General features: G+C 36.7%; 4 protein-coding genes and 1 long non-coding RNA gene across 6 annotated transcripts; 1 reads left to right on the forward strand and 4 right to left on the reverse strand.

Annotated features, from left to right (window-relative positions):
- The first annotated feature begins 6,157 nt into the window (after positions 1 to 6,157).
- On the forward strand, positions 6,158 to 10,548 carry LOC131014436 (hypersensitive-induced response protein 4). The gene is made up of 5 exons (XM_057942416.1): positions 6,158 to 6,613; positions 8,148 to 8,268; positions 8,365 to 8,456; positions 8,988 to 9,084; positions 9,980 to 10,548. Exons 1-5 carry the CDS (start codon positions 6,419 to 6,421, stop codon positions 10,354 to 10,356), a joined length of 882 nt encoding a protein of 293 aa, XP_057798399.1. The 5' UTR covers positions 6,158 to 6,418; the 3' UTR covers positions 10,357 to 10,548.
- A 3,274-nt stretch (positions 10,549 to 13,822) lies between these two features.
- Positions 13,823 to 15,227, reverse strand: LOC131019001 (uncharacterized). Its single transcript, XM_057947687.1, has 2 exons — positions 14,761 to 15,227; positions 13,823 to 13,997 (listed from the first exon to the last, which is right to left on the reverse strand). The coding sequence occupies exons 1-2, from the start codon at positions 15,225 to 15,227 to the stop codon at positions 13,823 to 13,825; spliced, it is 642 nt and encodes a 213-aa protein (XP_057803670.1).
- Positions 15,228 to 27,496: 12,269 nt separating this feature from the next.
- Positions 27,497 to 31,562, reverse strand: LOC131014437 (uncharacterized). 2 transcript variants are annotated; one of them, XR_009098208.1, is made up of 3 exons: positions 29,034 to 31,562; positions 27,842 to 28,352; positions 27,497 to 27,769 (listed from the first exon to the last, which is right to left on the reverse strand). XR_009098208.1 is itself a non-coding variant. In XM_057942417.1 (1 exon), exon 1 carries the CDS (start codon positions 31,225 to 31,227, stop codon positions 28,984 to 28,986), a length of 2,244 nt encoding a protein of 747 aa, XP_057798400.1. In that variant the 5' UTR covers positions 31,228 to 31,556; the 3' UTR covers positions 28,701 to 28,983. The 2 variants fall into 2 exon arrangements, 1 of the variants encoding a protein (XP_057798400.1); XM_057942417.1 differs by lacking the exons at positions 27,497 to 27,769; positions 27,842 to 28,352 and having other exon boundaries at positions 28,701 to 31,556.
- A 6,542-nt stretch (positions 31,563 to 38,104) lies between these two features.
- On the reverse strand, positions 38,105 to 40,864 carry LOC131019002 (protein FAR1-RELATED SEQUENCE 5-like). Its single transcript, XM_057947688.1, has 4 exons — positions 40,712 to 40,864; positions 40,430 to 40,632; positions 39,160 to 39,885; positions 38,105 to 39,065 (listed from the first exon to the last, which is right to left on the reverse strand). The coding sequence occupies exons 1-4, from the start codon at positions 40,862 to 40,864 to the stop codon at positions 38,105 to 38,107; spliced, it is 2,043 nt and encodes a 680-aa protein (XP_057803671.1).
- Positions 40,865 to 48,640: 7,776 nt separating this feature from the next.
- Positions 48,641 to 49,787, reverse strand: LOC131014438 (uncharacterized). Its single transcript, XR_009098210.1, has 2 exons — positions 49,522 to 49,787; positions 48,641 to 48,924 (listed from the first exon to the last, which is right to left on the reverse strand). It is a non-coding gene; the product is annotated as an uncharacterized LOC131014438 (long non-coding RNA).
- Positions 49,788 to 56,149: the final 6,362 nt, after the last annotated feature.

Here is a 56,149-nt window from a genome sequence, read left to right on the forward strand (position 1 = left end):
AAAAATCTATGGAGTCGCCTTATAGAATCCTCTGCTGTAGAGAGGGTGGCTCTATACAGAGATAGCTCTCCAAAGAGCCCTAAAAGCATCCACACTGCGGCTCGCGGAGCGGGTGAGCACCCGGCTCACGCGAGCCGCGTACCGATGCTAGGGGTGGGGTTGGGTGGGATGGGAGGGAGACGCGACACGAAGCTGCACGCTCGATGAGGGAGAAGAGAGGGTGTGGTGCTTTGCCTACACGCAACAATTCAAATTAAAAAATAAATAAAAATCTAAATTGAAATGCACATGACAGACTCTTTTGAGCAATTTTCCAAAAAAAAAATTGTTAAAATTGAAAGAGCTATTTGGCTCCAACGACATTTTATTATTATTATTATTATTAGGGTTAATTGCATCAAAATACCTGACCTTTTCCCAAAATTTGGTTTTTTGACAAACTTTTTAATTGTAGCAAAAAATTTAGCTACGTTTCAATTTATTGCAATGTCCGTCCCGCGTATATTTCCGGCCAAATTCATGCTGAGGTGGACCTCCGTAAAGCTTAGGTGGCATGTCGTGTCGGGTAATGAAACATTGTCGTCTCAAATCCATTGCAATAAATTGAAACGTAACTAAAATAAAATGGCCGGAAATGAATGGATTTGGCCGGAAATATATGCGGGACGGACATTGCAATAAATTGAAACGTAGCTAAAATTTTTGCTACAATTAAAAAGTTTGTCAAAAAATCAAATTTTGGGAAAAGGTCAGGTATTTTGATGCAATTAACCCTTATTATTATTATTATTATTTTTATTATTATTATTATTATTATTATTATTATTATTATTATTATAAATATTGATTCTTCCTTTCACACTTTACATCACATTTTATTAATGTAATGTTGAATTTAAATTTTAATGAAATTTTTTGTTGTTGAATTCAATGTTTAACTTAATTCAGAAATGTATTTGTAATAAAGATAAAATAAAAAATAAAATTAATGAGGCACAAAATATAAAGCCCCAATGTGGGGAAGTGACACTTATGAGCCCCTTTAAAAGGCTCTTTTGGTGTGAATGCTCTTTGGGGGGGGGGGGGCATTTAAGGCTCACATTTTGGTTGAGGTACACTAGTTAATCATTATATAATACGGTTTGGGATTCTTGGCTTCTCCTTAATTCTAGGTCCTACGTGGCACTATGAAAGAGTTTTATTTCAAATCTCTACAATTCTAGAGCCTTTAACATAAATTTAAACATGGAAATCTCTTTAATATGGAAATCTCAAACTAAACATAGAAATTTCTTTATTTCTTTTTACTTTTTTTATTATCATTTTTATCTTGCTTTTTTCCTACAAAAATATTTTTTAGTTAATAGAAAAATATTCAATATACATATCAAATTAAATATCGTGGCAAGAACTTTAATTTGACATATAATACGTAAATAATAGATTTAAACTAAGAAATTTATACAAGCTAGAAGTGTTAAAATAATACACTTTTCTTTCATCTCACTCATTTTTTACACAATATAATTTTTATTTTATTTGAAAATATTATATATACATGAAATATTTGCTTCATGGAATTATAAGACTTGGTGAAATAAAATCAATATAACTATTCAAAAAGTATATAGTTTTTAATATTATAATTTTCTTTAAACATATGTTACAATTTTTATGTTTCAATAATATTCACAATCTTAACTTTAAATCTAAATTAGAAAAGCATTATTATACGAGTTCAGGACAAGAACGAGTTGTAAAATCTTTTTTTTTATAATTATATTTGAGATTGTTACGAGTTTATAAATTGTAAATTACTTCAAACATTAATCAATATGACTACATGTATTTTTTTGTGCCTTTTTAATCTTAATTTTTTATTTAGTTTATTTATATTAATATTTACTTTGTAATGTCATTTGTTACTGTGACAGATAATCAATTAGTGTAACAATATATTTTTATAAACTCAAATAGACTCAAGTAAATAGTGAGTATAATACACATGTTTGAGATTAGAGTTAATAGTAAAATCACTTTTAAGTGATTTATGACGGGTACATGTATTTATATATATAATCTAGATGGGTTTTGAGTAGTTGAACTCTAGCCTTTTTATTCTAATCGTAAATCATAAATAATTTAGAATATCACATGTATTTTGATTTATACTATTTATTAAGTTTGACAAATAAATAAGGTTTTCAAAATAAATAATTTTTGGTGGTACCTCTTTTTGATTTTGGTGATAGTAAATGTTTAGAATTATTAAAATATTACTTAATATAAACATCAAATTACATAAACTACTTCGTAATAATATAACATTGTAATACCTTTTTGATTTTGGTGGTAGTAAATGTTTAGATTATTAAGATATTACTTAAATACCAGATATTACTGTTGAGAGTGAACATGGATATAAAAATATTTTAGATAATTGCATGTTATTAATACATATTATATGCGATGTATTAATTATATATAATAATATTGTTTAGTCGATATTGTTTTGTATAATATTGTAGTACAATTTCAATAGTCGTAATAAATGTTGAGGTTATTAATACTCCATTTGTCCCCCCAAATAACTTCCTAAGAGGGAGAAACACGGATTTTAAGACAAAATTGTTGAGTGTATTAGAAGTGGTGAAAAATTGTTAAACTACAATTATTCACAATCGGTTGTCAAAAGTTGTAACTAAAAGACAAAAAAATTGTAAAAATAAAAAGACAGAAAAAAATAAAATGAATAACCTGTCATGTGCATAGTGCACAGACCAACCTTAAACAATCAATTCTCTCGCTTATTATCATGACATGTTAATTATAAAATATATATAACAATAAATAATAGTATAATAAAATATATTTTAGGTTGAAGTAGATTATTGATAAAACATAATATAAAATAATTTTTTATTAAGAGGTTAGGTTAAGATGAGTTGTTGATAAAGATAGTCTTATAATTAGTATTAAAATTGGTGAAAAGATGAAAAATAAGAATAATTAAGGTATTATTAGTGTTGGAGTAATGTCCCAAAATGGATATGAAGTTATTTGGGGGACGATCCAAAGAAGAAAGACAGAAAATTATTTGGGGGACGAAGGAGTATATAATTTAAGTGGTGGATATTACTATAAGAGATTGAGACATGAATGAGTACAAAAATATATTTTAATTGAACTTAAGATTAATATGAGTATATAAATTATAAACGGGAATAAATATATAAATTTGTAACAACTTATATTTATAAAATTAAATGAGTTTGTGTAAGTAATCAAAATTGGGACGAGTATGAGTATATACATTTTAGACGGGTAAGAACATTTATCAACATGCCTTCGTGGAATTTTTTTTCATACTTTAATTGTTTTGTTATTCAAATTATTTGGGTATGAGTAACATACATTTTTGACGGGTACAAACATTTTATTAACATGTTTAATTACATGATTTTTTTATATACATAATTATCTCTGAATTTTGTATATGGATATTTATTCTTTAATATTCGAGTCTCTGATGAGACGGATAATCAATTATTGTCATAAGTTATATTTGTAAATATAAATATATATGTGTGCATATTTAACATAAGTTACTATACATTTTTGTGATGAGAACAAATAATAAAATCATTATTTACATAACAAATTCATTACTTTAATATAAATATTATTTTATTTATTATAATTATAAATATAATTAAAGTAAGTACCCGTCGAATTTCGACGTGTTAGACACTAGTTATAATTAATACTTTCTCCTTCTTGCAAATTGGAATAGTATGCACATCCTTGTGCGGTATGACTTATGAGTTTATAAATTAGTTTCGTTCCTATTATATCGGTGGATTGAATTTTGTATATGAATTAATAAAATCATTGGAAATAAAATAATATAACTTCCTAATGTGTTATATTTATTCTTTAAACATCGTCTTTTATGGAAATCAACCTATATGTATGAGGTATTTGAAAAAGAAAAATAAGCTTATATAATTGAGATAAAAAGAGTAAATATTAGATGAGCGTGATATGAGTAAGGAAAAAAAAACACTTTTTAATGAATAATATTGCTCAAAGTTGAGATATTAGAAATGAGCTTACAATTTGATGTATTACTAGTGTGATAATTTTGTGAATAAGTTGAGATAATGGAAAGAAAAAAAATAAAAAGTTTATGGTGGTGTAGTGCCCAAAAGTGAAATACTAATGCACAATTTTATGAGACACACAAATGAGTGTAATATTTATACTTATTAGATGACGTTATAATTAAATTTATATACACGCAATATATTAACTTCTAAACATATCAAATAGTCCCACCGTCTCACTTTAATAGGCTCATTTCTTTGAAACACGGAGATTCAAAAAATTATTTTTTAGGAGGAAAGTAGTGTGGTCCATACCAATTTTTTATTCAAATTGAAAAACGACCATATTCTAATGGGACTGAGGGAGTAAATTAAACAGCCCGGGATTTTTTTTTATATTTTTTTTTGATAAATTGCATAATTTAATAAAGAAATTTAATTTAAAGACTGCGCGACGAAGGACTCGAACTCAGGATCTCAGATTTTGAGGAGCTTTAATCTCCTACCGTTAGACTAACACACGCATACGCACATAGGGACTTTTATTTTCACATGCATGCATTTGCAAACAAATCTTTATTTATCTATACATTAAGTTATTTTAAACAGAAAAAACAAGGGAATGATGATGATCAGTTGAGTCTCTGAGGGAGCGAACACTACAGTCTACAGACAAGATATGTCAGCCACTGCCATCCTCATCAACCATCAGCTTTGCTCAAAGAAGCATCAAAGTGGCTCAAAAGTTGAGACTTGAGAGATATTCAATGTATCCCCTATTAATTTCTAATTTTAATTTTTTGTATTTAATGTTTTCATAGATTCATTGTATATATGTATGATAGAATGATACACTAAAGTTAGTTATTGTCTCTGGAGAAGTGGTAGCTAGCAGATTATCTATACACACAAAGACTGAATCAATTAAAATGCAATAATTAATAAAACATAGACACTTACTTAACCGCAATCAAATGATATAATTATTTTAATTATATTTTGATACGGAGGGAGGGAGTATTTTCTCATATAAAAACTACCCGCATGCAGGTGGGATTGAATCAAGACCTCTTATGAAAAAGAGTCTTTGGGTACCTTAGCTTTGCTACTTGAATTAAGCCTCATTAGCTCAAATGATATAATTATAACTACATAGCTACGTGAATTCACGATAACAACTTGAACTTAAATCTTCAATCTAAGCTCTAAAAACTAAAAAGCAATGAAAATTAAAACCTAAAATATAAGTTGTAAGCGGTAAAAGGGATACAAGAGGCACTATATGTAGTCTCATGGGAAAATTTCAGTACAAAAAATGGATAAAACACTAAGAATATCGTATTGTACTACAATACTGAACATCAGTTGAGCTTGGCGACTATGTGTGTGCTATTCGCTAAAATTGTTCTTCACTCTTTCATAAATTCGTCTTCGATTCGTTATTGACTCGTTCTCTCAATTCTTCGGTCCCGTTTCTCTCTATCCTCGACCCTTGGGCATGTACTTGCACTATAACTACTCTAAAACACTTAAATCTGCATTAATTACTCAAAATTATACTCAAACATGATATTTACGAATCATAAAGAAATCAAATTCAACAATGTCACATAAGTACACAATTTCAACACCACATGCACAATATAACTGTGAAAAACAATAAAATGAGTGTTTATCAAGAACTCCATGATATGATTTTAGTGAATTTGAATAATTTATGTATTAAAATTGAATTCCCAAAGTAGTTTTTTATTTGACCTTTTCCATTTCATTAAATTTTGCTTTGTCTATTGATGAATTTTATTTTGATTTAAATTACATATCTGATTTATAATACAAAAAATCGACATTATTTTATTTCAAACTAACATTGATGTTATTTTTCTGATCAATTTTTAGTTCACATGTCACCTTTTGATCACCAAAAAATTGGAAAAGCCCGCAAAAATTTAAAGAAAGACATTTACGAAATCTTGAAAGTGAAATTGCTATTTCTCCTTATGGATTCTTCAAAACCTAGATCGAATATTCTAAATTTTGTAAATCGGGATTGAAATTGTGAGCGCCTTCAATAAAGTAAGATGTCGGTATTTGGTAAATGAAAATACATTTGAAGAAAACAAAAGCAAACCCAAAACAGAAAAATCTTTGAGTTATACCCAAAAATAAATCTTGGCGGTTGCCTAGTTAGAAGTCGGTAGATTGCATGACCTAAAGACTCACTGACTTGGCCTTCACAATCCCTATTGAATCGAGATTTTCTCTCCAGCTGAAAATTTCTGCTGACCACTGAAAACCGCGTGCTTCCGATCATGGGGAACGCCTACTGTGTGTTGTGCGCGTGCGTGGACCAAGCTAGCGTAGGAGTCGTCGAGAGGTGGGGGCGCTTCGACCGCCTCGCGCAGCCTGGCCTCCACTGCTTCAACTTCCCCGGCGGCGAATACCTCGCCGGAGTTCTCTCCACCAGGATCCAATCTCTCGACGTCAAAATTGAGACTAAAACTAAGGTCCTCTCCTCTTTATGATCTTCCTTCTCTGTGCTTACTGAATTGCGTGTTCTTCTGCGGATTGAATTCTGGTTGATTTCCTATAACGACAAGTAATTTCTGTTATAACATATTCTGTTATTCGAAGAACTTGTTTGGGTCGATTGATTAGAAAAGCAGGATGAGTTTTGGTATTTAGAGTTTCTAGATTGGTCGCGGCCTTGTTATGGATTGTTAGGAAGTATTTGCCTTTGATTTATACTCCTGTGTCGAGTTGTAATTGCTTTATTAAGAATGATTTTTGATTGGTTAATCTGAGAGGAACTGGACCAGTTTGCTGCCCGCGTTGCTCCCCGTGAATACTGAATTACTTTTAACCGCTACTTACACTTTTATTTAGACACTCTTGGAAATGCTAGTATATATTTAGTGCTCGTTTGGTTCAAGTAGAGGAATGAAAAAAGAATGAAATCAAATAAAGGAGAGGAATGGTAACAATAACCATTACTTTTATTGAGTGTTTGGTTTAACAATGGAAAGGAAACATTAGTAAGGGATTCCCTTCCTTTTGTTTCCCCTCTATTTTGAGGGGTAACAAATTGGGTGATTGGGTTACCCTCAAGTAAGGGTAATGATTATCTCATTACCCAAACCAAACAACAAGTAATGGATTCAATTACTTGATTCCCTTTCCAACCTCTAAAAACATCCAACCAAACGTGGGCTTACAGTGGTATATTAATGTCTCCTGTTTCTTCTCATAATCGGTTATGTTAATGTCCCATTATTTCTCAACTCCGTCATGTTAGAAACTTATGCACTTGCTCAAGGTTTGTGGATCCAGATGTGATGATTGAATTGAGTGAATTGAAAATCTTGATGTTATAAGGAGAGTAAATTCTCTTGTTCCTTAGCAAAAGTATCATCAAATATTTAGTTCTGTTTTTCAGTTTATTTGCTAGAATGCTGAAATCAAAGTGTTTGTGGTTCTCTTTTATAAACGTTGTAGAATGTAATCAACTTTTATGTCTTTGAACAGTTATGTAATACCACTGAAATCAGGCCTTTATTGTTTACAATTTGCGCCTTAAGTTTTGTTTATGTGATGTCAATATAAATTCTTTACTAAGATGTCAAGGTTTGATATTGTTTACAATTTTCTTGGAGAAGTATTATTTCAAAATTGACAGTGTGCCTCCTTTTCCTAGCGGATAAGAAAATCGAAATCGTTCTTCAGAACCCTTTAGGTGTTATAAATGTAAAATTACCCCAAGAATCAAGTTTTTTCTTCATAAAATAGAATGACATGCTCCGATGTTCATTAAGTAAAGAATGAATTCTCAAACCATATGACAAATTCATGAATGAAATAGTCCACTGTGAAACAAATTATAGCAAGAGAGGTGCTTTAGGACAAATAAGCATACTAACTCAGATATCCTTTATGCAACAATTGGACAGTAAAAATGCATGGTTGGATAGCCATGTAGTTGCAGTGTATAATTTCATTTGCTTAATTTATATGAAGAAAATACTGACACATCCAATGCAACAGGACAATGTCTTTGTTCAACTGCACTGTTCAATTCAATACAGGGTGATCAAGGAAAATGCAGATGATGCTTTTTATGAATTGCAAAATCCTGAAGAGCAGATTCAAGCTTATGTATTTGATGGTAAACAACTCATGTTTCTATCACATGTCCTTCACTATCTTTCTTATACTTGTCCAAACCAGCTTTGTCTTATGCTGTGTACACTTGTCTGAATAGTGGTCCGAGCTCATGTTCCAAGAATGACTCTGGATGAGGTGTTTGAACAAAAGAGTGATGTAGCTCAAGCAGTTTCAGAGGAACTTGAAAAGGTGCTAATTTACTCTATGTGTTGATAGAGGTACCAGACTTATCTGCATCAACTAAACTTTTATCGGGTTATGCATGAACTTTTCCTACTATATGCACTGCAAGTGTATTCCAAAATATGGTAAATAAGATTGATGGGGACATACTTCGATCTGTAGCAATATCTAGTATATAATATAGATCTAAGACCTCATTGAGGTTCATGTACATAAGTATGAGAAAGTTGGTGAGTGTGCCTTCTTGGTTACTAATAGGCTAATAGCAGGCTATCTGATACTAGTTAAGCTTCTGAACTTAATATTTTTGAGGTGTGCAATGTCATCCTATGTCTCTGGAAATACAATTTCCTGAGTTAATTAAATGAAAACAACAATGCTATTGCGATCATTGTGTTTCTTCCAAAATCTACAATATGTTGGCCTTTTTGCATGTTCCATTTTAGCTTATATAATGATGGTTGATTGAAAATGTCCTATGAGAAGCATATGTTATCATTTATTAAAGCATACATCTTGAGTTAATCCATGTGGCAGGTCATGGGAGCATATGGGTATAACATAGAGCACATATTGATGGTTGACATTATTCCTGACCCCTCTGTGCGGAAAGCAATGAACGAGATTAATGCAGGTTCGCATCCTTGTAAATTTTGTTCTCGCTATGGTTCTGAGTTTCAGGGAAGATTAAAATTATGCCTAGTGTTGCTTGATGTGTTGAGTGTACTAATTGATACTGTCACTGTGTTAGAGTCTTTGAACATGTTTCTACGTTTATGAACATGAGTATTGCATAAGGGCAACAAACTTTTAACTTTTGCTACCTAAATATTACTTGCCACACACGTAAAAGTATGAAATTAAATAATATCAAAATTATATAATTTATCACAATTTTAAAAAATTTAGATACAAAATTATTCTTATCATATTAACATAAATATAACATCTCTCTCTCTATATAGGGTTAATATAAAAACTCCTCTTAAGATGAAAACTAGAAACCAATTTAAAGCCATTGATTTAAATAAAATAGAGGGTTGAGATTAAACTACAGATGCATAATTTCGATTGCATAGATGCACGGTTTCAATTGCATAGATGCACAATTTCGATTTGCTTGAGTATTTTGCATTGTTGGTTTCAATTGCATAAATTGCATATTTTTTAAGTGCACAGTAAAATATAATAGATGCACAGTTTCTTTTGTTGACTAAATCCTAACCATTAGATCTAATATTTAAAAGGTCAAGATTAGGTTCCTAGTTCTCATTTTAACAGAGGTTTTTATTAGAACCTCTTCCTGTATATGTATATATATATTAAATTACTAAACTATCCTTGTAAGTTAAAATAAATGTGTACATTATAGGTATACCAAAATTTATAAGAATACACACGTTTTTATTCAAGGATATAATAGTGTAAATTATTGTAACACTGGGTAGCTACCACAATTTATTCCCGTTTTGGATGAGAAGTATTCATATATGATACGATGATATTTGACAAGTAATTTGTTATGACAGCTCAAAGGATGCAACTTGCTAGTGTATACAAGGGAGAGGCAGAGAAGATTCTCCAGGTGAAGAAAGCAGAAGCAGAAGCTGAAGCCAAGTATCTTGGTGGAGTCGGGGTTGCGAGACAGAGACAGGCAATTACCGATGGGCTTAGGGAGAACATCTTGAACTTCTCGGACAAGATTGAGGGTACTTCAGCAAAGGAGGTTATGGATCTTATCATGATCACCCAGTACTTTGACACGATCAAGGACCTCGGGAATAGCTCAAAGAACACTACAGTTTTCATACCCCATGGTCCTGGTCATGTGCGGGATATCGGTGAACAGATACGTAACGGCATGATGCAGGGAGCAAGTGCACAACTTATTGATATTGATCAGTAATCCACCTGTTCTCTTATTATCCTCAATAAAAAGTTTCATGAGATATGGTGACCAAATATATGTACATGGTTTTATGAAATGTTATGTCGTGTTAGCTGCCGGGGAACGATACTGGAGAAATAGTCGGACAAAAGTTACTCATGATTTTACCATTCATATATTTACGTGCAAAGCTGTTATTTGATACTATTACTTTACCATTCATATATTTACGTGCAAAGCTGGTATTTGATACTATTACTTGATTGAGTTTCAATGGGAGAGTTTACTTTCTTGAACTGGAATACCTTATAATTCCAAAATATATTACTTTTCTTGAATGTTATTATATGTTTTGAGTGTCATCAATTGTTATTCAATTACTTTTTTCAATTGTTTTTCCTTTCCGTAGACGGTTTCATTTTTAGCTTCAAAGTTCTTACAATTACAGCATTTTGTGAAACTAGTAGTTTTGAATAAGCACTAGTATTACTCCCGTGCGATGCACGGTGATACCTACTTAATTAAAATAGTAAAAAAAATATATGTTTTAAAATATTATGTTTAGATTATAAAATTCTATAGTATTATTTTATAAAATAGCTCTAATAACAATAATAACATTAAATGAAGATGAAACCATCTTATAGTTGGAGGCTAATCAAATGAATGATGAGGATTTTGACAAAAACTTTTTATCTAATGATTATTATTATTTATTTAAAATTTTCATCAAAATATCTAGATATTTTTCTTTCAAATTTTCTGTTAGTCTTGAAAGAGTTTTTGGAACTTTTAATTACTTTTTACTAATTTGCATTTAACAACATATTTTTTTTGAGGCATTAATTGACTGTAAATCCACAATGTATTAGTGAATTTTGGTATTTTTTCAACTATATACAGTTGTAATATAAATACATAAACTTTAGCCCATTTCAAAATTTGCCCTGAATTTTAATTTCGTTCAAATTTAAAAAGATATGACAAAATTAAAGATGATATAATATATACACATCGTATTTAAATAACTTACACAAAATCTCATGTACACCCGGGTGTACGGTACACCCAGAGTATTAGTATCATTTCGATAATATGATAGTGTCATTTCAATATAGTGTTAGAGTCATTTCGAGATAATGTTATTTATATAACATGATAGTGTCATTTGTAAAACAAATAATGTTAGTGTTAGTGTCATTTACATCCGGGTGTACATACCACCCGGGTGTACAAGTGACCATCTCAATAACTTATACAAAATTTCTACTGAAATATATACAGTACTAAAATATATACATATGTAGTTTGGCTCCCGTGCGAGAAATATTATTTTTTGATAATAAAATATTATTTTAAAGTATTATGTAGATTTAAAATTTTAATTTTTTATTAATGTTAAAAATTTTATGTTGTACAATATATGAGTAGGAAAATTTATTGCTCGTTCTTTCAAATAAAAATTATATATTGTTGATGTTGTTAGAGTAGGACGAGTAAGTGTTTAAAATGATGTCTTGTATTGGAACATCAAATGCTTTAAGTAATATATCCTCAAGGAGATGGGTAGATGCATAATCATCATTATCACCACCACTTGTTACATCTCTAATACCTAAATTTACTAAATATTTTATTTACATTTACTGAACATGCGTGACCATTTTATACAAAAATATGTACTATATATTCCATTTTTTAAAAATTATATATAATATAACTATTACCTATATCATATTTAAGAGATTAAAAATAACTAATCCAATAAATTATAGAGCTATGATTATGTTATAATTAATTTTTTGAAATTATAATTGATACACAATCATAATGTTTGATTAATCTTAAATTTTAAATGTTTTACATATGTTGATTAAATATTCAAGAAATAATAAATAAATATATTAAAGTACAGTTTTAATCATAAATCTTATCAATATAAATATTTTAATAATATTATAATTATTTATTGAACAGTTTGTTTACATTTTATTCGTAAATATAAAATATTTAAAAGATAAAAAAATGAACTAATACTTTAATTGGGGCAATATGAAAAATTACAATAAAAAATATTCATATAATCTGAAGTAGACGAAATTAAAATTAAATAAAAAAAAGTTTATTTCTAAAAATAGTATAGTGATTTTGGCGGGAAAACATAACTTACTATTTATATAAGTGGTTGAGCTTTTATATATATATAGATTGAAAATGAATAGTTATTAGTCATATGGTTCATTTACTCTTTGTTATGATTTGTAATTCGTTCCTCGTCAATATTTTGTACTAAAGATATATAATAATCAAACTTAATAATTATAAGAAACAATATTTGGCCACGAATTGAAAAAACACAAAATCTGGCTATTTTTTATGTTTTAGCACTGTTTTGCCCTTAATTAGGGCGGATCAGATTCGGGTCGGATTCGAATTTGCTCACGGGTTAGGCACACATGGCACTATTAGTGTCATATACTCAGTGTTGCACGAATGGTAATTATGGCCATATTAATGTCATATACTCTCTTATGTAGTATTGCACAAATGGTACTTATAACAATATTAGTGTTATTAGTGTCATATACTTAGATTTTTTTTTTTGGTTGGGATATAATTAGTGTCATATGTGCCTAACCCGCGGGCAAACTCGAATCCGGTCCGTCGTAATTAAGGGAAAAACAATCTTAATACGTAATAAATAGCCAAATTTTATGTTTTTTCAATTAGTGACCAAATATTGTATTTTGTTCTTCAAAATGACTATTTTAAAAGCGCTCTCTAATTATAATTTCCAGCTTGCTAATATATTATTAGTATACTTGTTTACTTTTCTTTGTATGGTCCTTTTTCTACAACCATAGACTATTTTACGGCTTCATCATTCAAATGTGTAAAATAACAATTCTTTATTTCACAAAGATGAAAAAAAAAGGGCAAATAGCGTCAAAATCCCCATACTTTCCCCGTTTTCGCATATTTCCCCTGACTTTTAAATTTCGCGATAGAATCCTTAACCTTTGATCCGATGCGCAATTTTCCCTTAATGAAGTTTCCGGCGACTAACTACAATGACGTGTCACCTATGTGGCATTATTTTGCTGAGTCATTTAAGTAAGATTGCTGAGTCACTTAAATGAAACGAAAACGTCGTCGTTTTCCTCTCCAATTAATTAACTTGTCGAACACCCTCTCCACGCCCAACCACCTCCCTCCTCCTCTGGCAGCCTACTGCCTCCGTCTCCCTCCGCCGCCGAAGACCGCCAACCGCCAACCGCCAGCAAAGCTCCCATCCATCTAGCTCTCTCACTCACATACAAACCACCCTCTTCTCTTTTCTCTCCTCCATCTGGCGCTGTCTCTCTCCCTCTAGCGCTGCACTACCGTCGCCGTCGGACTGCACCACCGGTTGCCGCCTTCTCTCCGTGCACCCCGGTCAGCCGAGTCACCGTCAACCGCTGCCGACGCCGCACAAGCTCGCGCCCTAGCTGCTGCCCTCAGCCTGCCCGACGCGCAGCCGGGCTCCAGCCGCTCGCAGCTCCCTCTCGTTCCTCATTCGAAGCTTCAAGGTATTGAAGCTTGGAGTCCATGGCTGCACATAACTCGGCCCTCGTGGCTGAAATTCCGCCGGGATGATGACGAGAAAGACATGGATTTGGCTGAAGAAGAAGAACCCAATAAGAATAACCCTAATTAGAGTAACAAATCAATTTTCCCCTAATTTTCTATGTTGGATTACATTTAAATCCCTAAAAAAGGCAAAACGACGACGTTTTACATTATTAAGTAAAACTACGTCGCTTAATACGCTAGAATTTAATCCTACGTGGATTTCCGGACTCCATGTCATCATATCTATATATCGCCGGTCATTTTTTAGGGAGAAACGCGAACGGGATTAAAAGTCAAGGATTCTATTGCGAATTTTTAAAGTCAGGGGAAATATGCGAAAACGGGGAAAGTATACGGATTTTGACGCTATTTGCCCAAAAAAAAATGAGAGAAGCCATTCCTAGATAAGAACATTTAAGAGAAAGTGGGTGTGGATTGTGGATATTTTTAAGAGAATAACATTTAAGAAAAAGTGGGTGTAATATTTATAAGGGTTAATGACCTCTAAATCCTATAACTATTTTGATTTTCGCGTTTTGCATCGTTTTCAGAAAATCTGCCTCAATATATCACAACTAATCCTCCAGTCGCGATTTGCATTCGGAGAAATTTTCCGACAACATAACTTAATCTATGTGGCATTTTATTTGCTTTTTTTTTTATCAGAAAAATGATTAAATTAGAGAAAGTTCAAGGTACCAGAAGTACCAAACCGATTACAACAGATAGGGGGAAATAGCATTGGAGAACCAACATCTAAAATTGATCTCCACATCTAACAGATTAAAAACCTTATTCCAACTCCACAACCTCGCTTTGATTTTGCCCAGCATTTTCTGGACTTCCCAGTTCTTGTTCTGGAATCTACTCTCATTACGACCTTTCCAAATAAGCCAAGTGGTGCAAGTCCAAAGAGCTTCAAGGAATTTCTTGATGTTCTTACCTCTGCCCTTGTGAATAAAGGAGTGAAAGTGCGCCTCATTGCAGTCCGACCGTGCGGTGTAGAGCCTGGTCCATTTCTGTACCTCGTTCCAAATCATTTCTGTCTTCGGACAGGAGCGAAACAGGTGGTCCGCCGACTCTTTTTCCTGGCAGCAAGCATTGCACATGATTTCCACATCATCTAGCGAAATGTTTCTCTTGCTCAAATTGTCACAGGTAGGCAGCCTATTCCGAAAAATTCTCCATGCCGTAACCTTAACTTTTTGAGGGGCGCAGATCTGCCAAACTTTCGCTGCTCTTTTATTGAACAAGCTGCTCTGCCAAACATGTGGCATTTTATTTGCTGACAAGGTTGATTATCATCTACATGGCAACTACCTGTTATTATTATTTTTTTAATGACGTGTAGTGAAACGACGTCGTTTTGCATTGCATAAAACGACGTCGTTTCACAGGCGCGGTAAAATTTCAGAAGCTCCGCCACCTCCCTTCAAATTCTGGCAGCGGCGGCGCCGCTGTTGAGGGTCGGCGAGGCTGTACTGCCACCCATCAATCTCTCTTCTCAATTCCGAATCCCCTGTTGAGTCTCAACTCACATTATATATTAAATAGTTTTTGCCTTTGAATTTTACATGTGCATATGTAGTGTACTTTGATATTAAAAAGATAGTCATATATTTTTACCATTTTTTTTATTATTTTCATATATTTATTATGATAGAATATTTTCCGAATAATTCATTTTCACTTTTTTTTTACAATAGTATCTTTTGATAATCATGTGAAAATATTTTTCGATATTTTAATTTTTCATTTTTTCCCTAAAAATATTTGGAGATAACACGTTAATTCATACTAACTTGTATGATGAGGACAATATGGTAAAATTAATAATTATATATCCACCCATTTCCTACAAAATAAACAAGTGAAGTGTATAAGATAAATGTAGTAATATATGATAAGTTTTTTTTCTTTAATAAACATTTGATAAAAAGAGAAAAGACGATAATACTTTTCTATTTTTTCTTATTTATCATTTTTAATAAAAAAATTATAATCAAAATAAACGCACCACTATAGAGTCAATACTTCACAAAATTGTCTTGGTCGTACGTAGGAGTCAATATCAATATCGAGAATCAAAGAGACGGAATAAACTTACTTTTACTACATTTTCAACGAAATCATATTTTGTGCAAATTGTTTGTTCAACTTTCAAGATATGGATTGCTGAATAATGAAATCATCATATTTTCTGACGATCAGTACACCAAAAGTCTAAAGAAGAATCATGAGTCTTGATCAATCTCAAGTAAGATTGTATCATAAGGGTCTTCTCGAATGCATTACATAATAGCTAGAAGTAGAGGCCTCTAATGAGGATTTTGCAGAAGATTGCTGGTGTCGGCAGGGAAGTAACGGCAAAAATGAGGATAAATTTTAAAATAATAAAAAATGTAAAAAAAAAACTAAACATTATTGTTAAAAAAATTAAAAATATTTTTTTTAAATAACAAAAAACCATATTAACGATTGAATTTTAAACAAGGAAAAAAATTAATATTAACGATTGGTTTTAAAAGAATAAAAAAAAAACATTATTAACAACCGAAAATAATAAAAAAAAAAAACAAAAAAAAACATTAATAATAATATTAGCAACCGAATTTTCGATCGTTGAAAAATAAAAAAATAAAAACAATAATACTATCAACAATTGAAAATTCGATCATTCGAAAAAAAAATTCGATTGTTAACTACATTAATCAACGACCTATAATTTCGGCCTTTAAAGCCGTTTTTTTCTCGTATTGAGGAGGCCTAAGCATCGGTCGATTTGATTGACCGACCAATCAAAAAAGGAAACTGAATAAATTGACGGTTAAAAAAAAGTCGAGCCAACTGATTTTACCATATAATCGATCGAAAATCGAACAGATGATAATTCAATTTTCAGCTGACCGAATCGAACCGATCAAGTTACCAAACAATTATATCTCAACAAATCAACAATGAGTCTGCACCACTAGTCTGCACTACAAACTTTTCTCTAAAAAAAATATCTACACTACAAACTACATCCGAATGAATGAGAATAAGCAAGCCTAACTATTTTCTTCTTCAATTCAAGGGTGGAGGGACAGTCGGACAGGAAAGGCCGGATGCATGAGTGACAAACATGGATTTCGTAAATCAATATTGCATTAATTGTTGTCTTTTTTTCCCCATTAATTGAATGTTAATATGTGTTTGTACCTCAATTTAGAGTTTTGTTGAGATTTGATGCTTGGTGTAGCTTTTGGAGTGATTTCAGAGAAAATCGAAGATTAATTGGAGGATTGTGAAAACATAAGAGTGAAGTACGTCTCGAGAGGAATCCGTGAGCGCGAACGGCACCGGAATCAGAATCTGTGGCTGAGAAGCACAGAACCGCGGTCCCACCCACGACCGCGGGGGTTACCGCGGCTTCTTGAGTTTCCAGTCCAGAACATGTTTGACAATCAACCGCGGTCTGAGCCGCGATCGCGAGCTTTCCTCCTTCCGGCCGCGGTGGTCACCACGACCACGGGGAAAAGGCGGGGTTTCGCCCTTTGTGGGCCCAGACGTGAATTTTAGCCCCAAAACCCCATTTTCCCCCTCTTTTCTCATATCATTCATCACACACCCAATTCCATCTTCCCCAACACTCCATCAAAAATCCTAGCCTCCATTACTACTTCCAACTACCATTTTGAAAAAGCATTGAAGAGGAGAGAAGGAAGAAAACAATCTTGAAATAGGATTTGTCACTTTACTCTCTTTCATTTATGTATCTCTTTGTTTTTGAATTATTGTTTGTGAACATGTTAGGCTAAAAATCCCTCTTTGATTTGGGAATTAGACTATTTGGATGTTGTAATGGATTGAATATTATGCTCAATATATATCTTGTTTGTTTCTGTTAGGTCCGAGGGGTCTCGAATAGGTGTATGGGGGGGAATACACCTATAGGCTATTTTTGACTATCTACCAACCTCAATCAGAGGGATCTCAGTCAGAGATAAAAAAGAAACTTTACATGCAAACCAGACACCTGTTTAACCGAAATAAGTTTTGACCAACAGGGTTGACGACTGATACTGAAAGCTCTTCAGTAAAGAGTTATCAGTTAAGTCACTAGAACTTAACTGATCCACGTAAGGGCTTCAGTCGTGTTTGCAACGATAGAGATGATATCTCTCTTCCTTACTATCAGAGGATAGTTCAGTCAGATTGATATCACACGCAGCGGAAATTAAACTTAGTTTCAAATAGCCTCGGTGGAGCAGATAGTTGGATTAGGGTTTCTCTTGCTGTTAGTCAGTGTTCAGTTTTATCAGTTGAAATAGCACAGTTATGAATGTAAAACTGAAAGCTGTAAATAACACAGAGACTTTTACGTGGTTCGGAAAAACTCTTTCCTACATCCACGGCTTGTTGATCAGACCAACAATCCACTCCGCAAGTGCTTGCCTGGTGCACTGCAAACCTTAAACTGAAGATAAACTCTCTTCAGCACCTACACACCTCGCGTAGGGTTTCCCCACCTACACACCTCGCGTAGGATTTCAGCACCTACACAACTCGCGTAGGGTTTCCCTGCTAAGCACACCTTGTGCTCAGACTTCCCTTTCAGAGTTCAGAGTACCTTCCTGAACTCCGAGTCACTCAAACACTCTTATGGGGGAGAGGTTTAAACGAGTGCCAACTATACTTACAAAGAACAAGTTCTTTGAAGCAAGTTTGACCTTTGGCTTCTGGGTACACAGAATAAATGCCTAGGGTCTAAGAGAATGTATGTAATCAGCAGTGACTGATTTTGGCTTTGGAATTCTCTTCTTCGATTCAAGCTTTGAGCGGTTAAGCTTTAGGCTGAGTAGCTATTTCGGCAGAGCTTCAGCTTATGTTGTTGAATCGGTGAAGATTGAAGTGATCCTCGAGCGCTATTTGCAGGAGAACTCTTGAATAGATCCGTTGGCGTAAATCGTCCTCAAGATTTCTTCCGTTGGAGAGCAATTCGAATTTGGGTTGAGGCTTCAATCTTCGAGGTTCCTTGTCTGTGTGGAAACGACTCTCTTTGAAGGACATGAGATGTGACATCTCTGAAAAGTAGCCACCAGATAGGAATGACCTCTGCAGAGATAAGATATTGAGATATCTCTGCATTTAATGTGGCTGTACTTTGAGCGTACGTGGCTTCCTCTGAACGTTGGAAGATCAGTCCTAGGAGGAATGTTCAACTGATACTTGACTTTAGTATCAGTCTATGGCGCGCATTAAATAATCAGTCTTCAACTGATTCTTCAACTGACACTTCAGTTGGTAACTCCAGTCTTCAGTCTTCAGTCTTCATTCTTCAGTCTTCAGTCTTCGACACCGCAACTAAACTAGAAACGAACTCTAACACTTGAGTTCAAAACGATTCTAGTCTATTACATTTAAGTCCTATGAATTTTGGTATCATCAAAACAAGGGTTAGGATATTCCACAAGGTTCCCAACAATTTCTATTGCTATTACCTTTTCAAGCCCTAGGTTTATATCTTGTATAGATTATTGACCACTTTCTATGCATTTCTAATTTGTGATTTGAATCGGGAGAGGATAATCATAATAGATTAAGAGCTTGAAACATATCGACTCAATAAACAGGGAGGTTGAGAGTTGGATGAGAGTTTATCGATCTTTGTGTGCTTTTGGGAGTTATAGGTTAGAAGTTGACCGGAAACGGCAACTATGACCCGTAATCTACCGTTTTAGTCGTCCGTGAGGGGGCTAGAACTAGTTGGGAGATCACTCTAGATAATTAGGAACATCGAGATTAATATTGAGCTAAATTGAAGTCTATTGTTTGTCCATTGATGCCTAGTCCCTAAATCACCTTAGCCGCCTTATTAATTCTCTTTGCTTATTTGATTTTATTTGTCTTTGAACTTATTAGGTAATCAATTAGACAATCAAACCATTCACCTTATTGTATAGTCTAAATAGCTCTAGCATAATGAATTAGGATAATCACTTGATCTAACTACTAATCCTTGTGGAATACGATCTTACTTCCCTCATATTGCAACTACACCGTATACTTGCGGCGTAGTGAAAATAATTAGCGAACAATGAGGGTGCGGAGGAGGCGCAGCGGCACAGACTAAGGGCAAGAGAGAAGCGTAGCGAGGACTTATAATTAATAGGGGAGGGGCCGACAACCGGTTGTCGGTGGTGATCTGGACGTTGCACCACTGGAATTTGGGAAAAAAGGACGAAAGTAAAACATGTAGGGTTTGGGCTTGGTTGGGTGGGAAATTAGAATTCGATTAATCCGTGAAACATGTGGTGACAAGAGTACCAAAACGAATGTTACGTCGGGCATAAACATTCACATGAATATAAAGCAGTCAAACAACACAACAACTTGGTAACCCAATTCGCTAACCACCTATATCTTGGGGGGGCCTCGCCCAAGTGAATGTCACGGCCCACCTTAGCTAAAGATAGTTAAGTCGGGGACACGTGACTAGGGAATGAAATTAAGAACAAGGGATAGAAGAGGGGCTTTGCACGCTTAGCTGAAACTCAACTCAGAGATTCTCAAAAGCTGAAAGTGTGTGTGTGTGTGTGTACGTATATAAATGAGATCATGTAATATCCAAACCTATGTAGTACAAATTATAGATCACATATTTTGTCCATGTGGCGTACCAAAATCGTGACACGTGGAAAAGGGCTTCCAAGACCTTTCAAGACAAAATCTGCGTAGGGGTAAAATCAAGTTAAAAATTTTGAATATTAAAAAAAATATATTGTATACAAAAATGCATAAGTTTGCACAAAAAAGTACATAACATTGCACACAAAATTACGTTGCATTTAGCAATCGATCACGTATTTCTTGTCGCTGACCCCCCTCCCACCCCTCGGTCAATTTTGTTTTTAAGTTGACATATTTTTGATGCATAAGTTTGCACACAAAAATGCATAACTTTGTACACAAAATGCATAACATTGTATACAAAAATGCATTGCATTTTGCAACCGATCATGTATTTCTCATCGTTGACCCCCCACCCCCCGATCATTTTTTGTTATTGTTTTTGAGCTTACATGTTTTTAATGCATAAGTTTACACACAAAAATGCATAATATTGTACACAAAAATGCATTGCAATACGTTTAGTCTGATTTAATTACGGTTTAAACAAAATTGTGAACATCTCTAGCCAGTGGCTCTGCAAAAATCTGGTTCCAATGGGGAGAGTAAGGGAGAGGTCGTTCTATGAGACCTTTCTTTCGGGGGAAAGGGGTGATAACTTCTGTTAAGACTTTGATTTGTTTCTTTTTTCGGTAGGTGGGAGAGCTGTGGACGTGGACGATGGGGGTTTTTAGGGGGGAGACGGTGGTGCTGCGCATCTTTAAGTTGTCCGGGGATGGGGGTATTGTGGAGGTTGGTAGCCTTGGGCCGCCGACAACTAGACAATTGGACAGAGATGACGAGAGTTTTGTTTTTTGGACATGGTTCATTTTGTTTTTGTTTTTTGTGTATTTATTTAAAAATATATAAAGTTAAAATTGTAAATTGCTCATTTAATCCATAGTTATATATTTTCTACTAAACAAAAATATTAATTATTTTAGAATTTTATTTACCTAGCAAACACCTTAATAGATATTAATCTCACATTTTCTATATTATTTATCATAGTTTTATTAATAACACCATTTCCAAACATGCACTTAATGTTTATTTACCTGTTATTTTGAAGCGGTTGCTTGTAAATACATTAATTGTAGTTATGTATCCAGTGAGAAGTGAATGTTGATGAATTTATGATGAACACTTTAATTAACAAGATGCAATATAAGCTATACAATAAATTTATGCAGTTACATTAGGACTAATCATAAACTAGTTACATAAAAAATATTAATTTTTAAATTTATTTTATAAAATAAAAAAAAATTAATTACTGTTTTGTTATAGTGTCTACATTATAGTTATTTTTTTTTGTAATTTATTACTTTTTTAAAAAATGATAATATGGACAAACAGTAAAATAATTATACTCTTTTTTATTTTAGAAACATGAATCAAAGTAAACCTGTTTCGTGTTTATTTTCAATGTTGCAAAAAAGGTCTGTCATGATACATATGATGAATAGGGATGGCAATCGGGTACGATGGGTATGGATAGTGACTATCCATACCCATACCCATACCCACGAACTAAATGGATAGTGGTTGCTACCCACGAAACTATCCATGGATATCAAATGGTATCCAAACCCACTACCCGCGGATACCCACTACCCGTCGGGTATCCGCGAAACCCGCTATCCGACGGGTATCCGTCACCCACTATCCGACGGATACCCGTTATCCGCCGGATACCCACTATCCGCCGGATACCTACTATCCGCTGGATACCCACGAAATAGAATTTAAATATTAATTTACAACAAATTTAATAGAAAAAAAAAATCAACATAAATATCATAATTCAAATCCACAAAGAACAATGTTTAAATTCAAATTCACAAAGAACAATGTTCAAATTCATCAACTAAAATATAAAATCCAACAAAGAACAATGTCTATAATTGCTCGACAGTAGAAATAGAACCCTCTTCATTGAACTCTTCTTCTTCATCTTCAAGACAAGTCCAAAAGCTTCCATTCTTTCCTTGTCCAAAAGCCGGCTGGTGGCTTGATTCTCGACTGCCACAAGGGAAGAAATGGGGAGCTGCTGAAGGTTGAGCGGCTATGTTAGTTAGAAGAAATGTTTTGCCAAACGAGAATTAGGGCATAGGAAACAGAATAATAGTATTAGAGCTTGGGCCTTCCTTCAATTTTTATTTGGGTCTATTTTCAAATATAATATGCTAGCCCATAACCTTAAAATATATATTCAAGACCCATATTTTATGAATTTTTTTGTGGATATTTGACGGGTAATTGACGGATAATTAGCGGATATTTTTGGCGGGTAAACGGGTTTCGCGGGTAAACGGGTTTCGCGGGTATGGATAGTAAGTATCCAAACCCATACCCACGAACTAAATGGATAGTGAATTGCACCCACGAAACTATCCGTGGATATCAAATGGTATCCAAACCCTACCCTAATGGGTGCGGGTTTTCGCGGATACCCGCTACCCGCGGGTAGATTGCCATCCCTAATGATGAAATCATAAAATTACTTGAAGCTACCTATTTTCACTATATTCTGTATAAAACTAGATACTACACATTATATTCCAATAGTTATTATATTTGGAAGGATATCAATATATTAAAACTACAAAATACTCCATATGATATCGTAAAATGATTCATGACCAGTCGATCCTCTAAAACAAATCATGACCTTTAGGATCAATTTTTTTGTGATACAATCTTTTTATTTTTTCTTCTTTTTTTTTTCTTTTCTTTTACAACAATATCAATTTATTGTACTTCGATTCGCAAGCCGTAATTTTGCTGAATGTAAACCTAATTCTATTTCATTTTAATGATTGTAATACATGACGACATCACAATTATCTTACTTAGGAGTGATGACTGTATTTGTAGTTTTATTCAATTTCTTGGATTAAGAAGATCTATTCCAACAAATTGGAAGTTTATTGCTTTTCATTATTATTAAAATTGGAAGTTTGTTGTTGACATTGCTAGGGGTGGCACGGTACGGTATACCTTATTAAATCGACCATACCTTATACCTTACCTTTACCTCCGGTATGGAGAAAATTCATACATTTACCTTACCTTTACATACGGTATACCTTAGTTCGGTATACCTTAAGTACGGTATGGAGAATATACAAAACCTTTACCGTACCTTTATTTCGGTATACCTTACCGAATTTCGGTATACCGTACTTTCACGGTATACCGCACTTTAACGGTATACCAAAATAATCGGTATTACCGAAATCGAAAAAATTTAATACGGTAAAAAATTGATAACTTATTTATTTAAAACATGTTAAGATAATGAATAATATTTAACAAATATAATAATGACATAATAGTTATATCAAATTGTATAACTCATGGAAGTATATAATTTTATCATATTTATAGTCTCATACTTATATATTCATAAATTATATAATAAATTATATTTATGTTATAAGTTGGGTATAATTTAGTTTAGAAAAATAATCATAATTATATATACTATACAATATAACTATGTAACTCACGTCACATGATTATGATAATAAAACTATGTTATTATATATATATATATATTAATATAAAGGGTTAATTACGCCAAAAACCATGAACTTTGGGCCCATTTCCAAATTTTCCATGAACTTTGTTTTTTATCAAATTTTCCCTGAACTTAAGGGCGTGATCAATTTTTCCATGATTTTGACCTCCGGTAATACTCCGGTCTGAGCTGGCTCCTACGTGGCAATACCGAGCTGACAAGGCGCCTACGTGGCTCGGCTCTCTCTCTCTCTCTTCCCCAAACACACTCATCTATCTCTCTCGGTCCCTCTGTCCGCGGCCGCCGCTGCCGGCGAGCGGCGCGGCTGCTCCATCTCTCTCCTTCCCTGAACTCTCCTCTCTCACCCTCTCGCCTCTATCCCTCTCGCTCACTCTGCCGGAAACAGGACAGCAGACACCACTAACGCGGTGCGCCGCCGCCTGTTCCTCCTCTCCGGCCACACGGCCGCCGTCTCCTACTCCCTCCTCTTCTCTCATTCCCTTTGTCACACTCTCACACGCGCACGGACATGGCGTAAGCCGCGCCGCCGCCCGAAATCGGTAAACCCTAACTCCTCTTCTATTTCCCCCTTTTTTTCTTTTTCTCATCGCCGCCGCTCCATTCTCTCTCCACCACGCACCACCTTCCCCCACCTTCGCAAAACCAGATCCGCCCCCACCGACCATCTCTGCAGATCCGCCGCCTCCCAGATGCAGCAGTGGGGTTTGGGCTCGACTGCTGCTGCTCGATTTCCGGCGAATTCCACCACCCCCTCTGCTCTGGCCGAGAGCAGCTCTTGCTCTGCTCTGCCTCCGGCACCCGCACCAGATCCGGCGCCCCTGCCGCCGCCGCGCCAGTCACCTCCACCCCTCGCAGATCCGCCGCCCCAAATCCCGATCTGAAAATTGGAAATTCAAACAGGACGACGTCGTTTCACGAGTATAGGACGACGTCGTTTCTTCCCATCGTCGCCGGTGCCAAGTCAGCTTTCAGGTGACTTAAATGGTGCCAAGTCAGCAGTCAAATTGGGGATTTTCGAAAATCATGGAAAAATTGATCACGCCCTTAAGTTCAGGGAAAATTTGATAAAAATCAAAGTTCATGGTAAATTTGGAAATTGGGGTATAGTTCATGGTTTTTGGCGTAATTAACCCTAATATAAACAACACTATCATATAATTATAAGATACTTATATTATTTGATTATATCTATAATCTCGTACTTACATGTTCATATATTATATAATAAGTTGTATTAATGTTGTAAGTTAGATGTAATTTGTTTAAGAAAATTATTCATATACTACACAAAATAACAAAATTAACATTGTCTACATCTCAAGTCTCATCAATTAAACTTCAACAAAAGCAAATTCAAATATTATATTATAATTGTGTTACAATATCAATATAAATAATTCGATTATATTAAATCATAAACTATATGTAACTTATAACATCTATATAATTTACTATATATTACATGAATGCATACAAGTATGAGAATATAAATATCATCAAATGATATAAAAGTGAATAAAATATAATATAATATGTAAGTTATATAATTTAATATAGTATAAATTATTTATATTGATATCATAACACAATATATTGATATAACTTACATACTATATTATATTTTATTCACTTTTATATCATTTGATGATATTTATATTCGCATACTTGTATGCATTCATGTAATATATAGTAAATTATATAGATGTTATAAGTTACATATAATTTATATGTTAGACGTAATATTATTTATAATATAATACTAATATTATAACTATGCTATTATATATGTAACTATTATAAGTTAGATGTATAATCTATTGTAAAACAATAATTTTAGTTATATATTATAACTATACTATAATATCAAAATAAACAATTTTATTTTATTGTATCACTTATACTATATACTGTATTTTATTTGTTTTTGTATCATTTGATGATATTTATAAATTCATGTACAATTGTATATATTCACATAATATAGATTATATACATCATTTTATAAAATTTATAAATACTTTTAAAAATATAAACATAAAAATATATATTATATATTTTAAAACTATAGATTTTGATACGATATATACCGCGATTTTCGGTATACCAATATATACGGACAACTGCGGTATATCAGAATAAGGTATTGTACCTTATTACCGGTATATACTGAATATTAAGGTATACCGGAATAAGGTATGATACTGCATCACCGGTATATACAGTAATATTCGGTATACCAGTAATACGGTATCATACCGTATTTCGGTATATACCTTCAATACGGTATTTATTGATTTTTTCGGTATATACCGCAGTATCGGTATACACCGGTATACCCCGGTATCTGGAAAATCCATACATTTACCTTACCGTAAATCTTCGGTACGGTATCATACTTTACCAAAAAAACCGGTATACCTTAAATTCGGTATTTTACGGTACGGTATGGCCGGTATACCGAGTTTTCGGTATATTTTTCCAGCCCTAGACATTGCTAAACATAAAAAGAATATAGTTTGATTCATTTATTTATTAAGGAAAAATGAATATACTTTATTGGAACGCTTTAGTTGTTCCCCGTATGGAGCCATGACTCGGCTTCTTATAGGTCGACGAGGAATAATGGACTTCATTCAATTATTAAAGACAAGTATATAAATGCAAACTTTATTCAATGCTGCTCTCGGCTCTTCTATTTCAATTAATCCAAATATTCACCTAACAAATCAACTATTCTTTTATCTTAAATGATTGCAGTTTCGGCTATACATCGATGATGCTTTACATATATTTTTAATTTTATAATGAAAAAGTAAAATATCGAAAAACTATATGCACGAGTTAATTGCAGTCCCCTGTTAAGAGGAAAACGTAGAATAGGCGTTTATGCATAAAGTCAGAAGAGAGGAAAAACACTCGACTTTTTGTGATTACTACAAAGCAATAGCAACTAGCAAGTGGGAGTAGAGACTAGAGAGAGAGAGAGTATGGTAAATCATTGAAGCTACTTCCTTCCTCTTTGAAATGAATAATGATTAATGAGCAATGAAGCTACTATACTATACCAAGAGCATCTAAAAAAGTTTCTTTTGGCTTCATCTTTCTCTCTCTAGTTTGGTGAGCAGTCAGTTTTGCCGACACCACCTAGTTTAGTTAGCAACCGCCGTAGGTAAGAAGAATGCAACCAACAAAAGCATCATTAAGGGTCATGCTGTAATGAGCTGCACAAACATGCAGTGAGGAGAATTCGTTCCATTTGTTTTCACACTGAGTGAAAACAGCCCTTGTCCTAACTCCCAGTTTGTAGCCAACAAAGACGCAGAGAGGAAACAATGCAGGTGTAGTAAAGAGTGACTGAGCACCAACACAAGAAGAAAATTTGAAAAAAGTGTAGCTATTATGACCCCATATGAGGTGTTGCTGCCATACATTCCACAAATTTTCCAACTTTTTCTACCATCCCTTTGTACTGTGTTATTCATCATCAAAACTCTTTAATGGAATAATCATACACTTACTTTACTTGATTGCAACCTTTTACTTGACAGGTGCCGTGATGCCTGCATAGCTCGACTCTCCGAGAACCACCCTCTGCATGTGTAGATGGGCTTCTGGCATTACCTGTCTCAAGAATGCAACATGGTTAAACAAAATGGTGAGAGGGAGAAGTTTCTGCAAGGGACAAGTAGTTACCAAACTCGTCTACAAACACGCAGCAATGTCAAAAGGAGTGATTTTGCTTCAACAGACTTGTTTAACAATCGTAGACAAGTAATTATTAACTCAAACGTGCACCTCGGCCACAAAGAAGAGAGTAGCTGCAAACTTCTCTTTCAGCAAGATAGCTGAAAGCTAAAGTTTTGTGATAGACTTCCACCATCCTTGGTTGGTGGGGCTCTGAGTTGACACAGACAAGAGTAAAAATGCTTCTTCGCAAGTAGAACTCTGTTTCTTGATTTTTAACAAGGTCGGCCCGAGTGATTACCACTGACAGACACTCGCAGATCAAAATCCAGAAATAACGACTATCAGAGAAAGAGACAGACACTTTGCATACCCCCAAGAAAAACTTGCAGTTTCATAAGTGTGGCTTGTATATTCCAGCATAAGAATCTTTCGATTTTCATCATCCATATAAAACAATTCCAACTGACTACTGCAGTGCTAACAAATTCAGCAGTTCTGATTTCCAGCAGATTTCTTGCTACAGTATACATGAAGAACTATATGAGTATCACATATTTTACAAAATGGATTTACTAATATTTTACATGAAAGTGATAATCATAGGGAACTTAAGAAAGTTGTAATTAATCGTATCGTCAAACATTGAGAAACTAGAAAAATAGAAATCAGACATTAGTTTCTAGTGTTTTACTGGTAAAAGTATTGGAGCTACTCTTATAAGCAAGTAAGCTAACAGTCTAGAGTGAGATTTCAGATATGAGGAAATTGCACATATTTGGAGAAAGATGGGCAGCTTGAAACTTTTTCATTTTAACAACGGAATTATTGAAAGCACAATGAACCATAACAATTAACAGATTGTGGCTTCATCAACAATATGCAAACAATCATCTTATTAACATAGCAAAGCATCTAACATGCTACAATTTCATGTTCTATAATTCATACTGCTAACTACAAACAAGAATGTATTTGCTATCTACACAACAAGAATAACTCCCCAAAAGCTATATGATCAAGAGATGGCCTAATAAGGGATTCTAGACCCAACTCCAAATTCAACCAAGTAAAGGAAACTGGCAGAAAGGAATCAATAAATATCAATAAACCCTACAACAAGAATTCTACAAAGTTAACCAACAGATACACTAGGCAGATGGCGTATCTGCTAGCACCTCGTTCAGCATGTCATCCTCACCATATATGGAGCCAAAAAGTTCTGCATCCTTTTCTTCAGCACTGGAGTAGTCCTGTCTCTCAAGCTTTGCATGAGCTGCGACAAAAACTAGCTTCTGAGCCCTCTCCAAACCCGAACTTGAATTTCCTTGTCCACAAAACCATCTTGTGAATGACGAATCATGTTTGATTCCACATGAGGTAGCATGAAGGAAAAGAAGCCTGACTGCAACTTTACCCAATATCTTGAGGTCTTTGAGGCAAGTCTCCCACACAAGCCTACTGCCCTGGGGATTGGCAATTTTCAGTTTCCCCGTCACGGGATCTTGCTGTCTTACCTGAACTGCCTGAGCATACAGCGGGTCCAGGCCTTCTGATCTCCACTTCATTAGTTCCATTAAAGCAATATGTGCTTCATCCCTTGAAACCAGCCGCGTCACAAGCTTGTCAACGTCCTTCTCTTGTTCGTGTGTCAAGCACTTAAAAGGCGGAAGGTACTTCCCACTAGCATCTCTGACCAAATACAGAGGATCAAGAATAAATGCAGCTGACCATGCAGGATGATACACCTTCCTGAATCGCCTTTCAAGTATCTTTTCTACCGGTCCTTCAGCAATGCCATACTTACTGCACCAGTCCTTTATTTTAGTCCTCAGTTCCTCCCAAAGAGGGAGACACTGCCCAACTGATGGCCTCTCAGCCTCAATATCTTCAGCCATCGCCACGATCGTTTTTACTAGTGAATGGGAAGCCTCAACATGTCTCCAGAATCCAACATCCTGAATCAGTTCTGCAACCTCCCCACCAGAAACATCCAATAAGCCAACTTTACATGAATCATCGGATACAATTAGGTTTAGAATTCTGGAGCAGCTCAATAAATCATCCAACATTGCAATAAAAGGAGACCAAATCTTAGCTATATCACATTTAGGAGGAGGTACTCTAACAAACCCGGCAATGTCAAGCCCTTGCAGCCTAAACTTGTGGAAACTATTCCTAATATGTGGGGTGGAATTGATCAAGCTAGCAATTTTTATACAATTATCACTTACAGTCTTAAACAATGGAAGTTCTCTATACAAGTCCTTTATTAAACTAAAGAATCCTTGAACCTGACAAGATAGATTGATCATCCAATGATTCTGGAGTTCTAAATTTCTCAGTGCTTTAGCTTTATACTTATCTGAAATGATCCCAGCACATCTCTGCACATTGTCACCACATATCCCTTGGATAGTCTCCCACAAAACTTCCTCCGCATACTGTGATGGCACGGCAGCACCATCAACACACATCGCCTTTTGGAACACCGTCGTCCTGTTGGGAAGGTTGACCGTGAACTTAACCAAACGCTGACTCCCAACACCACAGCTTCTAGCCTTCCACCCATCACAAGCAACCTGAAAGAATGCTGCATCTGAAATCCTAGCTTCAGACTCCATCCTAGCTCCTTCAAACTTGGATTCGAGCCTCGAGCTCAGGAACTCCATTTTCAAGGATGCAGGAAACCCCACCTGGTTGAGAAAAGCCCTGAACTTGGGATGTTCAAGACTTGACAAGGACACCACCCCACATGACTCGTAAAACCAGTCTGCCAAAACATCAAACGCTTTCTTGACTTGATTCTTGCTCAAGGCCGAAATAGGCGAACCGCTGGGGCTCTTGAGCTTCTTCACGCTACTCTCGAGCCGCGCCAACGGCCCGTAATCCTCTCTCCCACCAGACAAGAGGAGCGGCTTCAGACACAGAGGCGGCGGAGCCTGAGCAGGCAGAAAGCTTACCTCGTTGCTTAGGAAACGAGAGGGATCAACCATGTTAAGCGGGCATACATCTAAAGAAGCATCATTAGATTGCTGAGACTGCAAACATCGCTTGCGATTATTCTTTCGCGAAGAAGGCGACGCCAAAGGCGGAAGCTGCGTGAGGGGATTCAACATTGAGCTGAAATTAGGACAAGTCCCTTTCTTGAGGTGTTCAGTAGCAGTTCTTGATGGGTTTGATGCAGAGAAGGCGGCATCGCAGAGAGTGCATTTCAGCTTCACGGCTTTGGGCGATTTCGTTTCATTTTCCCTGATCAAAATTGGCTCGAGATGAGCCCAGTACCAAGCTCCTTTCCCTTGCACCGCCTTGCTACGGACCGCCACCAGACCTTCATAGCGCTTGCTCGCCGCCTTCGCCGCCGCGTCTTCGGTTGAGGTTGAAGCATTAGACATCTTGAAGCAGGCTTTTTTACCGAATTCCGGCCACTTTATAAGGAGGGTGAGGGTTTGGCGCGCCGTGGTGGAGTTGGAAGCATCTTGACGTTAGAAGGATTAGTTCATTTAGGAAGAGATTGAAGTGGGGTTGAGGCTGGCGGCGGCGGCCGGCATTTAGCCGGAGAGGAAAGCGTGTACGGAAATAGTTAGAGTGAGACAAGGTGAAGGAAGGGAGGCCAGAGAAGATACGGTATCCAGGAAAGAGAGAGATGGCAGAGCAGTGACAGAAACATATAGAGAGAGAGAGAGTGTGTGTGTGTGGAAGAAGTGGAAATGGTGGAGTGGGTATCTGTGAAGGTAAATTTGGTATTTATTTGGTATTTTATAGGTGGTGGCTATATTTTAAGTATTTCATTTTGTCAGCACGTGCCTATAAAGGCGCGTGTGCAGAATCCACGAATGAGATTCGTCAATAACGTGAAAGAGGCCAATAACATTGACTATTTCGTCAACGCCAGAATTTGTTTACTGACGTGTCACCTATTTAAAGGGCTGCTATGCTAAGTCGCATGTGTCCGAGCGTTCTCGAGTCAATAATATAAGAGCATCGCAATGGGGTTCCTTGATAGCCTACTTGATAGTGATTGTGTTATTGAGTAGGTAGTGCTGCATTGGGGTTCCTTGATAGCCTACTTGATAATATTAGTTTTAATTTTATGTTTTTCATTTAAATTTTATTGCATAATTTAAATAACATATTTTTGTAATAGTTAATTACGCCATTAAACATAAAATTTAAAATTACCTAAAACATAAAATAAAAATCACATAAAAATTTAAAAACACCTAAAACATAAAATAAAATTACATAAAAATTAAAAACAACTAAAACATCATTAAAATCACATAATTAAAAGCCTAGGATAGACCACGACGCCTGAGCACGTCGGCGACCATGGACGCGTGCAATGCACGTTGTGCGTCCGTAATGTGCGTCATATCCGTGTTCAGGAGCTGCATATCGAGCTCCCTCTCCCTGATATCGTTCCTCCGCTGGTACTGGGCGGTGAATGCCCTCATCTGCTCGTCGGTCCTGTCCAACCTCTCCACTATTGCCGGTGGAGGATCCGAGCTCGTATGCGACGCTGATGCCTTCCCTTTCCCCTTCGCTGCCGCCTTCGCCGCCTTGTTGCCAATGGGCCGGGCAGAAGAGATCTCCTCGCCCGATGCCGAGGTGGTGAAGCCGCCCTCTTCCGTGGTCTTTGTCCTCTTGGAGGCATGCACGTCTCCAACGAGGTACATCGACTTGAACTTGGGATTGTTCCGGAGAATTTTCCATGCGTTCCAGAAATTGAAGGAGGCCCTGTGTGGGCTTCGAGCCCTGAAGAGGATTTGGGCCTTGTCACGAAGCATATCATCCGAATGACCGGAGGGCCAATTGTTGCGCGTCTCCACCCAAACAGCTTCCTAGAGACGCACATCCGCGTTCACCCGGGACCAGTGGCCTTGAAGTTGCTTGATCTTAAGGTCGACGCCGAGGATGGGGTTCACACGTGCGCAGATCCGGCCCCAATACGCCTCTCCTTTTTGATCCGTCCCACGGATGGTGTCGTTGGTATCCTCCGCCCAAATTTGGACGATGAGATCCGTATGCTCGGGAGCATACGTATGACGGTACCTAGCGGCCTTGTCGTGCTTGATTTTGGTGGCCATTTCCTTCCTCCGGCCGCCTTTCTTTGGTGGGGAGACACTCTGTTGTGCACTGACCGGTTCCTCCTCGGGCGGGCTCTCCTCCAAGTTGATTCCTCCCATATCGGGATGATAATCAGAGGAGAGATCGGGGCACCAATTTGGATCGTAGAAAGGGTTGCGTGGATCCATGACGGAGAAAATTGTATTGTTGATAAATGGAGGAGAAGAAAATTAGAGAAGAAGATGTATGAAGATGGTGGGGAGAAGGTGGGGTTTTTTAAAGAGGAGAAGAAGGAAGAAGGAAAAAAAAAATGAAAACGGTCGGTCAAAGGTGCGCAAATCGAGGAGGTGCAGTCAAAATTCGAATAAAATTCGAATTTTCCAATTTTTCCTTTTTTTTTAATTGGGCGCGTGCATTGCACGCGCCATCCATTCCCCCCTTCGAGCATACCCGATAACTCGAGAACTCCTCGAGGAGCTCCACGCCGCAACGCCCTCCTCGACGCCCTCCTTCTCCTCGAGTACCCGCGTTGCGGGTGCTCTAAGATCAAATACGAACACAATCGGGGTTCAATACGAATATAATACTATAATTTTACATAAAAATGATAACATCACGACTTAAATTGTGTTGTTAATATGATCTGATAAAAACTTAATTAAACACAACTTGATAGCAATATGAGTAATACTCCATCTGTCCCAATTTAATAGGCCGCAAGACTTGGACACAATTATTAAAAAATGAATAATTTATAGTAAAATGAGAGAGACAAAGTAACTTTTGTTGATGATATAAAAGTAGGAGAGAGAAATAAATAAAAATAATACTTATATGTGAAGTACAACAACATTTATATTAAGTTTTAATAATTATATTTTTGGCGATCCATCTATATTTACACTTGTTGTAAATAATGCGTTATATATGAGTGCTTGTTATGTATTGACTTTTCATATTAGGAAATGGCTTAATAAATTCGAACATTCAAATAAGAATTGAATTAGGACGGGAGAGTATATTATATGCGACTTGATAGCAATATGAGTAATATATTATATGCGAGCAGGATGGGGTTAGGAAAAAAAAACTCCAAAAAGTCAAAATTCCTATTTCCAAATAAGAATTAAAATATTTATTTAATAAAAATAATAATAGTATTAATTTTAATGAATGACATGAACTCGACAGGAAATCATCGAATCTTTATCAAGTCGGCATAATAAGGATACGAACCCGATAATACTTTACATTAACCCATTAATTTGTAGGATTTCGTATCGTAATTTTGTATTGACTTCAAAAATCTCAACCCTACATTTTTTGCTTAGATCAGACCCCCTATCCCGAAACCTCGTCCAAAAACTATAAGTTCATCAAATCGAATCTCCCATTAAAATGAAAATTGAGAAAAATCCACGATTTGCCTTTCTGTTATAAAATTTATTTTCGTATAATTAATAAATGATTAATAAGGAATGATTTCAACCATCATATTAGAAGTAATTAAAAATGTATTGATTTATTCTTAAATTTAACACTTAAGTGGGGTTTCTCAATAGAAGCTCACTATATATATATATATATATATATATATATATATATAGAGGTGGGCTATAATAAAAACACATCTTTTTGTAAAAATTAAAAACGGCTGAATTCTATGTAGAACACGTATGAATTAATTGTGTAACTGTATGAATTGCGAAAGGTCCTGAATTCTATGTAGAACACGTATGAATTGGCTGAATTCATACAGTTACACAGCTAATTCATACGTGTTCTATATAGAATTCAGCCGTTTTTAGTTTTTACAAAAAGATGTGTTTTTATTATAGCTCACCCCTATATATATATATATATAGAGAGAGAGAGAGAGAGAGAGAAAGATAGAGAGAGAGAGAAAGAGAGAGAGAAAGAGAGAGAGAAAGAGAGAGAGAGAGAGAGAGAGAGAGAGAGAGAGAGAGAGAATGACTAAAATAAGAGCATTTCTTAAAATATAAAATAAGAATCATTTTCAGTCCTTAGATCATCAAGATCTACGGTTGATTCGTAATCCTGTTGGATGAATTTATGGTCCTGAGTTCGAATCCTAAAGGTAGCAAAAGATTATTTTTCACAATTCATATCTTTATACAGAGATTTCATACATGTTCTACATAAAATTCATACATTAAAAATTGCTCTTATTTCTTATTTTAAGATGTGTTCTCACGGTAACCCACCTCTATATATATATATATATATATATATATATATATATATATATATATATATATATATAGGGTGCAGTTATTCCACAAACTCCTCTTAGTATATATATTAAGAACTAATCTTAACCTTAGATATTACTAATCTAACGGTTGAGATCTTGTTGTCAAGATTTCTATTTATTCATTTGAAGTCATTAAGTAATGCATGCGTTATTGAAATTGAGGGTACTATTGGAATGTGGTATTGACGTATTAAATACAGAAAATTGGAATACAATTCGAATCCCTGAAATAACGTTGTATTGATTGGGAATAAAGATTTGATGACAGATGGATATCTCATAATTACTTGCGTGAATTACAAAAACAAAAGCTGCGAAATTATGATTTAATGGTGGAATTAAATGAATATACAGCCTAAATCGAACTACCCCATTCAGACGATTCACAAACCCTCAAAATTTTTTCTCAAAAAAAAAGTGGACGACGGGATAGTTGAGGCGGCGCATCTGAAAGTAACCTTAGTTCCGGCCGTTTGTAGATCGTTTAGGTTGTTCCGGTGATGGCAAGAACAAAGGGTAGTCATACCGGTGAGATTTGATATGAAATGGCATTGTATTTCATGTGAATTTTTTATTATTGATTTTAATGAAAGTTAAATGCATCGTTTTGGGGGGGTTTGAACTGTCAATTTTTTTGGTCCGGTTGAAAGAAAATTGATTCTTGGTGGTCCCTAATTTTCGTGGGGATGGAAAATAGACTAGTGTCGTATAACTATTCAATATTTTTTGGTCCGGTTGAAGGAAAATTGATTCTTGGTTGGTCCCTAACTCAACCTTTTGCGAGTGAGGTACTGTGCATCACTTATTGCGTGGGAGAAGAACAGTATTCGCGACGCAATGGAAGAAAGTGCAAAATTAAGCTTTGGTTCTAGTTTTGATGATCCAAATCTCAACATCGACGTCACGTTGCTTGGGAAATGATCCACTTAATGAATGTTTTGAGACCATACAGATGAATCCAAATCTCAACATCGACGTCAAAATTAAGCTTTGGTTCTAGTTTTGATGATCCAAATCTCAACATCGAAGTCACGTTGCTTGGGAAATGATCCACTTAATGAATATTTTGAGACCATACAGATGAATCTTATATTTATGTAATGCGTTAGTACAATATTTTTGTGCGATTTTGGCGTAGACATTGCACGTTATTGGCTTTGTTATTTACACTGAATATTTGGAGTAATAAATTTGGTGATTAGACACATGTCTGTTGTTTTATTTTTTAAAGGTGTTGGTATAATTCATTACTTTAATGAATTAAGTCGTGTCTTTTAATTTTTTATAATTTGGAAATCTGACGGGTTAGAGAGTTAATTATTGTTTGAAGTAGTAATTATAATTTAGTGGGAAATGCGTAAAAGTTTTTTTTGTGGTTTGTGCAAACACTAGATAAGTGATTATTTGATTCATACAGTGTCTGATGCATAATTAATAATTTTAGCATACATTCTTTCGCTAGCATTTGCAGACATCGAAGATTGAGGTTGTTTCACGTCTGCCCATCTCTGGAGTTCAGCTATAAGGGACGACGATAACACTTTGAGAATGTGTGTGAATATGTTGCTAGTTGTGCATGAATATTTTGCCTTACCACATTATACATATGTGTCATGTGGCATAATGCGAATATAACTACGGGCGCGAATATTTTTTGCATGCGTATGAATAACCTTTATAGCAACGTGAATATTCATAAATAATAATTGTAGCAGTTTTATGCGTATGAATAACCTTTATAGCAACGTGAATATTCATGCATATTTTAGGCATGCGTATGAATAAGCTTCTCAAGCTCTTTCTCATAGGTTGACTTAAGCCGCTTGCCGCTACCTTTGGTATTAACATGATCAGGAGGATGAATAGTTAGCTTACCACATTATAGAGATGTGTCATGTGGCATAATGCGAATATAACTACGGGCGTGAATTTTTTTTGTATGCGTATGAATAACCTTTATAGCAACGTGAATATTCATAAATAATAATTGTAGCAGTTTTATGCGTATGAATATCCTCTATAGCAACGTGAATATTCATGCATATTTTATGCAGGCGTATGAATAACCTTCTCAAGCTCTTTCTCATAGGTTGACTTAAGCCGCTTGCCACTACCTTTGGTCTTAACATGATCAGGAGGATGAATAGTTATTTCCTTAGTAATACTGAGAAGCTTACTCATTTTATGCACGAATTAAGTATATTTTTGCGTGAATTAAGTATATTTGTGCGAAGCAGATGTGGTTCTAGGAGATGCACTGCAGAATTGATTGATTTTAGCAGGAGTAATTCGTTTACAACTATGACTTATTCATTTAAATGTAGCTAAAATTCATAAGGATTAAGGCTTACTCTAATAAAACAATTAAAAACATATAATAAAACATCTAATAAAACCAAAAGAATTCGCTTTATGTTATTCAAAATATAGAAAATAAATAAAATGTGCATCAATGTAGCATACTCTAAAACTCAATTTATCTAATAAAAATTCAAATTCAAATATGATTATTATTCATCTTCATTGTCCTCCTCAATTACTTTGCCACAATTGCGCGAGTCGTGACGCACCCTAAGTCCACATTTCCGACACAACCTCTTTGGTTTCTTGGCCTTCTGAAGTTCTTTCTCATATGTTGACTTCAAACGCTTTCCACTACCTTTGGTTTTTACAGGATCGGGTGGATGAATAGTAATTTCAGTGGGTAGTTTGGAACTGTAGAACATCTGAAAGATTCTTTCCTTTGAATTTGCAGAATTCAAAGACCGGGGCTCGTTTGCATCTGCCCATTTCTTAAGTTCAGCTATGAGCGAAGTAGATAATTCCTCATTCCCATCAGTGATTGCAATGCATCTAAATACCTCTGACATTAGCGGCTTATTGCTTGCTTGTGTTTGGCCATTTGAAATTAAATGTGCTCCAACATTCTACCGCCACCTATCAAGAATGTACTTCTCAGGAATAGCTTTGAGACCAATGTTATGCATCACAACAAACATGTGTCTGTATACCAATCCTTTCTTCACAAATAATTTGCAAGAACAGATAAAGGTATCGGCTACCATATTATAAGCAACATTGGGCACCCCATTGGATCGGTCATCCACTGCATACATATGGTCTTCGTGTGCTGTGTCCATGGATTTTATGCGACAATGGTTGAATGCCTCGGTGATCTCTATCTGCACATCCAAAAAAATCTTCGTGGTATAGATGCGACTCGTATGCTGCTCTATAGGCGTGTGTGTCTTCAATTTAGGAGTGGTTGTCTGGTCAGTCATGCACAATTGTTTGTAGAAATGCCTCTGAGCCTGCATAGCACTTTCATAGTGGATGTAGAAAGAAGCCAAGTTAGAATTCCGATTCAAATATTTACGGAAAAAACTATTCTCATTTTCTGACATGGACGTAATTCTGAAAAGTCCGCTCATCCTCAAATCACGGAAATATGCTGGAATCCAATACTTGCGCTTGGAGAACATGTCTGAAAACCACGAATTGTCTGCCAGACCATATTCATTTATGACCCCTAACCACTTTTCTTCAAACTCGCTAGGTTCATCCAACTCCGACCAAGCCACATCATATAATATGCTCGTCAAATCAGCATTCTCCCGAAGTGATATTGGAAGCTTCAGTGCTACCTTCATCATTATGTGCCACATGCAGAATCTGTGTCTTGTATCAGGCATAACGTTTTCAACAGCAATTTTCAATGCCGGATCTTGGTCTGTTATCAACATGGTTGGGTTGTGGCCCATGCAGTCGACAAATTTCAAGATCCATGAGTATGAATGCACATCCTCCCTGGTTAGTAACCCGGCTGCAAATGTAACGCAACCACCATGGTTGTCCTTCCCGGTGAATGGTACAAATATCATGCTGTATCTGCAAGATAAAATGTAATTAAAATTCAAACATAGAGTGATGTTCATCTGGTATGCATAAGTATGTGTATTAAATAATATGTTAAAGCACGTACCGATTTGTAGTGTATGTTGCATCAAATGAAACATAATCTCCAAAAATGTTATAGTTTTGTACACCAATGGCATCGCTCCAGAATATGCTCTTCACCTTCTGACATTCATCTAGCAGGTACTCAACCTTGAACTGGTCATCAAGATCACGATTAGTGATTAATCTGTCCAACAACAACTGAGCATCGGAGCCATCAGGATAACTGTTCATTTGGTATGATTTTTTTTTGAAATCATTGCTTGTGCACCCCACATATTCATAGCCTCCAACCAATTCTTTGAATAGTCTAAATGCACGCATTGGGCTAATATTAACCTTAGCACATTTAAGCATAATCAGTTGATGTGAAGAATCGACCTTCCGATTGTATTTCATGAAATGGCGACAATCTTCAGAAATTAATTTGTGATTGTGAGCTTCATTGAAAACGCTAACAAAGTATTCACCGCTGTCCCGTCTTTTCATTATGACATTTGCTCTACAATCGCACCTGGTAGAGGGTCTACGTCGCCTCTTTTTAGTTTTTGATTGCGTCTCTGCATGCTCATCATTGGTACCCGGGTTAATTCCTTCCCTGATACAAACAAATGTTTGATATATTATCTGACCATATTTGCCTTTCCTAGTCGTGCCTTTGCGGACATCGAACCCACATGAATATCCATACAATCCATATAGGTCAAATGCCTCGTCTAAAGAACTGAACACTTGCCCTACATATGGCAGCCTGGAAACGTCATCAGCTATAGGCATATATGTTTGAGATTGGTTGTCTTGTCCTTGTTCATTCACAGCATCTGACATAAAAATTCATGTGATAATTCAAACTCCTACTCTTACATTCGCATAATCGACCAATATAATTTCTACTAACTTGGCAATTACACATAAAGTTAGAATCAGACATAGTGATATTGAAAGACACATTAACTAAATCACAAATCGTGCTTGATTAGACCAACCAATTTGGTTCTAACTTGGCAGATAATATATTTCCACCCAACAATAATGCATGATGCCAGACATTGAAGTAGTGGATTTTTATAATGGAAAATCAGGCACGATACATACATACATCCCACGTTTTCAAACGAAAGAATATAGTTTTTGATTCAAACATAGAATATAGTTTTGGATTCCGAAATCGATCTATAACTGGCTACGAAACAATGGATTAATACAAAAAGTAATGGAAATTCGTCCAACTATTAGCAACAAAACAATTAAATGTTTATCTTTTAGTTATTCTGTAGTATAAAAAAATAGCCTACCTTGATTCTCCATGTGAGGCTAGATTTGAAGTTTGGCGAGTTCTCCGCGAGTTCTCCGCGAATGTCGAGTTCTCCGCGAATGTCGAGTTCTCCGCGTCCAAGCTTGGCGAGTTCTCCGCGAATGTCAACGTTTCGCATCGAGCGGCGAGGGCGTCCACTCTTCGAAACGTTTGAAAGGTTCTGATGGGGGTAGACAACGAGGTCTATAGGTCAAAAGGTGGCCAAACGAGATAAGGGGAAAGATAAGAAGGTCGAGTCCTCAATGCAAGGAAAAAATACTACACGGCAATGGATAGAGTCGTGGACTCCACGGAGATTCTTAGTTGGACTCAACGCGAAGCTTTCAACCTCCAAATGCTCCAAGCAAACAAATCGAAAATGGGTGCGGAAGAATTGGTCATTCACAAGAGACTTGTTGAGGAAGTCAAGAATCATCGAGGATGAAACTATTTTTTTTATTGTAATTCAAAACTAATTAATTCTAATTATTGTATTTTTTTAATTATGGCAATGTTTGAATTTCAATTTAATGAAGAAATATTTTCAAAAGGCAATATTTATTTTAAGTTTGAAATGCATTTAAATTGGAAAAATAAAAAATAAAATTTTAAGAGCTCATTTTAGAGCCTCCAATGTGAAGGAAGGGCTAAAAGCAGCCACAATGGGGGCTCAATAGCCGGTGCGAGCTCTCATTTATTGCACCCCTCCCCAATGCCGCACCGGCAGTGCAAAGAGGCGAAGCACTGGGGCGCTCCGGGTGCAGCCTCAGGCACGTGTGCCCACCTCCCACTTTTTCGTATTTTACAATTAAAAAAAATCAAAAATTGAAAAATCTGGAAGAGAGACGTTGGGTTTTGGCCTTTTTTTCGGCCATTGCCCCCCTCTTTTTTTTTCTTCTTCTTATTTTGCTTATATAAATATGTTCATTCCCTATTTCATCTCCTCCTACTACTACTATACTTAATCTCCTATAATTTATACTCTCACAAAACCATGGAAGGAGATTGGAAAAATTATTGGCGTGAACACCCTCAAAATTCATTTCCCGGCGAATCAAATACATCCGGCCAAGGATTCTCGCCGTTCACGCAAGAATCAAATGCCTTTCAATCGGCCACCAATTTGAACGCTCGATTTGCTGCGGAGGCCGACCCCGAGCCCGACGTGGAGGAGATTGCTTCTATGCCGGCGACCACCAAACAACGTGGTAACTACCGTCCGGCTGAAACGATACTCATATGTCGTTTGTATCTCGAGCACACCCACGACTCTGTGGTGGGGACCGATCAAAAAGGAAAGGAGTATTGGGGCGCCATCTGCACAGCCTACAATGCTCAAAGGCCCCAAGGAGCTATTACACGCGACACCAAGCAAATCAAGTCACACTTTCAACGCGTGGCGAAGGACTGTAAGAGGTGGGAGGCCTTGTACAAAAAATGCCGCGATAATTGGGCATCCGGCATGAGTGATGATCAAATCATCGAGCAAACAGAAAAATGTGGATCGCCGAGTTTCAAGCTAAGTTTAGGTATCCGTATGCATGGAAGGTATTGCGCGAGTCCAAGAAATTCGGAAGCATCGGCCAGGATGTCCACTCGGATAAATGCTCGAAGGGCTCTGACGGTCAGGGCACAACGACTTCTAGCGACCAAAGTATCTCCACACGGCCCCAATGGCAAAAGGCGGCCAAGAGAAGACAAAAGAAAATGCAAGAAGAAGGTGGAGGAGACGTCGGAGGAAAATACCTGAGCTCTCGGGTACATGGCGGAGATGGTGAAGGTAATGAGAGTATTCTCTCAAACTCAACGTGACCTCGTCGATAGCATGTTGATGAGTAGGGACACGTCTCAAATGAATCCCGACGAGTTGGCGTTTCACTTGGCTAAGGTGGCGGAAATCAAGCAACGCAACAATCTCCCATAGATTTTAGGTGGTTCTCTTTTTTATGTTTTTTTTTTATTTTAAGTAATTTAGAACTTTATTTAATTGTATTGCAATTTTAATTTTCAATCAATGTAGGCTTAATTTTTAAAGTTAATGAAATTTTAGTTTTTCACTTTAACGTGAAATTAAATTAAAAATAAAAATAAAAATAAATAGAAAATAAAAAGTAAATCTAGTGAGCCAAGAGTGGGCTATCCCATTGTGAAGAGTGGGTGCAATAGGAGTGGGGACCACAATTGTGCAACCACCTTGGCTCACCATTGTGGATGCTCTAAGGTGTCAATGCTCTAACTTCCCGAGCTAAAGAAAACGACAGAGTCCCTTGACTATAACTTGTAGAGTTGTTGACTCTGCTTCCATCAGAGATACGGTCTGCTGAAAAACTTGAAATATTGACTCTGCTTCTGGTTTGCCTATATTCCTCAATTGATTCATGGCAGCAAGCTATAGAAAGATGAGATCAACGGACAGGTAAAATTGATAGTACAAAATCAGTAGGTGTATTCATAACAGCAGATAGCACTCAATCATAACAAGTTTGTCATCCCATCCAAATTCAGGTTTTATTCAACGCACCACTATATCCTTTACTAGCACAAACATTTTTTAAGATTTCATGAAATAATAGAGTATGTGACAATCAGCAAGTGTGTACAGCTCAACTATGAAATCGTAAGAAGGCGAAGTAAGTGTGTTTCTTTCATAAGTGAAGTAGCTCAGAGTAACCTCAATTTGCCATAATTACTTGTTTACAGTCGACGGAGAGAAGGAAAATATGACAAGTGAGCTAAGCCAAACCCCCAAATTCCGGCACTCTAAAACACAATCAACAAGTCCCTTTGCCAGACTAAACTTTGAAAAAATTAAACAACAGCCACATTATTTAACAAAATTTAATTTGATCCATCCACATGTGTACTACCACATAAGAATCAGAAACAAGTGTATCTATGAGATGATTGAAAAAACACCAAAATATTGAAATCATGTTTCATTAAGAATCCAGTTCGTATGTTTCATTAAGAACTAGTTCTCTTTTGTAGCTGAGTATTTTTTTCTTTTTCTTTTTTTTGTGTGGTAAATTTACAAAAAAAAGACCGCGCCACAGGCGACTCAAACCCAAGACTTTTGACCTCTTACCGCTTGACCAATACAAACACAATATTTTTGTTTTTTGTCACATAATAGTATAGAATATACGAAATTGGGTGAACAATAAGAACCCAAGCAGTCAAGCACTGCGGTGATCGTGGATATGAATTTGTATGCACCTCCATCACTCTCAACTCTCGCAAATACTATGTCAAAGCAATCAACTAAACAATGACGATATCTGCTCTTCTGTAAATCTTTATTTTTTGTATGAAGGTGAAAGTGGAATAATGGTATGGGGTGTTAATTGCCCATATCCATTGAAGACTCTATACAAATGTTACTGATTGTGCCTCTAAGGGTTGGCATCATGCAGCCCCAGAAATGTGCGAATTGCTGGGATTCAATTAATTTTGGTACCAACGCTACTCTTTCAGAAATCCACAACTCTCTCTTGAATGGATTTGGAATATACATCTGCTTCTGCCCCAATCGTGGAACACTACTCTCATTGTCAACCAAGTTATATAAGAATGAAATATGCATCTCTAATGTGTATATTACTTGTTCCATGTATCACTTATTCCTATATATATTTGCTAATATAATGCTTCTGTATTCTGAGCTTTAGAGACTTCTTCATCACACGACTTACAAGTAAGCATCAACTTATATATTATCATTATTCCTTTGCGCGGTCGGTGTGTTTGCAGGCCATGGATTTGATCCGTTCAACACGGCTGACTTCTAATTAATCTCCTTTCCACTTGCTGTTGACTCTTGTGATGTTCAACCACTTCCAATTATTTTATTTTATTTTACTTTTTTTGGTACGGGGAGGGAGTTCATTGCTTGTAAATTTACTAAGGAGTGTTTATTTTGCATTATTGATAAAATGAATGATTGAATATTTTTGTCCTCAAGAGTTGGATTACCCCAATCTCATCTTTTTAGTGGGATAAGAATTAAACAAAACTAATTTAAATGATAAAAATAATCAAGGATTTTGAATATCTCAAAGTTTCAATCAAACAAACTAAACAAGAAAAAGAGATTAGTAGTATTTTTTTTGGGTTAATGGTTGAAAATACCCTTTTTCATAGATAAAACCTAAAATGTACCCACCTATTTTAAAACATACAAAATATACCCACTTTGGACAACTTTGCCCTTTGGCTATTTCCACCCTTTGAATTGCTATTTCCAAGAATTTCTCTATACTTCATTATATGCATTAAAATTGGGCTTGAAAGGTATATCGGCTGGAAACTTTCCTCGTGCCCGATAGATTACCTGGTAATCTGGGTCTGGACTGTGAGACAACGCCACGTACCTTTAAGCAAAAAACAGTTCAAAAAGATCCTTGTTGAAAATGGTATCAGAGCGGGTTTTTATAGAGGAATTATATTATTTTTAATTTATTTTATAATTAACCTATGTGGGAGGAGACTCCACTGAAAATTATGGATCCGGACGAGTGTCCGAGATGTGTACCATACAGGAACACTCTCCAAAATTTGGAGAGCGAAATTACCCGTCTACTAGACGGACTCAACTGGAACAATCGAGCCCTCGTTACCAACGTACGACGAGGAGAAGATGTCGAGATTATTCGTGATATCATCACGAGTATTCAATTCTACCATGAGAACCTCATGGGACTCGCCGCGACCAGAACGGCGATTGAACGAACCAGAGACGAGGCCCATCAGTCGCACGATTGATGGAACCAAAAGACAAGGCGGGAGTAGCTTTTCCAAGCTACCAAAAGATCGAACCAAGTTCTTCCGACAACGTCAACTTGCGGGAGATCCAAAAGACGGTGGAATATTATGGCGTCAAGCTGTACGATCTACCGATAGAGCTGAGCAGAATATCACTCAAACAAGAGGAAATTTTAACCCTCTTGCGTGATATCCAGAAAAGAATGGAGGAGATCGAAAGGCGAAAACCATGTTCCGGAAAAATTCGGAATCAATGGTCCAAAGACCCGACGTCTACATCTCTATTCGATGCAACACCCAAAGAGTTGCAGCCGGAGGACATAATCCGAATTATGAAAGGCAAATATCATGGATAGCCTTGACAGAATCGGATTAGAAGATCTACAAGAGTTAGCAGAATCTTTTGCTAACCTCAATATGGTTGATCTGAAGATGAACCAAGGAGATGAGGTTCCCAAAACAGAGCCTCAAGAAGAATCGTCAAAGAAGGGGTCAGCTCAAGACGATGCAAGCCAGTTCCAACGAACCAGGCGACGGAGGCCTCAGATGCAGGATACTCCTGTAGGAAAGGTCACCCTTGAACCAATCCATCCATACGGATTGATTCTCAACCTTGACGAAGCCAGTTTCAAAGAATGGGAGGGTCTCATCGACGAATGGGCTTCATCATTGAAAGTCGTGATTGCCACAATCGATTACGACAAAAAGGAATTTGCCAGAGTCTTCGAAGCTAGCTTGGCAGGGATGACAAAATTATACTGGGAAGGACTTAAAGTTCCAACCAGGGAGGAAATGTTTAGTAGCACGTCCTTATATGACATCATTAAGGAAATTACTAAACAAATTAAAATCCATTTCTTGGGAATGGGTTTTTTCGAAGGATCCGCAGAAGAGAAGCGCAAGAAATATCAACAGGCACTTTACAATCTAAGGTTGATAGTGCTAGAGCCAAAAGCTCTCAATGAATTTTTGCGTCTATACACCCTATATGTCCATATGGGGGAAGTAGAAGATCAGACGGCTATGGACCTTTTCTTTCCAAAGCTTCCAAGTCCATGGAGGGAAATGCTCATCAATGAGTATGTTTCACCAGGAGGATATCCACTTGACAGTGCTTCAAGGAGGATGTCTTATGTTCACAAGAAGCTGTCCGAATGGTGCCAGAAGGCGGCGGACCAGAGGAATCTCAAGCGGTTGAGAAGACTCAACAAGAAATCTCCATTGATGTGCGACAACATTGATCTTCCAACAGAGATTGGTGCTGAGTTGCTGTATCAAAAGAGGAGCCGAAAGAAACATAGGTATCAACCCTATGAAAGAAAGTCCAGAATGAGTTCTTGGAAGCCAAGAACTATGTGGACCAAACAGAAGGCACGCTCTTACAAGTCAGGCCAACGGAGCGGACCATCAAGAAACCGATTCTCAAATCAAAAGAGAATCCCGGTGAGGAAAACTTTCAGGCGCACTCAGGCCAAAGCAAATGAAAGTTTCAAGGATTGCAACTGCTGGTCGTGCGGTGCAAAGGGGCATATTTCAACCAATTGCCCAGACAACGAGAAAATGAAGATAAGAAGATTCGAATCCACACCGGATATCGAAGACGCTATCTACCATCAGAAATTGATACCCGTGTATCAATTCGAAGATATATCCTCTGATGAGAGTATATACGAGCAAGAAGAGATCTTTAGTTCTGAGGATTCGGAGATGACCGATGGATCAACCGGAGACGAGTCAGAATAAAGAGGAGCAAGAGGTTCACCACACCCAGAAGGAGAATCAGAATGGATTTACCAGCCATTTCCTGATTCCACAAGAAGAAGTGGTGAAGAGGCTCGTTAGAAAACTCAAGAAGGAAACCGAAGAGGTTCAAACCTATCAAGGGTTTTCCAATGGAAGATTGAATCGAGTTATATCTAGCTTGATTCCAACTAAAAGGAAGCATCATGTCTATTTTGGCGTCACAAACCAAGAAATGGTGCTTCCAATTGAGATCACAAGTAATCAGGTGGAAATTCAGCTGGTTCCAGCCGAAGAAATTAGGCAGGATCTCAAGAAAATGAAGCCAGAAGTCGCAAGTACGATGAAATGGATTCATATTGGAGCAATTCAGTTGGTAATCAAATCTTCCCTTTCCCCAGGGACAGACCAACCAATTGACGTCGCACTCTGCGACAAAAGGATCAGAGATGCTAGAGAAGCAGTTCTTGGAGCTTTTTCAGGCAATCTCTATGCCAAGAAGATTATAACCGAGTTCTATCCACAAATCGCTTATAATCTGCAAGATTCATCCTTCAGCCGAGCCCTGACTCTATATCAGGACTACAAGAAGAAGGAATATTTGATAGATGGAAATAGGCCATACTCATTGACTTATCAAGTCTCGTATGCCTTATCAAATTCCCATCACACAGAATTATTTCTGGGAAAAGAATATATTGAAATTCCAGAAATATTCAAGGAGGTGGCCAAGGCAGTCAGTCCAAACCGAGTGGAGATTCCTCAGATCAGAGAAATCGACATCGACATTGGAGACAAGCCGGTGCTTAGCCATACCCAAAGTCTCAGACTGGGAGCACCAAGGCTATCATTCCAAGGAAATAGGCTAACTTCAGGGCCTATAACAAGAAGTTTCTCTCATTCGTATGAGAGAAGGGCGATTCAGGAAACCCCAGTTTCGGACATGAAAGTCAAGCTTAAATGTCCCGAAGGATGGAGATAGGTTTCCACAAGATTTGATACAACTAACAAGGAGAACAAATTTCCTTGTAGCTCGTTGTATTATTTGGCAAATCCAGGAGACAACCGATACATCGGAACTCTGGAGGTTGGAGGTTTTGAAATCCAAACCGAAGGCCAAGCCGGACAAGAAGCAGATGTCCTGATCTTAGGACGAGATTTCATGGTCATGGAAATCAGGAGGAATGGAGATCACAATCGGACGCCAAAGATTGATGATCCAATGACAAGTCCATTCTCGATATACATCTCTGTAGGGATGTTATATGAGAAATTCAAAGCAGAATATTTTGCTGCTTATGTGGATTCGGGAGCAGGAATCTGTACAGCAAAACGAGGAGTCTTTCCAGCAGAAGTGGAAGAAGATCTACCTCAAATTGCAGGAAGGGATTTCTCCAAAAAGATTTTGCTTCTATCAAAAGGAGTAAAACAAACGGAAATATTGATCGGCGGAGCAGGACAGACACCTTGGTACAAGGTCAAGACTCCACCAATTTATTTCCATGATACCGGAGCAGATATATTATTCGGAAATAAATTTCTGCAAAGCTTCAAGCGGTATATACAAGACAATGAAGCCAGGAGGCTAGTGTTCACAACCAATTGTGATCACAAAATCATTGTGCAAAGGCTCAATGGAGCTTTTCTGTCACAGCCCACTATCCCAATGACAGGTTAACCGGGGTTATGACTTGGGGTGAACAATAAGAAATGGAAATGGACAATTACTTAACATTAAAGTATATGGAAATGTCACTCATAGATAAAATGCTAGGATCATATATGATTATTTGGATACACATAATTGAGAACTGATTAAGGTGGTTACCCAATAACACGTATCACAACTTCATATCATAGAGCTATCCTAATCAAAGTGTTTTGCAGCGGAAAACGTGTGAGATATACATATGAAGATGTATACTCAAGGTTACATTTCTTGAAATGTCAAAGGAACACCCGCTCAACATCATTCCATTCCATCAACTGCTCAACCTGCACATTTAGAAATACATGCAGGGCTGAGTATAAAAATACTCAGTGGGCATAGCCGAAAATACATTCATGCATACATATATAAATTGAACTGCCATAACAGTAACACACAGGGGTTTTCTTAAATGACCTGCGCTTACTAAAATATTTCTTTCATTTTCATAAAGTCGATCGGCCGATCATTTTCCTTCATATGATCCATATCTGTTCCTTTCTATCACGCGCCGGGAAGGAGGCCTCCTTACCACGGACGCCAAGACCGGTCGCAAGCGACTCGCGGTCTCCATAAGTGTACACGTTAACCCTAGCTAGCGACCTTTGTCTAGCATAGGATCCCAATTGGATTTCCTTTAAAGTTGGCGAACCAACACAGATAGGATACATATAAAAACATAAACATTTTTGGCAGTCAATCATTTCATAAACATTTCATTTCATTTCATAAACATTTCACTTTTATTTCATAAGAGTCATTTATCATTTGGGCATAATAATAAACTGAAATTAACAGTTAAAATCATCTCATGCATATATTCGTATAAGAGGCCTACGACACGCAGGGGATCTCTATATACGTATAGTAAAAGTAATGCCCACCTGTATAGGCAAAGCCTGTCGTTTAACCTTATCTCTGAATCGGAATAGCAGTGCTAATCCTTCTGATGCTCGAAGCCTACAAGAAATCTATTCTCAATAGGTCTCCTTGTATCTAATCTTAAGTCATGGTGTAGTGCTTAACATTCTATGATTCACTTAGCCGGGTTTTCAAAATTTAATAAATAAATACTTGAAAATATTTCTCTTGAGTTAAGAACACCAACAATATTCTTACTCATCTTTCTTTAATAATTGGAATTATAATTAAAACCAATTAAATACTTTTATTGCAAGTATAAATGCAATTTCATGTCATGCTTAGCATATAATAAGTACTTACTTAAAATATGCACATAATAATAATATGATATTATTATGAAAACTAGTCTTTGAAAATAATTAATCAAACTCAAAGAAGTCTAATTAATTAAAATATGGACTGCCCAAAATAATTAAATGTAAGGGCCATGTTCAAAAATTTCGCAGCCCACATAAATAAAACAAAGGCCCAATATTTGAATAAAACTAAACCCAAGCATGTAAATAAATAAATGACTACAGCCCAAGCCTCGGCCCAAAACTCAATTAAAATCGGCCCACTTCCTTAAAAAAAACAGCCCTTCTTTGGGCCCAACCCTAAATCCATCTTCATTTATCACACCCACACACACATCACACGCACACACACATTACACGCAGCAGCTGCGCTGCACACACTCCCCCTCTCTTTTCTTCCCTTCTCCGGCGACGGTAGGCGCCGCCGGCCACCACTGCCTCCAACCCTTTTACTTGCGCCGGACGGACAACAGCGATGAGCCGCCGCCGACCGCCGTATCCCTCCCCTGCCTCGGCCGGGCAGTAGCAGCTTTCGTAGCCACCACCACCGCCGTCGTCCTCCGCCGAACAGCCCCGCTGTCCAGCCGCTCACCACCATCTCAGCCCCGACCATCTCTCTCAAACCTTTTTCCCTCGCTCGTTATTCTCTGTTAACGGAAACAGGACAGCAGACGCCCCGCCGTGGTGCGCTGCCGCCTGCCCCTCCTCTCCGGCCGAATGGCCACCGTCTCCATCTCCTCTCACTCTCTGTCACACTCTCACATGTGCATGGCCTCGGCGTAAGCCACGCTGCCGTCGGAAACAGGACAGCAGACGCCCCACCGCGGTGCGCCGCCGCCTTTGTCGCCGGAAAAAAAAATAAACCTTAATTTCATTTCCTCTTTCTTTAATCTCTCATTTTCAAATAAAAACGGATATCTCTCCCCCTTTTTTTATTCGACAGGTTAGAGTCAACGGCGGGTCTGCCGCCGCTGCGCCATCACCGGCGAGCCTCCCCGGCCGCTGACTTCTGCCCTCGACACTCTCACACATACACATGGGCTTAGCACAAAAATTTAACCACAATTAAAAGTAGGATTAGGGCAGATTTGTATTACTAAACTGTAAATTGTTTAATGACAATTTCTTATTAAAGCCTCTAGATCTGTAAATTATTATTCTTCCTTCAGTTATCTGTACAGTAATTTCAATTCAAGAACAACTCATAACGTATTCATGGTTCTGTGAATTCTCGTGTGTGTTGGTGGTGCTCTGAACGTGTCTTGTAGTAACAATAAGTGAGGATGATGAATTAATAGTGAGAGAATTTCAGTTAGGAAAACCTTGAGGAAGGTGATGAAGGTATGCCAATTCTGCATAAACATTTACATAGTGTAAGAATGGATTTTAGAAAATAATGAAAGGGATGAATAAATAAAAATCCCCCTTACCTTGAATCTTGATTGAAAGCAGCGTGACTTGAGGAGAGAAAGGAAGTGGAGAGAAATGAAGTGGTGATTGATCTCTACTTTAGATGGGTGGGAGTAGCTGAAAGTGGGAGGAAAGGTCGAGGAATCTCTACTTTAGATGGTGGGAGTAGCTGAAAGTGGGAGGAAAGGTGGAGAAAGTAGGTGGGTGTGGAAGAGTAGGTGAAGGAAAGTAAAATAAAATAAAAAAAATCTTCCGGGTTGTACTATGAAAATTGTAATAATTCTTCAGAGTTTGCTAACTAAAAGCTCGTGAAAATGCTTGAATACTAAATTAAAATAAATATGAAATGCATAAGAATTTAAATGACTGAAAAAAAATTTGCAAATCGTTTGTTGGAATTAAAATAAATTCATTTTCTTTATATCCGGCGTGAATCATCTTACTTCTAAATTTCGAAAATAAATTCTAAATTTAACTCAGGGAAACGGGGTATTACATCCCTCCCTCCTTATAAAAATTCCGTCCTCGGAATTGCATATCCGGTATTCTATCTTGTGATACTAGTCATTCGTTTCATTCATCTTTTTTTTTTTGTGGCCTTTTCCATCCTGTGATGGTTCCACTACATGACGAGAACAATATTATTGCCTCGTAAAACTTGAATCTTGCGATCAAGTATCTGGACTGATTTCTCATCACAACTTAGGTCCTGGCTAGGACTACTTTATCTTGCTTAATCACATGCTTTCTTAATTGCGAGGTGTTATACGTATTGTATACATCCACAATGCTTGGTGGCAGAGCCAACTTATAGGCTACAAAGGCCTAACTTATCTAGGATCTCAAAAGGTCCTATATAACGGGGTCGTAACTTGCCCCTCTTTCTGAAACGTATAACTCCCTTTGAGGGAGAAACTTTTGAGGAAAACTCGATCCTCAACATTGAATTCTAACTCCGATCGGCGTTTATCGGCGTAAGACTTTTGTCTATCTTGAGCTTCTTTGATTCTTTGCTTGATGTGGTCGACCTGCTCAACCATCTGTTGGACCAGTTCAGGACCTAACAACATTCTTTCACCCACTTCATCTTAGTAAAGTGGTGAACTACCTTAATTGTTTCCTTCGTCCTAAGTCACCTTCTCAGATTTGACTAGGGAATTCTAATATCAAACTTTTCTCATCATCTTGGTAACTTTCACTTAAAGATTAATGGCACTCCTTCTGCCATGTAAACTCATTTTCTCATTTCCAAATGATTATTTAATGGGGGTTTCTAAGTTTCCATTGTGGTGGCGTTCCAACTTTATTCTTGTTGTAGCTTCTGGCACTTTAGTCAAAGCATTCACTCTCTTAGCTTGAGCCTACTAGCCTTGGGGTTGGGTTATACCTTAAGTTTAGTTCTAGTGCTTTCCTTCCATTTCCTTTTTCTTTACCTCCATCTTGAGGTGGTGTACATATCTTGTTTGTGCGTGAACTTTTTCCTTCTCCAATTTGTTGTAGTGACTCGGTGGTGAGAGTCTCGTTCATTGCTTGTTCCTTCATAATATCTCCTTAGTTTACTAGGGAAATTGAAAATCTCATGCCGCGACTCATTTACGAACTTCTTTACGCATTTTTCATTATTCATTTATAAATGACTTAAATAAGCATTTTAAACTCCATTAAAAAGGAATTGATTTAAAACATTTTAATCCTTTTAAAATCCATACTCATAAAGCCTTAACTCATGCTCTATCTCATATTCTATCTCTTTACTCATCTCTATATAAACTCTCCACTCATCTCAAATCCTTAAGTTCAAGGATAAGTTTCAAGAAAATCATGGTACTAAGTCTCGATTTATCTCTCATATAAGGCTCGTCCAATCTCATTCAACACATAGACAACACAATCACATAAGGCATATAAGAAAACACAATCAAACATTATCAAAACACGCTCTGTTTTTACACTGACTCAACTTCAAAATCTAACCTGTTCTTACTTCGACACTTCCTGGACTCGAGACTCATACCAAAAGAAAGGTCTTCGAGTCTATTTTCATATAAAAAAAAGTAGAGTCAAAAACTCCAAGTATTGTAGGAGACATGACTGTTTTACTACAGTCTACCATATTCGACAGTTTTGAGCAATCGAAAACTTGGATTTTTGAAAAATAGTAAATGTTGTCAAACTGGGCTCAAATTTTGTGGATATCTAGATAACACAATAAGGTTAATACCATAAAATTGTGGAAAGCTAGATCACACAGGAAGCTACTGAAATGAATGACTCTTTCCCCTGCTCTCTGAAACTCTCGGTAGTAATGTGCAGTTTCGGTTTTGTATTTTATAAAAATAATAGACGAAGTCCAATTGACTTGAAATTTTACCGATGTTCTCAAGACTCATGTAGAGACTTGGTATTAAAATTTTCAAAGTTTTTTTTTTTTTGACATTGAAAACCGTCGATCACAGTAGGTCAGTAGGCCTACGAAATTCACCAAAATCTCATCTCAAACTCTTAAAATACTCAACTCAACATTCCTTCAAGGAAACTCATCAAAGCTCATTTTAAACACATATAACACTCACAAACATTCAGGCACATTATAATGCTCATCATACTCAAATCTTGACTCTCTTCTTACATCATAACCTCAAATCTCTAGTAAAACGTTTCAATGAACGCATCATTAAAATTCTCTTTTCATTTTCATGCACAAAATTACTCAATTATTCAACACGATCTCATTCATCATATAAATCATTATACACATATAGATTCCCTTTTATCATGTACTAAACTCTAATGAAACTTCATGTATCATTATAAAACTCTTAAAAAAAAACATGACAAACTTTCACATAATGGTCATAAAGCAATTAGACCTCATTTTATCAATCATCGTCTTCTCAAAATATGAAAACTAAAAAACTCATACAAACTAAACTAAGTCAAAAATTTTCTTAGCCAACAAAAGACTTACTCAAACATAATTATACACTAATATCATGCTCTGCTGAAATAAGATTTTATTAAAAAGAAAAAAAGAAACAACAACGGAAAACCGAAAACCCTTGAAAGCACAAAGCTGCAGACTAAGGGCCGAGCCTCGTTAAAACCTCATAACAGTAGAGGAAAAAGAGTACTCGTCAAGGACCAAGGTTGACAGAGCTGAGTTAGGAGGTCTCAAGGATTCCGGCCGAACCATTACCCTTAGGCCTCCCGGCTCAAAACCGATCCAGAACGAAGAGAAAAAAACCCAAAAAAATTAAGCGAAGCGAGTAAAATATGGAATAGAAACATCCTCTTTGACAAAATCATTTAAACCAGCAATGGCATGAGGCCAAAAACCCTCTTCCCTAGCTTGAGAAGCCAAAAAATCCGCCGATCTGTTGCCCTCACGAAAAATGTGAGAAATGCGCCATGTGAAAGTATGGAGTTTGGAGAGAGCGAGCTGCCACCGAGGCTTGAATCTCCAAGGAACCGTTTGAGAGAGCGACTGAAGGAGCTGAACCACGTAAGAAGAATCCGACTCAAACCAAACTCTCTCCCATTTGGCACGATGCACAGATTCAATCGCAATAATAATAGCTAAGAGCTCAGCTTCGAACGCAACCCCCTGGCCGCCTGAGAAATGATAACAACCAAGAACGTCATTGAAGGCATTCCTAAATACGCCCCCCGCATGAATCCTCCCTTCACGAACCGAACCATCAGTATTAATTTTAATCCAAGACGGCGGTGGAAGGTGCCAAGCAACGTAAATATAGGAGAAAGGCTTCCTGGGTTGTCCAGCGATGGAGATATTCTTAAGAATGAGAAGATCAGAAACCGAGTTGGCCATAGTACCAAGGACAAAATTGTTGGCAGCTTCAGAAAGAAAAACCCGAACCTGCTTGAGAATCAAATGGCGCGAAGGTGCTAAATTTTTGTGAATGACGTTGTTGCGGTGAGACCAGAGACTCCAGAGGAGAGAGACCACCCCAGCTTTCCATAAATTGCCAACTTGTTTGCTGTTCTTCTGGTGGATAGAGAAGCGAATCATGCTGCCCACGTCCAACGGCAAAGGTTGCTCAATCAAAAACCAACGAAAGACATCCGCCCAAATAGAAGCCGAGAAGGGACAGTTCAACAGAATGTGATCCATCGTCTCTTCCGCTGCCGAGCATAAAGTGCAGCGGTTAGGCCCCTGAATACCAAAGAGGCGATTCATATCAAAGGTAGGAAGCTTGCCAACAATAGTGCGCCAGACAAGAGAGATCGCCTAGCGGGGATAAAAGGGGCCCAAATCCAGGAGCCCCAGTCAACCTTAGGGAAATGTGGTCGAATGTGAGCAAAGGCCGAGGCAGCTGTAATGTTCCCGAAACCCGAGTGTACCCAGGATCTGTCGTCCGCCAATCCAGGAATGGGGGTAGATATGATGTCTAGAGAAATGCGCGGGAAAGACTGTATAAAACTAGAAGTGAGGTGCCATTTATTATCAAAGTAGTAGTCTGAAATTTTCTGAGAGTAATATGGTGTCATGAAATCCGGAATTTGAATTTTGTCGATCAGCCGATACCCGAGCCAATTATCTCTCCAAAAATAAATCGTATCTCCAGTGCCAATCGTGCAGAAGGTATTCGAAACAATCTCCCGAATCGTCCTTCTCACACCAGTCCAAATCGACGAACTCGCCCATTGGGAAGCCCAATCCATGGTCTGAGTGAGATATTTCTGACGAAGCAGCCGATATCCGAAGCTGTTCATGTTCATAATATGCCAACCCAGCCGAAACATGAAACTATTATTGATGTCAGAGAAAGATTTGACTCCAATTCCGCCATGTTCCTTCAGAGCACGAGCTCTGTTCCAACTCACAGAAAAAGAAGGTTTCTTCAGAGTACTTCCGGTCCAG

Source organism: Salvia miltiorrhiza, chromosome 3, assembly GCF_028751815.1.
Source record: "Salvia miltiorrhiza cultivar Shanhuang (shh) chromosome 3, IMPLAD_Smil_shh, whole genome shotgun sequence".
NCBI classification, from domain to species: domain Eukaryota; kingdom Viridiplantae; phylum Streptophyta; class Magnoliopsida; order Lamiales; family Lamiaceae; genus Salvia; species Salvia miltiorrhiza.

Coding starts and splice junctions, on each gene's coding strand:
- LOC131014436 (XM_057942416.1), top strand. CDS start 6,419: ATGGGGAACGCCTACTGTGTGTTGTGCGCGTGCGTGGACCAAGCTAGC. Junction 8,457..8,987: donor TTTCAGAGGAACTTGAAAAG/GTGCTAATTTAC, acceptor TCCATGTGGCAG/GTCATGGGAGCATATGGGTA. Junction 9,085..9,979: donor AATGAACGAGATTAATGCAG/GTTCGCATCCTT, acceptor TTGTTATGACAG/CTCAAAGGATGCAACTTGCT.
- LOC131014437 (XM_057942417.1), bottom strand. CDS start 31,227: ATGTCTAATGCTTCAACCTCAACCGAAGACGCGGCGGCGAAGGCGGCG.
- LOC131019001 (XM_057947687.1), bottom strand. CDS start 15,227: ATGCCACATGTTTGGCAGAGCAGCTTGTTCAATAAAAGAGCAGCGAAA. Junction 13,998..14,760: donor CTGGGCAAAATCAAAGCGAG/GTTGTGGAGTTG, acceptor CTTCTTCTTCAG/CCAAATCCATGTCTTTCTCG.
- LOC131019002 (XM_057947688.1), bottom strand. CDS start 40,864: ATGATTCTTGACTTCCTCAACAAGTCTCTTGTGAATGACCAATTCTTC. Junction 40,633..40,711: donor ACGACTCTATCCATTGCCGT/GTAGTATTTTTT, acceptor TTTGACCTATAG/ACCTCGTTGTCTACCCCCAT. Junction 39,066..39,159: donor GCAACATACACTACAAATCG/GTACGTGCTTTA, acceptor TTTATCTTGCAG/ATACAGCATGATATTTGTAC.